Below are 60227 nucleotides of genomic sequence, written 5' to 3'. Positions count from 1 at the left end.
ATATGAAGCTCTGGCTCCCATAGAGTGAATCCAATACATTCTGTTGTATTGTACAACTAGCATGAAATTTATTTCTGGATGGAGGGGAAAGAGCGGTCTAGAGGCATTACCTCTCCCCACATTTTGATTTTTGACACTTTATTTGGTACATGGCTCAGTGGCTTTATTTAGTGAGTAGCTGAGCCACAGAGCCAAGGAAACAAGGCAATCGATTAGCCTGCAACCAACCAGCCAGCTATTAACTCGGCCAGCCAGTAATCAAACACCAGAAGCCAGCTGTTACAAGGAGAGCCAGCAGGGATGGAAGAAACAACAGGAAAGGAATTGGTAGAATCAGGAGTGGTGAGAACAGCAGGAGCAGTGGAAACCAGCAGGAGTAGATTAGGCAGCAGGAACGGTAGAGCCAGCAGTATTGAAAGAGGAATTGACATTAGTAGAGGAGCCAATGGGAACAGGGCAGGAATTGGGAGAATCTACAATTAGAGAGTCATAGGAGTGAGTGTCCTGCAACACTTCATTATTAACTAAGGACAGGACAGTTAAAGATTTGACTGTACGTCATGCACCTCTCCTGCTCCTGATTTGTGTTTTTTTTTTCTCTGTCTGTGTTACAGCAGTAGGAGGCATTCAAGAAGGCGATAGTGAAGGTTCAGTGCAAATATGTTTCCAAAAAACAAAAAGGATGGGACTCCCAAATCTAGAGCCCACTGGATGACAAGGAGCATACAGGATAGGATAAGGCAAAAAAGGGAAGCTTATGCCAGATACCGAGAGCTCAATATTGCAGAAAGGTTAGAGGAGTATAGAAAGTGCAGAGGTAAAATTAAAAGAAATTCGGAAAGCAAAGAGGGCATGGAAAAAATATTGGCAAGGAAAACCCAAAGATGTTTTATAAATACATAAAGAGCAAGAGGATAAGTAAGGAAAGAGTAGGGCCTATTAGAGACCAAAAAGGTAACCTGTGTGTGGAGGCAGAAGACATGGGTATGGTTCTTAATCTGTCTTCACAAAAGAGGGGTACGTGCAGAGATTGTAGTTAAGGAGAAGGGGTGTGAAATATTGGATGGAATAAACATAGTGAGAGAGGAATTATTAAGGGGTTTAGCGTCTTTGAAAGTAGATAAATCGCCAGGGCTGGATGAAATGTATCCCAGGCTGTTAAGAGAAGCAAGGGAGGAAATAGCAGAGGCTTTGACCATCTTTTTCCAATACTCTCTGGTTACTGGTGTGGTGCTAGAGGATTGCTAACATTGTACCATTCTTTAAAAATGGATAGACCAAGTAATTACAGGCCAATCAGTCGAACCTTGGTGGTGAGCAAATTATTGGAATAAATTCTGAGGGACAGTATTTTAATTGTCATTTAGAAAGGCACTGATTAATCAAGGATAGTCAGCATGGATTTGTTAAGGGAAGGTTGTGCCTGACTAATCTGATTGAATTTTTTGAGGAGGTAACAAGGAGGATCGATGAGGGTAACGCGTTTGATGTAGTCTACATGGATTTTAGCAAGGCTTTTGACAAGGTCCCACATGAGAACAAGGGAAGGGAATACACAATAAATGGGAGGATACTGATAAGTGTAGAGGAACAGAGGGACCTTGGAGTGCATGTCCACAGATCCCTGAAAGTAACAGGACAGGTAGATAAGGCGGTTAAGAATGTATGCAGAATCTTTCCTTTATTAGCCGAGGCATAGAATATCATAGCGGGGAGGTTTTGCTAGAACTGTATAAATCACTAGTTAGGCCACAGCTAGAATACTGCATACAGTTCTGGTCACTACATTATAGGAAAGATGTGATTGCACTAGAGAGGGTACAGGTTTACCAGGACTGGAGAATTTTAGCTATGAGGAAAGATTGGATAGGCTGTGGTTGTTTTTCTTTGGAACAGAGGAGGCTGAGGGGAGATTTAATTGAGGTGTATAAAATTGAGGGGCCCATTTCCCTTAGCAGAGTGGTCAAAAACCACGGGGTATAGATTTATAGTAATTGGTAGAAGGATTAGAGGGAAGTTGAGGAGAATTTTTTTCACCCAGAGGGTGGTGGGAGTCTGGAACTCACTGCCTGACTGGGTGGTAGTGGCAGAAATCCTCAGTACATTTAAAAAGTGCTTGGATTGACACTTGAAGTGTCGCAACCTACAATGCTACAGAGCAAGAGCTGGAAAATGGGATTAGGCTGGATGGCTCTTTTTTGGCCGGCACAGACACGATGGGCCAAATGACCTCCTTCTGTGCTGTAAATTTCTGTGATACTACCCCACTCTTACTGGTTCTCTACCTGCAGATTTCTCTGTTGATTCTGCAGCAGGGGAGAAATTCCAGGGGTAGGTGATTATTGCAACTGTTTGTGATTTTCAGCTGTCCAAAAGTGAACATATGCTTCTTAGCAAAAGTTTATAATGGGTAAATATTGTGCATTTCCACTACACCCCTCTGTACGTTGAGTCTACAGAACAGAAACAGGCCATTTGGCTCAACTGGTCTATGTTGGCATTTATGCTCCACATTAGCCTCCTCCCTCCCTACTTCGTCTAACCCTATCAGCATACCCTTCTATTCCTTTCTCCCTCGTGTGTTTGTCTAGCTTCCCCAAATGCACCAATGCAATTTGCCTCAACTACTCCTTGTGGTAGCGTGTTCCACATTCTTACCGCTCTTTGGGTAAAGAAGTTTCTCCTGAATTCCCTATTGGATTTATTAGTGACTATCTTGTATTGATGACCTCTAGTTTTGGACTCCCCCCACAAGTGGAAACATCTTCTCTATGTCAATCTTATCAAACCCTTTCATTATCTTAAAGACCTCTATCAGGTCACTCCTCAGCCTTTTTTTTCTAGAGAAGACCCCCAGCCTGTTTAGTCTTTCCTGCTAAGTATATCCTTTTAATTCTGGTATCATCCTTGTGAATCTTTTTTGCACCTTCTCCAATACCCCTATATCCTTTTTATATTTTTTATAATATGGAGACCAGAACTGTGCACAGTACTCCAAATGTGGTCTAACCAAGGCTCTATATTTACCATAACTTCTCTGCTTTCCAATTCTATCCCTCTAGAAATGAACCCTAGTGCTTGGTTTGCCTTTTTTATGGCCTTATTAACCTGCATCGCTACTTTTATTGATTTGTGTATCTGTACCCCCCCTAGTTCACTTTGGTCCTTGACCCCATTTAGACTCTTATTATCCAAACAATATGTGGCCTCCTTATTCTTCCTACCAAAATCACCACCCCACACTTACCTATATTGAAATTCATTTGTCAATTACATGCCCATACTACAAGCTTTTTAATGTCTTCTTGCATTTTGATGCATTCTTCCTTTGTATTAACTACACCCCCCAATTTCGCCAATTTTGAAATTGTACTTCTGATTCCCAAGTCCAAATCATTAATGTAAATTGTGAACAACAGTGGTCCCAGCATCCATCCCTGTGCAACACCACTTCTCACCTTTTGCCAGTCTGACTAGCTACCCTTATCCCATACTCTGTTTTCCGTTTTGTAGCCAGCTTGCTATCCATTCTGCTACTTGTCCCTTGACTCCACATGCTCTGACGATAGTCATGAGTCTACAATGTGGCACTTTATCAAAGGCCTTTTGAAAATCCAAATATATTACATCTGCTGCATTAAACTTGTCTACTTTTCTTGTTACTTCTTCAAAGAATTCTGTAAGGTTGGTCAAGCATGACTTTCCCTACTGAAATCTATGCTGACTATTCTTTATTATATTTTTGTTTCTAGATGTTTTCCATTACAGCTTTGAGTAAAGATTCCATTATCTTTCCCACCATCGACGTTAAGCTAATTGGTCTATAGTTCCTTGGACATGTTCTGTTTCCCTTCTTAAATATAGGAATTGCATTAGCTGTCCGCTAGTCCTCTGGCACTATTGCCTTTTCTAATGAATTTTTATATATATGTAATAGTGCCTCTGCTATCTCCTCCCTCACTTCTTTTAATATGTGTGGGTGCAATCCATATAGACAAGGGGTTTTATCCTTTCTAAGCTTGAATAGCTTAGCAATTATCTTCTCCCCCTTTCTATCTTAAATGGCTTTTTATATCTTTTTTGATCTCTTCTAATGTCCTGCCCACCCTCTTAGTCTCCCTGGTAAATGCTAAGGCAAAGTAACTATTGAATATTTTTGCCATTTCGCTGTCATTACCTGTGAGTTTATCTTGTGCATTCCTTAGTGGCCCAATCCTTGTTCTGATTTTTTTTCTTTTGTTATTTATATGTCTGTAGAGTATTTTACTATTTTTATATCCCTTGATAAGTTTAAAGTTCTATCCACAGTCCTATTGCTGTTTCCCACTAGGACACTGGTCCCATTTCGGTTCAGGTGGAGCCCGTTCCAATGGTACAGCTCCTTCCTGTCCCAGAACTGGTGCCAGTGTCCCATGAAGTGGAAGCTCTCATTCCCGCACCATTCTTTCAGCCACGCATTCACCTTTCTGATCTGCCTATCCCTAAGCCAGTTAGCAAGTGGCTTGGGTAGTAATCCTGAGATTACCACCCTTGAAGTCCTGTTTTTTTTATTATTCGTTCATGGGATGTGGGCGTCGCTGGCGAGGCCGGCATTTATTGCCCATCCCTAATTGCCCTTGAGAAGGTGGTGGTGAGCCGTCTTCTTGAACCGCTGCAGTCCGTGTGGTGAAGGTTCTCCCACAGTGCTGTTAGGAAGGGAGTTCCAGGATTTTGGCCCAGCGACGATGAAGGAACGGCGATATATTTCCAAGTCGGGATGGTGTGTGACTTGGAGGGGAACGTGCAGGTGGTGGTGTTCCCATGTGCCTGCTGCTCTCGTCCTTCTAGGTGGTAGAGGTCGCGGGTTTGGGAGGTGCTGTCGAAGAAGCCTTGGAGAGTTGCTGCAGTGCATCCTGTAGAAGGTACACACTGCAGCCACTGTGTGCCGGTGGTGAAGGGAGTGAATGTTTAGGGTGGTGGATGGGGTGCCAATCAAGCGGGCTGCTTTATCTTGGATGGTGTCGAGCTTCTTGAGTGTTGTTGGAGCTGCACTCATCCAAGCAAGTGGGGAGTATTCCATCACACTCCTGACTTGTGCTTTGTAGATGGTGGCGAGGCTTTGGGGAGTCAGGAGGTGAATCACTCGCCGCAGAATACCCAGCCTCTGGCCTGCTCGTGTGGCCACAGTATTTATATGGCTGGTCCAGTTAAGTTTCTGTTTTTTAATTTAGTTCCTAACTTCTGATATTCCCTTAGTTGGACCTCCTCCCTTTTCTTCCCTATGTCATTGGTCCCAACTTGGACCACGACAAACTCTCTTTCCAAGTTCCTCTCCAGTTGCTTCGAGATATCCTTTATCTTTGCACCAGGTAGGCAACAGACCCTTCCGTACTCTCAGTCATGACTGTAGAGGATGCTATCTATTCCCCACATTATCGAGTCCCCTATGACTACAACCTTTCTATTCTGCTCTTTTCCCCCCCCCCCTGGACTGCCTCCTGCTCCACGGTGCCATGTGCCATGGTTAGCATTCTGGCTGTCTACCCTGCAGCCTGCATCCTTATCGTTACAGGTAGCAAGTACATTGTTCCTGTCAGATAGGACCAGTGCCTGTGGGACCTCTTTCTCTACCTCCCCTTGGCTCCCTTTACTCTGCTGACTAACAGTCACACTATACCCTTCCCGTACCTATGCTTTTCTCTGAGCTGCGTCTGTACTCTGGAGAAAACTATCCAAAAAAATCCTCCCCCTCACTTTATGAGAGGGGTAATCCGGGACCTTCTCACTGTCCACAGACACCTACATATCACAGTCCTGACACATAGCCTGCACTGCCACTTCTAGTTTTCAAAATATTTATTTATTTATTTATTTAGTTAGTTAGTTCTAGAAATAATACATTTAGTTGAGATCTAGATTATATTTAATAGATGGATTTAAATTGATTTGAGTTGAATCTGTAGCTAATTAGCCTTTTTTTGTTTGTTTACTTTATTTTATTTATGTATACCAGATTTTAATTTAATGAAACTCTGATCCCTTTAATGTTAGTATCCTCTAATTAATTTTATCCCATAGACCTGGTTGATTAATTAAACACTTAGCGTAATTATATATTAAATACTTCGCTCAATTATATAGTAAATTAAACACTTAGCTATAATTCCTCGGACTCTGGTCTGATGTCACTTTTTCAGATTCAGAAATGTTTTCAGGTTTTTCCGTTTGTTTTACAGCGCTGCGCTCAGCTCAGCCGCTTCTCCTGCGCTTTGGGCGCTCCGCTCAGCTGCTTCTCCCACACGGCCTAGGGAGGGGAAATTTGGCCAGAGTTCCCATTCTGTCCAGATTACTATTCGGTGAACTCCACTGCGAAGTGTATGTTTATGGATGTTGGATAAGGACAGAATTGGTATTGGGTGTGGTGCATCCTACGGCCAATACATGAAGAATTGACATTTGGACAAAGTACTTTGCTCAGCATTAGTTATCACCTTCTGGAGATGAGGGTCAAAGGGGTTTAAAAAAGGGGTAAGAAATCCTGGAGATTCAATGGCATTTTTGTGGGTCTTGCCAGGTGGCATTGCTCTCCACATTGGGGATTCAATTCCACATCTTCTATCAACCAAATCATGAATCTTTGCCCTCCAGTGGGCTTTCATGTGAAGTGGTGACAGAAGGTAAAGATAAATTGTAGAGAATATTGCTCAATGTTTGAGGTTTAGAACTCCTCACCCAGGACCCCAATATTAAATGTAAAAGTGTACTAAGTAAGACAAATAAGAATGCTGTACCATTTTAAAAAAAAACTTGAATTTTATAGCAGCTTTTAACAGAAACGTCACAAGGTGCTTCACAAACAGATGTAAGGAAATTGGATGCTAAGTCAGCAAGGGTTGGATTAGGATGGGTGATTGAAAGCTTTGCCAAAGAGGTGGTTTTTAAAGAGGGAGAAATGGAAAAGCTGAGACGTTTAGGAAGGAAGTTCCAAAGAGTAGAATCACGGTGGCTGAAGGCTATCCCACTAATGGTGGAGCAAAGAGAGGGAGGGGTGTGTGGTGGCACAGAAGACAAGATTCAAAGGAAAGGAGCATTCAGGAGGGTGGATTTAGGGCTGGAGGAAATTGCAGATATGGTGGGGTGTGGATGTGGAGAGATCTATAGATGAGAAGGATTTTGAATGTAATGTGTTGAGGACGGAAGTGCTGTTGTAAGGATGGGGGTGATTGAAGAGTGGGACTTAGTGCAGACAGGATTTGTGTCACAGAGTTTTGGAAATTATGGAGGATGGGAAGCCAGCAAGGAGAGCATTGGAGTAGTTGAGTCAGTACATGGGTTTAGTGGTAGAGGAGCTGAGGTAAGCAGTCTTGGTGAAGGGTCAAACAGGACACCATGATTGCGATGGTCTGATGGAGATGAAGTCAATGATAAGGGAATGGAATTTGTGGTGGGAGCTGTAGGTGCTAGCTCTGGTCTTCCTAGTGTTGAGTTGGAGGAACTTGTGACATCCAAAACTTGATGTCTGACAGCATGTCCGCTAGTGTGGACACGATGGGCTGAATGGCCGCCTTCTGTGCTGTATCTTTTCTATGGTTCTATTTGTGGGGTCAACAGAAGTGGAGGAGAAGTGGAGCTGTCTGTATACATATGAAAGCTGATGTTGCCTGCAGATGATGCCATTAAGGAGAAATATGTAGATAAGGACTAGGAGGGGGCTGTGGATAGGTCCTTGGCAACCCTGGAGGTGAAGGAGCAGGGCAGGAATAAGAAGCAGCTGCAGGAGATGTACTGACTGCATCCAAAGGAGTAGACAAGGAACCATGTGGGATAATGGTGGGGGGGGGTACTTGGAGGTGGATGGCCTGGTCAACTATATTGATTGCTGTGGAAATTTCAAGGATGGATAATACACCACAGTCAGAGTTTTCATTCATTACTGACCAGGGTTATTTCAGTGCTGTGTGAAGGGAAGAGGTCAGATTGATGGGATTCAAACAGGGTTTTAGGAGAAATGGCATGAAACTGGGAAGGGCAATGACACATTAAGGGATCTTAGGAAGTGATAGTTGCAGAGAATGAATGGTTGGGTGTTTTTGAGGAGAGTGTGATGGTGGTTTTGAAGAGGAGAGGGACAGTGATTTGAGGAAAAGGAACCGTTGATCATGTAAGCTTGCCTAGAGGTCAGGAAGGGGAGTTGAGTGGGGAAGGAATCGGTGAGGAGATGGGTCATGTAGATGAGATGAGCTTTGAAGATGGCTGAAGGCTCACACAATAATGGTGGATCAAAAAGAACAAAGAAAGGAACATAAGCGAGAAATGAAAAAGTGGAGGTTCTGGACTAAAGTACATAGGAGACCTGGGTGAACGAAGGAGCAGTTGAGTAATCTGCACAGATGACCTCTATTTTGGAGATAAAGAAATCTATGACTCACATTTAATGTTTAGGCTTGAAGATCTTTGTGCTTAACCTTCCATTTCTTTTATACTTCAGATATTAAAAGAGACTTAAAAGAAGATCTCAGATATTACCAGTTATTTTCCGATGGCTCTCTGCTGCTTCCAATGAGATACCTGTTGCTGCCAGGGATATTCCTTACCATTGTGTCATTTGGACTATTACCGTATAATGTATGTTCATCACAAACTGGAAACACCCTCTAGTAAACTTAGTTCTGTTCTGGGGAATACAGAGAATTTATCCCTGCCTGTGAAAAGAAGATGCTGTGAGTTCATGTGACCGACTGATTGTGGTTTAACTTCCAGTGGAATGCTACCATTATTTTCCAATGCACTGCAACAGTTCCATCATGAAATAAGAATTTGAGAGGGCAGGGGGTCTGGCTGTGACAGATTTTCGTACACTTTTGTGAGGCACAGATGTCATACATCATAGTAGGTGGATCTGTAGTTGTACCAAAAATTATGTGAAATTCCTATCATGTCACTGATTTTTTGTATCCGCTAGAAGGGGAGACAGTAAGGGAGCATTGCAATGATTGAATCATTCAATATTGAGTATGGGGAATTGTTCAGAGCAGCCATGCGCAGATCAGAAGATACTATAGTATGATGTGAGTGATATGGGCTCTTTTTCTAGATTTATTGCTCAAGTCACTTGTTAGACTGTTGGAAGCTATCTGTCAATAATAGTTTTTAAAGTGTAATTTAAAATGTAAATAGTTCCTGTTGTAAGTGATGCTATTTCATAATATAATTTTAATAAACCTATTTATGCCAGTATATAATTGCTCTTCAATTATCTGTTGTTTTATTGGTGCTCTGGGAATGATGTACTTCATAGAAAATTTATGGCACAGAAGGAGGCCATTCGGCTCATCGTGTCCGTGCCGGCAATGATTGGGATGGATAATGATCTGCTTCTTCAACCAAGTCCAACCACTGACTTGCCATTTAAATGGTTTTCTTAGTTCTTCTTATAAGAAGTTAGCATTGTCAACATCTATTACAAATATGTAGGGATAATTCTCCTCTGCAATCCCACCCAAAAGCAAGAGGCTTGCACTTGAGAATCTCAGAAAATTCAGGCTGTCTCCTCGCTGCTCGACCAGTATTTTCCTGCCCTTGCCTCTACTGGGCTACTTGCTTCTTCCCCATCCACTACCACTTGCCTGGGGCTGCCATATGGAGGTGGGGTATACTCTAGGAAGCGGCAGTAAATACTCAAATGGGTGGAGTTAGCCCTGTAACAATCTTGTCTCCATCCAGATGGCTCCGAGGTCTTACCCGCTGAAAGCCTCAGTCTTGGCTGAGATCTTCTGTGGGAGCTATCGCTCTGATGTTGGGGGAACTTCTGCCCCTTTACCTCCCTTGTCCCCGCTGCAGCACTGCTGGAGTTTCCTGGCAGGCTCCATTTGATTGCGGGAATCCCACTGGGAGCCCACCATGCATGACTAATGAGTTCTGACCCAGGAAAATGGGCCAGGCCTATGGAAGGGGAGGTAGAGGTATCGCACTGCTGAGACTATGTCCTGAAGAGGAAAATCCAGACCATATTATGTAACAGCTATCTATTTACTTGTTCAATTATTGTTCAATAAATTTGGTAGTAATTAAAGCCAAAAAAAACAAGGTTGTGTCATTCTGCCACTTACAAATATGAGGAAGATCCTGTAGAGCCATGAGATAGAACTAGTGCCTGAAGCAAATCTAAAGAAGGGTTTTCTGTTCGTTAGCCTCAGCATGATATCAAACTTAGCCAGATATTGTGGCGAGGATATACAGGTTTGTCATGAGTAATCTGAGTAACAGAAGCCAAAAATATATCTAGAGTAAAAAGACCCAAAAACGTTGCTGCATAAATAGGATGATAGAATTCACGTACAGATCAACAAACAAAATTTAAAACAAAGAACAATAACAGATTATAGTGGTAATGTCCTCTCCAAAACTGAGCCTTGCAAAATTGGGCACACGAGGTCAGGGTCCCAACTTTTCTACCCGTGCCCACCACCATCGAAGCTCTACCGTGTTAACGATAGAGGTGCAAACGATTTAAAAAAGTCAGAAAGAGAAATAATAGCAGAGAACCAAGAGAATTCTCAGTGAAGTCATCTTTGTTCACATGCAAGCTTTACAGAGAATTCTTGTTTTATTAATTCTTCGTGTTTTTATACATTTTTATTAATTTTATCACTAGCTTTTCTTCACCTCTACTAACTTCTTTCTGTGATACAGTTCCATGGTCATTAGCCTTGTCGGTGAACGTTGCTGGTTATTTGACAGAGGGTCATCACATTGGAGCCTGATCCCATTGGGACCTGTATCCACAAATGCACACTTCCAGTAGGGGTCACTGGACAGTGATCCAGAGCAGGTATCCTGACTGACATTACTCTGGCAACCCAAGGATACTGATATCACTCGCAGTTGGCTTCTGAAAGGTTTCCTCTGATCATTCAGAAAGATTAAAGAAAGAAGACAATTTCCTTCCCAGTTAGAGTGGCAGCATTATAGTTACAGATACAGTCCCAGAATGGCCACTGTTGACAAAAATACTGTAACAGTTCAGTGCTGACAAGATCAATTACAGCAATGTATGAGTAATACACCAATTTGTAAACTATCACACCAATTAAATATATTTCATTGCTGCAAATATCATCTCACCCAAAAAATGTGCACTTCAATGCCATAGGTGCCAAAGCTATTTTTTATAAATATGACATACAAAATAGTTACAATGGGGCATGAATTTCTCATGATTTAAGATGAAGCCATACTCAATATTCAATCAGTTGCATAATAGGGAAAATAACTAAAGTACACAAAAAAGCAATTTTTGCAGTGTTGGGTTTCAAAAGTTTTTAAAGGGGGAAAATGAGCTCTGATGGTGCAAACTTTATTTCCTAGGGGCCTCTGAGGACATCAGAGCTGCCTAGGAGATCTTGATGTTTGACATTGTTTTGGTGCATTTTTAATTGTATTGTGATTCAGCACTTGAATGTAAATAATTTATTCTATAATTTTTTTATTTGTTCTTGGGATGTGAGTGAGACAAGCAAGGCTGCATTTATTGCCCATTCCTAGTTGCATTGAGGGCAGTACAATCCTTGTGATTATAGTGGTAAGGTAGGGAATTCCAGGATTTTGACTCCATGACAATGAAGAAACAGTGGTATACCACAAACCAAGGAGGGTTTGTGACTTTGGAGGGGAATTTGGAGATGATAGTGTTCCCATGATATTACTGCTATAGTCCCTCTTAGTGGTAAAGGTTACAGCGAAGGAAGTGCTGTCAAAGTAAGCTTACTAAGTTGCTGCAGTGCATCATGCAGATCATACATATTGCAGCCATAGTGTGCCAGTGTTGGAGGGGATTAAAAAAAGAAAAAACTTTCACTTATATAGTGTCTTTCATGACCTTTGGCCGTCCCAAAGCGCTTTACTGCCAATGAAGTGTATTCACTGTTGTACGGTAGGGAAACATGGTGGACAATTATGCACAGCAAGGTTCCACAAAAGCAATGAAATAAAGGACCAGATAATCTGTTTTTGGTGTTGATCAAGAGTCAAAGGTTGACCAGGACACTGGGAGAAATTTCCTGCTCTTCTTCAAATAGTGCCAAGGGATCTTTTATGTCCACCTGAGAGGACAGACAGGGCCTCAGTTTAACACCTCATCCAAAAGACAGCACCTCCAGCAGTGCAGCACTCCTCAGTACTGCACTGGATTGTCAGGCTAGATTATGTGCACAATCTCTTTTGATGCATGAACCCACAACCTTTTGACTCAGATGCAAGAGTCCTACAACAGAGCCAAGGCTGACATTTGAGGAGGTATTTTAACCCCCCTCCCCCTGCCTGGCACGTTCCTGATGTGATCAGCTCCCTACCATCTTAACATATCTGAAATCAGGCATGGGAAGAGGAGCAGAAGCCTAACTAAAATGGGAATGTTGCAGCCTGATGACTTCATTGGCACCACACCATGATTTTAACTCCTGGGATAGTTGGTGGCAATCATCTTCGGACCAGAGGAGGCCTAGGTAAGTGTATTATTTTACAATTTCCATACGTTCTTTGTGTGAAGAAAAATTTTCTTATTAGTCCTAAAACTACTTTTTACTAGTTTGAACATGTATCCCCAGTTCTACTCGTGCAATTTAATTCATGCAAAGTTATATGCTTGTATGGATATGAGGGGGTATTTTACCCCACCCCCTGCCCGGTGGGAACGGTGCAGGTGGGGGTTTCGTACCACGTTCCCGACTGCCACCTACCATCTAACTCACCTGAAATCAGTTAAAGGAAGGCTGCCCCCCCCGCCATCCCGAGGAGCGGGGATCTAATTTAAATGGTGAAGTTGTGTCCCAGTGGTGTCATAGGATTGCGCATGCCGTTTTAACTCCTGGGATCTTAAGGTGTGCTTCTCCTGGCCCAAAAAGGAAATCTTGGGCCTCCTCTCCCCCTGGTGTTCCCTCTCCTTCTCCGGCTATGATTCCCCCCTTCCCACTTACCTTACCTGGGACCGCCCATGCCTTCATTGTGTCCTGCCCACTGACTCTTATGTCATTTCCGCTGGCCTCAGGTCGGAGACAGTGCAGAGAAATGTAAATGAGGCCCAGGAGTCCGTGGGGGTTTCCCTCCTAATCCGCACCCCGCCTGGCCTGAGCATGTCTACAAGTTAAAATCAGGGCTCTGATATTGAATTGATGTTGATGTTGAGTACAGTGGGAGGGGTGCTGATGAAATAAATGTTCTGGATAGTGTTGAGCTTCTTGAATGTTACTGCAGTTGCACCCATCCAGACAAGTGATGACTATTCCATCACACTGCTGACTTGAGCCTTGTAGATAGTTGATAGACTTTTATTGAAATATTAAAATAAAAAGTAGTTGTTACGAGTCACAACTGGCTCTTGAATTTTGCACCATCAAGCTCACCTAAATCATTGTAACTATTAAAAACTAATCATGGCAATTTTTTTGATTTTTATTTATGTTCCCAAGTCAGATTGACTTAAAATTTAATACTTAGATCTTGCAGTGGTTGATAAATAATTATATTGCAGAAAAAGGGTTTTTGTTTATTGTTTCAGAAACTTAAAGAGCCAAATAAAACTGCAGATATCACCTGAAAAAATATTTTTTTGCTCTCTCCACAAATCCTGTCTGTCTTGCTGAGTGTTTTCTGTTTTTACTGTAAATATCAATTCTTGGAAAATGTCAAATAGCAAGTTAGAGCAGCCTGCTTTCTTCAAATGAAGAGTTGATATTGAAGCTTATAATGATGAGTATTAAATGGACAGTAGATCAGATTATTGGAACTAAATCTGAAGGGCTCAATAATCCAATCATTCATTAAAAAAGGACAAGAGAATATCTTACATTTTCCTCTGTAGAAACCATTAGTTCAGTTAACCTTCCTTTACCTTTCCTAATTACAACACAGAAGTAAGCCATTTGGCCCAACTGGTCTATGCTAGTATTTATACTCCACACGAGCCTCCTCCCACTTTAATTACCTCTTCCCACCTGCCCCCCCATATCCCTCTGTTCCCTTCTCCCTTCATCTATGCATCAAGCCTCCCCATAAATGCAGCAATGCCAACTGCTTCAACCACTCCATGTGGCAGCTAGTTCCACATTCTCACCATTCTGAACAATTAAAGTTGTTCAGAAAAAAGTTGGTTGATATTACTGATGAATAAACTCTATTCACACATGACATCAAAAACATGCAATGTAATTTCACTGTCAGTGATTTAAAAAGTTATTGGGCAATATATTTGTACTATTTTGTAAACAAACATCACAGTTAGTTCTTGTTGAGAAAATATGACTGCATGGCTTGCACATAACTTAAAATGACATCCCCGGCAGAATTGACATTCCCATTAAAATGTTTATTTTACATTAAAATGCCAAATGTATTTCTGCCAATGTATCTTCAGCCCAAGTTTGATGCAATTAATCAGAAAGGTAAGACAAGTAGAAATTAAATCTGAATTTCATTAAAACTCTATAGCTCTATTGTATATTTTTTTCCCTGTGGAACATTCAATTACCAGAAAGCAATTGAAATGTAGATTTAACTGTATCAATGAAATATACTATTGCTTTCATTGACAGATTTATATCACCTTATTCAATATCAGTTTCAGCATAGTGTAAGATGCAGTGTGTTAACTATTAGCACAATAAAAGATTATGAATTTATTATTCATTTATTAAAACAGTGGGGGGGAATAATGCCATTTTAAATAAAAACCTGTGGGGTTGTGGAAATCAGAGATACAAAATGAAACCAGAAGAGGAACGGTATCTGGCTGGAACAGGGAAGGGCACCCTTTATTCAAATTGAGATCAGAGTTATTAGAAATGCTAAAATTATGAAATAAGTACAGAGTGTAATAATATATGCAGAATATGCAACCTGGAGCATTTGATAAAAGGAGATACACAATGCCTCGTAATTGTAGTTATGCAAGCAACCATGAATGGAAAATGCAGTATGAACTTAATGGGGTTATTCTGGGAACAAAAAACAGTTGTCGTAATGAAGAGACAACGTTTCCAACCCTGGTTTGTGTGGGAGCTCTGGGAATTGATTAGCTTGCCCCACAATGCATGTTATCTCTTCAATACATGCACTGAAACATCATGCATGTGCAGAAGAGATAATTCAGCATTGCCCACACCGGAGAACAAATAATAAAAAAAAAAGAGATGATCAAAGCAAAATTAATGACTTTCATATAAATGAGATGGAAGTCCTAGACAGGCTTAAATGCCTCAAAACTAAGAAAATCCCAGATTATAAAGGGCATAATTTCAAAGTTTGCAGATGACACAAAACTTGGAAATGTAGTAAACAGTGAGGAGGATAGTAACAGACTTTGGGAGGACATAGACAGACTGGTGAAATGGGCAAACCCATGGCAGATGAAATTTAACGCAGAGAAGTGTGAAGTGATTCATTTTGGTAGGAAGAACGAGGAGAGGCAATATAAACAAAATGGTACAATTTTAAAGGGGGTGGAGGAACAGAGAGCCCTGGGTGTGCACGTACAAAAGACTTTGAAGGTGGCAGGACAAGTTGAGAAGGCTGTTAAAAAGGCATACAGGATCCTTGGCTTTATAAATAGAGGCATAGTGTACAAAAGCAAGGAAGTTATGCTAAACTTTTGCTAAACCTAACCCACTAGTTAGGTGCCAGCTGGAGTATTGTGTACAATTCTGGGCACCACACTTCAGGAAGGATGTCAAGGCCTTAGAGAGGGTGCAGGGGAGATTTACTAAAATGGTACCAGGGATGAAAGAGTTCAACCTGCAGGAGTTCAACCATCTTCAGCTGCTTCATCAATGACCGTCCCTCCATCATAAGGTCAGAAATGGGGATGGGGATGGGGATGCACAATGTTCAGTTCCATTCGCAACCCCTCAAATAATGAAGCAGTCCGAGCCCATATGCAGCAAGACCTGGACAACATCCAGGCTTGGGCTGATAAGTGGCAAGTAACATTCGTGCCCGACAAGTGCCAGGCAATGACCATCTCCAACAAGAGAGAGTCTAACCACCTCCCCTTGACATTCAACGGCATTACCATTGCTGAATCCCCCACCATCAACATCCTGGGGGTCACCATTGACCAGAAACTTAACTGGACCAGCCATATAAATATTGTGGCTACAAGAGCAGGTCAGAGGCTGGGTATTCTGCAGCGAGTGACTCACCTCCTGACTCCCCAAAGCTTTTTCACCATCTACAAGGCACAAGTCAGGAGTGTGATGGAATACTCTCCACTTGCCTGGATGAGTGCAGCTCCAACAACACTCAAGAAGCTCGACACCATCCAGGACAAAGCAGCCCGCTTGATTGGCACCCCATCCACCACCCTGAACATTCACTCCCTTCACCACCGGCGCACCGTGGCTGCAGTGTGTACCATCCACAGGCTGCACCGCGGCAACTCTCCAAGGCTTCTTCGACAGCACCTCCCAAACTTGCGACTTCTACCACCTGGAAGGACAAGAGCAGCAGGCACATGGGAACAACACCACCTGCACGTTCCCCTCCAAGTCACACACCATCCCGACTTGGAAATATATCGCCGTTCCTTCATCGTCGCTGGGTCAAAATCCTGGAACTCCCTTCCTAACAGCACTGTGGGAGAACCTTCACCACACGGACTGCAGCGGTTCAAGAAGGCGGCTCACCACTACCTTCTCAAGGGCAATTAGGGATGGGCAATAAATGCTGGCTTCACCAGCGACGCCCACATCCCATCAACGAATAAAAACAAATTACGTGTAGACACTGGAGAAGCTGGGGTTGTTCTCCTTAGAGCAGAGAAGGTTAAGGTGAGATTTAATAAAGGTGTTCAACATCATGAATGGTTTTGATAGAGTAAATAAGAAGAAACTGTTTCCAGTGGCAGAAGGGCCGGTACCCAGAGGGGACAGATTTAAGGTAATCAGCAAAAGAACCAGAGGCGACATGAGGAAAACAATTTCTGTGCAGCGAGTTGTTATGATCTGGAATACACTGCCTGAAGGGATGGCAGAAGCAGATTCACTAGTAACTTTCAAAGGGGAATTGGATAAATACTTGAAGTGGAAAATTTTGCAGAGCTATGGGAAGAAGCAGGGGAATGGGACTAATTGGATAGCTCTTTCAGAGCTGGCACAGGCATGGTGGGCCAAACGGCCTCCTTCTGTGCTGTATCATTCTATGATTCTATGTGCTTCCAAGCTCAAACTTCCTGTTCTACGCGTGGTGGTTACTGTTAACTGCAACCATGTGATCAATTAGTGTTAATTGGGAACTCTCATTTACAAGAGAGCTGATCTAGGGTGTGGTGGGTGTGGTTGTGTGGAACTCTGTGAATAAAGGCTTGGAAGCAACTGAAGTCCAGGCTCTAGTATTCTATCCTTCACCACTGGGCTATCCAGTTTATAACAGTTACTAGGTGGGGGATGGAAGATGCAAAGCTATTAATGTGAAACATTTTCCTATGACTTCACAGCTCCTTGTAAAGCTGGTTGTCAGGCTAACTGAGGCAGCTTCAGAAAAGTACAAAGGCAAATGTGCGCATATAGGGGTGACTTTCAATTTCGACTGGGGTTTAAACTGGCGGTATCAGATCAGTTGCCCGTTATACACCCTGCCTGATTTGCCAGTTTTATGCCCCTGCTGAAATTGAAAGTTACTCCCTTTGTCTCACCATATCCAGTTTCATAACTGCAGCCCAAAAAGCAGCAGCACTAAAAAAACAATTCTCTAGAATAGTTCAGCCAGTGTGTCGTAGTAGATTCATTGGTTCAAAAAATCTGGAAAAATGGTCTACTGGTTCTTGTGAAGTGCTTGCAAATCCCTTTGTTTCTTTTGCAGTGTTTGGATTTCCTGCCTTCCTACTGGCAGAACTAATTCCAAAAGCAGGTTTCTTGTTTACTTTACACTGCTTTACTGACTGCTACAATCAAAATAAAATCACAATGTAAACCCTACTTAAGAGAGTGGAAATTCCACTCCACCAAATATCTTTGCTGGCCATATGTGGGCAGGCTCATGGACTTCTCGCAGGTCTTTTTTTTACATTTTTGTCACTTGCAATTTTCTTAATTTCTTCTCTCTTGAAGGCATTTTCTAATCATGGGGTATGGTTTCATGAGCAATCTTCATGTGTTATTCAACTGCAGAAAGCATCACAGTGGAGCCAATCCCTTTCTCACTCAACATGCACCCATGCACTTTACAGTAGGAGTTACTGAATAGCAATGAGAAGTGATTTTCTCCTCCCTGGTCCAGGGGCATGAAAGCAAATCTGCTGCCCTAGTGGTCTTAGCACAGACTAGGAATCAGACCTGGCAGCACAGCATAAATGCTGGGAGTCAGCACCTGTAAGCTGAGCTACTGGAATACAAATGAGAAGAATATAAAAACGACTTGGATTAGCCGAATACTTGCTGGTTGTATATGAACAAGTTAGCTGAATCTTCACAACATGTGTAAGTAGATTAGTTGAAACATCACTGAATGTATAAATGGTTTAAGATACGTGTAAATAGGTTAGCTGACTTTGTGCTGGTTATGTATACCTTGGCTCAGAAGTAGCATTCTCGCCTCTGAGTCAGAAAGCTGTGGGTTTAAGTCCGACTCCAGAGACTTGAGCACATAATCTAAGTTGACACTTTAGTGCAGTACTGAGGGAGTGCTATCTTTTGGACAAGATGTTAAACCGAGGCCCCATCTGCCCTCTCAGTTGAACATAAAATATCCCACAGTACTATTCAAAGAAGTGCAGGGGAGTTCTCCCAGTGTGCTGGTCAAAATTTATCTCTCAACCAAAATCACTAAAACAAATTATCTAGTCATTATCTCATTGCTATTTGTAGGACCTTGCTTTGTGCAAATTGGCCACCACGTTTCCTACATCACAGTGACTACTCTTCAAAATACTTCATTGGCTGTAAAGCACTTTGGGACGCCCTGAGGTCATAAAAGGTACTACATAAATGCGAGTTCTTTCTTTCCTTCACTCTTCGCTAAAAATGTTTTAACTGGCTGTACAAAAACAGGTTAGCTGAATCCTCCCTGTCCACTTATAAACTTGACTTCATGCTGTCCAAATATAAACAGGTTATTTGTCATTTCATTGGAAAGTGTTTGCTGATTCTTCACTGGCTGTGAGTAAATGAATAAACTGATTCCTTATTTTAACATGTAAACGATATAACATGTTACATGATGTTTCGCCAACTGTGTGTAAATGGTTCCTCACTGGCTGCGTATTTACTGACACTTCACCTTCTAAGTAATGAGATTATCTGTCGTCTTGCAGGTTCTCTGATTACTCGCTGCTATGTGTTAATAGGTTTAAGAGGCACTGAGACCAATTGTAACCAGGTCCACCAATTTTGTAGTTGGTCCACCAATTTGCTCAAATTTGGCAGATGATTCATATGTGAGATTGCTAGGAATCGTAAACCATTTACACAATCAATGATGTTTCAGCTAAGCCATTTACACATGCAGCCCTGCAACCATCTGATCTGGTCTCATCTGATGGCTTCTTGAGCAAATGTACCATTCATTGTTGTACTGAGCCATTCAGACCATGAGAACATAAGAAATAGGAGCAGGAGAAGGCCATAAGGCCCCTCGTGCCTGCTCCGCCATTCAATAAGATCATGGCTTATTTTCGACCTCAACTCCACTTTCCTGCCTGATCCCCATATTCGTGGATTCCCTAGAGTCCAAGAATCTATCTATCTCAGCCTTGAACATATTCAACGACACAGCATCCACAGCCCTCTGGGGTAGAGAATTCCAAAGATTCACAACCCTCTGTGTGAAGAAATTCCTCCTCATCTCAGTCTTAAATGGCCGACCCCTTATCCTGCGACTATGCTCCCTAGTTCTAGACTCTCCAGCCAGGGGAAACAACCTCTCAGCATCTATCCTGTCAAGCCCCCTCATAATCTTATACGTTTCAATGAGATCACCTCTCATTCTAATAAACTCCAGAGAGTATAGGCCCATTCTACTCAATTTCTCCTCATAGGACAACCCTCTCATCCCAGGAATTAATCTTGTGAACCTTCATTGCACCACCTCTAAGGCAAGTATATCCTTCCTTAGATAAGGAGACCAAAATTGTACGCAGTACTCCAGGTGAGGTCTCACCAAAGCACGATACAATTGTAGTAAGACTTTCTTACTTCTGTATTCCAACCAGCGAAAGTCCCCAGCTCAACTTATTGTGTGTGCTGAGTTAGTTGATCTCAACCAGGATGACAGTGAGGGGTTTCCAACATCCAGTATTGGATGAGCAGAAATTTCCTCCAATTAAATATTGGGAAGACTGAAGCCATTGTCTTTGGCCCCATCACAAACTCTGTTCCCTAGCCACTGATTCCATCCCTCTCCCTGCACACTGTCTGAGGCTGAACCAGACTGTTCGCAACCTCTGTATCCTGTTTGACCTTGAGCTGAGCTTCCAGCCCCATATCCTCTCCATCACCAAGACTGCCTACTTCCACATCTGTAATATCGTTCGTCTAGACCCCGCCTCAGTCCATCTGTTGCTGAAACGCTCATCCATGCTTTTCTTACCTCCAGCCTCGACTATTCCAATGCTCTCCTGACCGGCCAACCATTTTCCACCCTTCGTAATCTTCAGTTCATCGAAAACTCTGCTGCTCTTATCCTAACTTGCACCAAGTCCTGTTCATCCATCATGCCTGTGCTTGCTGACCTACATTGGCTTCCAATCCAGCAATGCCTCGAATTTAAAATTCTCATCCTTGTGTGCAAATCTCTCCATGGCCTCAGCCCAATCAAGCTCTGTAACCTCCTCCAGCCCTACAACCCTTGAGAACTCTGTGTTCCTCCCATTGTGCCCTCTTGGCCATCTGCGATATCCTTCGCCCCATCATTGGCGGCTGTGCCTTCAGCTGTCTAGGCCCTAAGCTCTGGAATTGCTTCCCTAAACCTCTCTGCCTCTCTACCTCTCTGTCCTCCTTTAAGACGCCCATTAAAACCTACCTCTTTGACCAAGCTTTTGGTCACCTGTCCTAATATTTCCTTATGTGTCTTGGTGTCAAATTGTGTCTGATAACGCTCTTGTGAAGCACCTTGGGACATTTTACTACGTTAAAGGCGCTATATAAATGCAAGTTGTTGTTGCTGTTAACCTCTTTTCTTTGTCTATTTCTTCTTTCCTCCCTCTTTCTCTCTTCACAGTCCACCTGGGGCATTTAGGTATTTTTCCACTTTTTTGTTTGATAAAGCAAGAGGCCGCTATGAAAGGGGAGATTTCCCAGTATTATAGTGGTATTGAAAGTCTTCTGTAAAAACTCCAGCAATGGAAAGACGAATGCCAGGAATCACCAGTGCACTGCATTCATGCAAGAGATTGCAATCCTCAGGCAAGAGGTTGCAGTCTCACATGTGAGTCACCTGCCAAATATGGGTAAATTGGTTGATCTGGTTACAATTGGGTTAAGGAGGGTAAAAATAAGGCTGGTTTCCTGCTTCTGATTGCCATCCAGCCAGTGTGTTGATGTTGGCTTGCTTTTGATGCCTCTATGGACAAATAGCCTGCTGCGATCTGGGTTCACACTTGCAGAGTGGCCACTTGGGTGAGGTAACAGAGAGCTGACAACACCTGTGAACTGTACCCCCCACTCCCACCAATATGAGTGAGCATCTTCAGAAGAGGATAGAAGACAAGGAGACTAGGCACTAGAGAAAAAAAAAAGTTGACCGAAAGAATTCTATTTGTAATTGCTATGGAAGGTCACAACTGTCCTTTGATTTGCTGAGAATAGAGGTGGTTAGCCACTATGAAGCTTGAAATCATTGCTTACCACATTTGTGATAACATGCAGGCTGGAGTATGTATTATGAGGCAATAGTGCATGGATGAATGTAGATGGTGTCAAGAGCTCTTGTAGTTTTTCAAAATCGTCTGAAGTGTAACATATTTTCCAACCTCCAGTATATTGTAGACAATATACACAGGTAGAATATATGGAGGTATTTTATTGTTGTTTCATTTAGGTACTTTTAAAGCTATCTGCAGTTGCTGTGGTAACAGATAGCAGCATTCTGTGATTAAATCACCTGATTTGAACTGAGGTGCTATCGCAACAAGTAATTTAAACTGGAATGAAGTTATATTTAATATTTCACTAAATATTGCAGTGAATTGGCATATCTTGTATATATTGATATAATTAATAACTGAACAAATAATTGACAGTGCTTAATATCTGATTACAAACTTAATATTAATAGCAAGTGACATTTTGTCTGACCTCTGACCTGTTCCAATGGTCTTAGTTTCTATAGTATCTTCAAAATAAATAAAATGACCAGTGAACTAGTATGTGTCACAGGCCTTATTGTCCTTAAACAAATAAGAGGTGGACATTATTACTGCCATTTGGCTTTTGATGTTTAACTGATATCTGCTGTTCCAATGCTCAACAATTGGATAAAATGTCCTTGTGAACAGCAGATGATTGTCAAATGGAATTAACATAGAATTAGCCAATATAATCAACATATTTAGATATATCAGTAACTATTGTGTAAATTCTTGAATAATAATTAATTATTTCTAAATTTCCTAGTGCTAGTTAATTGAACCTCTAGTAATATGTCTAGCAATATAGCAGTCAATCGCAGGTCACTTTCAATTTAAAGCTGTTAAAGACACAAAGCTATCAGTAAAAGATTACCTTCATTATATGTAGACTAATGAACAGCTGAGATTAGTTACAAGGCAATAATCTAATATGAGTTTTGGATGACATAAATCATGAAAAGCAGTTTATAATTGTATTTCAAGATTGGATTAATGCCTAGAAATAATAGAGTTGATTTATAGGATGTTTTCAGTTTTTATAATAATTCTCTGCTAGCATTGCCTGTCACTGTGGACATTGGTTGCTAGTGTGCCTGGTATTGTGGATATGTGATGTTCACACTGAAGCATTAACAAGTGTATCATGATAGTGTTTATCAAAACAAAACAATTTCCAATTGGGAGATTAATTGCCCAAAATCAATTAATTTTCTATCTTACTAAAAGCATCCAGTTCAATGTTTTCACCATTTTTCAAAACCTTATTGGCCCTGATTCTCACCTAATTCTGGCAACCTCACCTGATTGACATAATTCTCAACAGCTCATTGGCCCATTGTTGGTATTGCACCACATTGTTTTAATTTATTCCGCTCAATTGCATGACCAATACCCGAATTTTTCAACTACGTTTCATAAGTCCTTGTTAATCATGCAATCGAAGCTTCCAGCCTTCCAATTTGCTCTACTTCTGGCCTCTGTTCTGCTTCCCAGCCACTGGAACTATGCTACCATACCCCTTAAGCCATTATAAAAGAAAGAAAGACTTGTGTGCTCCTTCTCCAGGGCCACCCAGGCGCAGAGAAAGCTGTGGAAGAGAGAAAGGCAGCCGGAGCAACCACCACCTACCGGCCGCATCTAACCTGGACCTGTGGATGGTCACCTTGGCCAGGCCCAGGAGCAGACCCACAAAGAGGTCCTCTGACTTGCCTACCCCACCCCCTCCTCATCGGGTGGCCAAACATCAGGAGCGGGGACTAAAGTGCTACCAGAAATTGAGTAGGAGCCCCTTCAAATAATGGTCTATTTTTAATTTAGATTTCCAGCATTTGCAGTTTTTTCTTTTTACTTGAAATGTTTGATTTATTGCTGCTTCTGTTCCAGAAATAACAACCTTGAAGGAGTTATATTCCTTGTCACAATTTTCATTTGCTCTTTCATCCTGTTCACCATCATTGTTATGCCTTTTCCTTCTTGACTGTGTATTTGCAAAGACCTGCTTTTCTAGTCGAATCCCTTTTCTCAGTGAGATCCAATGAAGGGAAAATGCCCTAAACATTAACTTGCCATTTTTTTACAGATACTGACTGACCAGTATTTTCCGCTTTTATTTTCACAATAGTATTGTATTTAGTGTTGACACCTAAACTACCAGTTTTTTCCCTTTCTAGCTGCGAGATTTACATAGAGTTAATGCAGTCAAGCATTTGTAGTATTTAAAATGAATAAAATATGCTAATGGCTGGCTTGAAAAAAAAGCTAAAGTTAAAATATGACTAATTTTGAATGGGGTTCAGAATATTTATTTCCTCAGCTGCAGGTTGTCCACAGTAAAGATCAATAAGGCTGATCCCTGTTGTTGGGGGGGGGGGGGGGAATGAGCTATGATGAGGAATGACTAGATAAGCTTGGAATCTTCAGTCTGAAAAATAAATATTTTAGAGAGGATCTTATAGAGGTACATAAGATACTTAAAGTAAACCAAGGCAGCAAGGCAAGAGAGCACAGGTTCAGGGTTGTACACATAGAATTACATACATAGAATCTATAGCACAGAAACAGGCCATTCGTTCCAACTGGTCAATGCTGATGTTTAGAATCACAAAAGCCTCCTGCTACTCTTTATTACCTCTTCCCACCCTGCTCCCATATCCCTCTATTCCCATCTCCCTCATGTATGCATCAAGTCTCCCTTTGTCAAGACCAAGCTTCGAACAGATTCCGCAACAACAATTTGCATAAAATGTCTCAAGGTGCTTCATGTAGACACTGAACAGTAATTGAAAAGTTAGGAGAGATGAGCGACGGTTGAAAAGATTGCTTTTACAAATCTCCTCAAAACCGGAGAGAGAAGTAGCAAGATGATAAGGTTTAGGGAGGCAATTCCATATAGTAGGGCTGAGCTAGCAAAGGTTCTGCCACTGATGGAGGAGCAGCAGAAAGGAAGTTGAACAGGAGGCCTGATACGGAGAAACAAATGGCAGCTGCGATGTAGGTTGAAGGAGGTTGCAAGGGTGGAATGGGGTGAGACCACAAAGGGAGTGGTAAACCAGGACAAGGATTTTGAATTCAGTGCATTGGAGGGCAGAGTGCCCGTAGATTTCAGCATTGAAAAGGGCGATGAGTTATTTACGAATATACAAAAATGATGGGCAGGAAAAGACCAGCTGGTCCACGAAGCCTGCCCCACATTCATGATGGCTGGAACATCATGATCAGACACTTCCTATCCATTGCTCCTGCAGCCATGTCAGCTCCTGGGAGAAGCAAAAAAAGAGAAAAAACCAGGGCTAATAAGGGAATAAATACTCTGGAATACTTCTCTCCGACCCCCTCTGGCGATCGAAAGCAGTCTAGGAGATCACAGGGACCATTTATTATCTGTATAACCACTTACCTTCTACATGATATGATTTCTGCCCCAGTCGAGATCCGGTCCAGCTCCCTCTTGAAGGCATGCAGTGTGTCAGCACCCATCACTCCAGCCAGCAACGCATTCCAGAGGCTCACAATTCTCTGGGAAAAGAAGAACCGCCTAACGTCCAGTCTATTCCTAGAATCATAGAAAGGTTACAGCACGGAAGGAGGCCATTTGGCCCATCAAGTCCGCGCCGGCTCAATGCAAGGGCAATCCAGCTAGTCCCACTAGTGTCAGTACTATCTCCTTCCAGGTGGCGTGTATGATATTCCTTGCTGGCTTGCACACTCAGCATTCTGAGTCTCTTGACTTCAATTTCCTCCAGGAGGGCTTAGTGGTCTGAGTCAGTAAAGTTCTATGTTCTATTCCTCCTGCTTGGTGCCATTCCATGCTGCCTTATCTGGCTGCTTGGTACAGGTGCTCCTACTGTGGACATCATTCTTGAAAAGTACGATGAGAAGATTAATGAGATGTAGAGTAAAGAGTCAAAGATAAGAGTAAAAGAGTGAGCCAAGCACTGCTCCTTCCATACCCTGTTGCCCCCCCAGTCTGCTACTGAAGTGTGCAGGCTGAACTGTCTTTTTAAAGGCCGCACTCTTTATTTTCATGCACTACAGCTAATTACCATAATTTTACTTAGGGCTTAGGACAATGACTATTTCTGTGAGTATGTGAATGAACTTACCTCTTATGTACTTACCTCTCCAGGCCACCAGTGGGCGCAAATCTTTGTAACTATGGCACATCACACTGTGAGTGTTCAAAAGTCAGTTATAAAAGATTAGCTTAGTTCTTAGAATTATAGGCATAGAATTTCTCCGGGGGTTCTCCCAATCATGCCATAACCCTGGCAGAAAATTGCCTACTCTTACATAGTTTAAAAGCATGCCCCCTGGTCCTCCCCATCGGTTAAACTGGAATAATCTGTCAATAGGTATGCTATCCTACCCTTTCATTACTTTATAAACCACTTCTAAGTCTATGCTGCTCTAAAGTAAATAGACCCAGCTGCTTAAGCCTATCTGAGTAAGGTAGGAATCAATCTTGTAGCTCTCCTCTGACCTTTTCCAAGACCACCATATCACCCACTATATGAGGGGACCAAAACTGGGCGCAATATTCCAAATCCGGTCTAACTGTAGGGGGTGGTGGTGTGTGTCAGCTTCACCTCTGACTTCTGAGCGGTTCGAATCGCTCCCACTCCCTGGGTTCTAGACGTTGGACTTATTTGGGGGTTGTGACAAAGCGCAGCAGACAACCGGTTTTGGTGCAAGAAACTTCGATCTTTATTCAAGAGAGAAAATACAACACAACAATCTTAACACTAATAAAATGGGGAACACTTCGGTACACAGGAGGGAAATTACAGTAGAAAGATACCTCACCCCTCCCAATCCCACTTTCTAGCTAAGTTGGACTCTAAACGTCCAGAGATAATGCTCACCAAACGAATCCTTGACAGTAATTCACCCAGAGGTAAGTCAGGACTAGATCGTAGAGTGGAAACTTTGCGGATCTTCGGTTTTCTCCCGAGTTGGTTTTCTTTGGTCGCGGTGGCCCAATATTACCAGGTTGGTTGGTGGCAATATTCGGTTGGTTGTTTCGTAAGGTCCTTGTTGCCGCGAGGTGTCTGATGGTCACTGGGGCTGTTGCTCTGGTTTCCTCTTGTGTGTCGGCCTGCTTCTAGAGCTGCTGACCTTCTCTCTGTTGCCCCCTCACCTTGTTGAACTGTCGCCTCCCGAGCTGTCGAACTCCTGGCTGAACTGAACTGAACAATCCTTTGCACTTGCAGGTCTGGCTGACCGGTTCTCTCACGTAGGGTTCGTTGGAAGCTGCTCTCCTTCCAGAGACAGGCAGAACAAGAGAAGCAGAACACAAGAGCCAGCAAGAGCCAGAGAGAGAGGGAGAGGTTTCGAGTTTCCACTTCTATATCCCTCTTACAATGGTCTTCGTCACTTTAAAAAAAAAGCACTTCATGTCTGTTTAAACAGTTCTTACAAAGTCCTTAAGAATCTTTGATGGTCCCTCATCATGTTGTAATTGCTTCTCCCGATGGGTCACTGTTTTAATTCCGATTTTCTGATCACCTGGTATACAGGCTTCCTTTTGTATCCAACGTCCTAGGTGTTGATCGGTTTTGCTTTAAAACAAAGACATGGCCCCACCATGTCTGGAGCAGTTGCCTCTTTCAATGGCCTACTGCCTTTCGAATTAGTGCTGAATGTTGCTGTAGGTTTTGCATTAAAACAGAGACATGTCTGAAGTAGTAATTCTCCCACATTCCACTGTGTGTGTGTTGTTGATTCGTCTGGTGACCTCTCACCTATCCTTCCATCTTAGGATTTTAGTCAATGGCCAAAGTTTACCATACTCAGGGAAAAGGTGAATTCCCAGAATTCTTACAGTCGCCCCTACGAGGAAGCGAGTCCCTTAAAGGACATGGATTCCTCGAAAAGTACTTTTCCCTGGTTGATGCTTCCTGGTGCGGCGCGTGTGTGAGTCGGCCCAATATTTCATCACCCTGAAATGGTTAGAAAAGAGTCCAAAGTCCTTTTCTTTAGGGTTTTTCTCCGAGTTTTGGGGGACCTGTGAATTTTGAGAATTTTATAAACCAGTGATAGAATGGTGTCCTTTTATTTATACTGAATGGTTCTATTTATACAACCCAATACCCTGTTAGATTTAGCTACAGCTTCTCTACATTGGTCATGAACCTTCAGTGATCTATGCACAATAACACCTGGATCCTTCTCACTCTTAACCTCTTTTAGTATTGTTTCCTATTTATGATAAATGTATGTTGGTCCTACCAACATGCATGACACTACATTTATGTTAAATGCCATTTGCCGTTGTGTGGCCCATTCCCCTAATGCATCTAAATTTCTTTGCATTAGAGTGCACTCCTCTACTGTCTTAACCTTGCACAGATTTTGGTGTCATCTGCAAACTTACTGACTATACTCCCATCACCACTGTCCAGGTCATTAATAAAAAGTGAACAGTAACGGGCCTAGGACCGATTCCTGGGGGACACCACTAGTATCGTGCCTCCAGGGCTGATCCATATCTGTTAACTACAACTTTTTAGCTGGATTGGAACCAATTCTTAATTCTTTGTATCAAATTCTTACTGATACCAAAAGATTCTAACTTGTGAAGTAACTTAGTGTGAGGTACCTTATCAAAGGCTTTACGAAAGTCCAAGTAGACAATGTCTACCGGATAACCCTCATCCACTACCCTTGTGACTTCCTCAAAAAGCTCAATCAAATTTGTAAGACACAAACTACTTTTCCAGAAGTTGGCAGGACTTGGTGCAAGACAGGACATGTACATAGCAATTTTTAACAAATTGGAGTTTGGGACTCAGGTAGCTGCTGAGGAGGGTGTTGGAGAAATCGAATCTTGAGATAACAAAAGTCTGGGTAAGGGCTTCATCAGTGGCAAGGCTGATGTAGAAGTGGAGGTGGGTGTAAGTGGTCTTGGTGACTAATAGGATGTGGAGTTAGAAGTTCAACTCAGGATCAAAAATGACATAAAATATTTAATTGCATAAAGGGAGATCAACAACCAGAACAAGCTGCCAGGGATGGTAGTTAAATCCAAGACTCGTTTAAGAAACAGTTAAATAGTGTAATGGGAAAATGTTAGAGTTGGTATTCTGGAAGAATGAGATCAAATGGGGCCAAAGTGCTTTCTTCATCCAAATCAATCTTGGAATCTTATGAACATCCTCACTCCTCTCTCTATTTGCCAGTTTCTGTCCCAGGTTTTATTCAAGGAAGATGCAGGTGATATGGTAATAGATAACAAAGTAATGGCAGATTTATTAAATGAGCACTTTCATCCTCTTCCTGTACTGTGAAAATGGATACAAACATCTAAAATAGAAGAGAAACTAAAAATAAATCATGGGGAGGAACTTATTGGATTCAACATAAATTTAAAAAATGATAATTGAGAAAATAATGGGACTTGGGATAGATAAATCTCCAGGACCTGGTGGTTTCTACCCTAGGGTATTAAAAGTAGATGAGAAGATTGCAAAAGCCTTAGTGATAATCTTTCAAAGCTCTTGTTCTGGGAATTGTGCCATGGACTGGAAAATTACACTTCACCCGGATTGCTGCTTCTAATTGTTTCTTAAATGAGTCCAGGATTTTTGCCTCCAACATTCTGCCCAGAAGTCCAGTACATATGTACTCTCTATATGAAGATATGTACTCTCATTATGAAGATAAACTTCCTCATATCAGTCCTAAAGTTACCTTTTACTAGTTTGACTCTGTGTCCCTTTCCTACTTCCACAGTTTATTTTATAGTATTCTAGATTAACCTTTTCCATTATCGTTTACTATCTTGTATATATCTCTGTAAAATCATCTCCTAGACACTTCCTTTCTAGGATGAAAAGCCTAACTCTGCCAGTCTTTCTTCATAACTCAGAACTCTTAGCATTAGGAATCAGCTTTGTTGCTCTTCACTGTACAGCTTGATTTGATTGTCTCCCTTGTTTCTTAGTGATCAATAGTTAGGATGTGGTCTGATCAGAGCACTGTGCAGTTTGATCATGACTTTCTCTGACTTATATTCTATTATTTTGGCTACGTAGTTCAACATTTTATTAAGTTATAGTCCAACAGCTTTATTTGAAATCACAAGCTTTCGGAGCTTTCCTCCTTCGTCAACACTCACCTGACGAAGGAGGAAAGCTCCGAAAGCTTGTGATTTCAAATAAAGCTGTTGGACTATAACCTGGTGTTGTAAGACTCCTTACATTTGTCCACCCCAGTCCATCACCAGCATCTCCACATCACAACATTTTATTGGCTTTGTTGATTGGACATGTTGCGCTTTGAGTCTACCAAGACTGCTAGGTATCTTTCAACTTCATCTGTAGCTATTTCAACACTGTTCATCTGCTAAAGTCTGTTCTTCCTTTGCTGGATTCTGCTCAAGGTTTTACCCATTCCTCCCTCGGCTTTATTCTGTTCCAGGTTTCACCCAGTCCTCCTTCCACTCGATTCTGCTCCTGGTCTCATTCCATCCTCCAGCAGAGAAAGGAACAGGTAAAACCTGGAACCGTGCCACCAGACTGGAAAAATCACACTTCACCTGGATTGCTGCTTCTAATTGTTTCTTCAACAAGTCCAGAGTCTGCTGGACTCTATTCCAGTTAATGGGATAAGTAAAGAAACAAAAGATGAGTGCAGAGGAACTGTAAATGGCAACAGCAGAACCATTACCAGCACCTGCTTTGCCACATACAACTCCTTCTTTAACTTCTTCCAGTTCCGATGAAAGGTCATGGACCTCAAACATTAACTCTGTTTTTCTCTCTCCACGGGTGCTGCCTGACCTGCTGAGTGTTTCCAGCATTTTCTTTCTCTATTTGACCGATTCCTCCCTCCGCCGGACTCTTCTCGATATCAGGTTTCAACTTGTTCCTCAACTGAATTCGCCTCTTAATGTGACGTAACGGCATGGCAGAAGACTGTCAACACGCATGTGCGATACCATTAGACTTCCGGTTTGCGGTGGGGCTCCTCAGCCGGATGGACGTGGGGTTTGTTTGTGTCGGTGGCCGTTTCAGTTCTCGCAATTGAGCTGTGGGAGATCGGTGTAAATTTTATGAAAAAAAAATTCTCTTTGCGAACTGCTCGGAATGATTGAGGTGGTGGCAAAGCTCCTTCGGGGCCCAGTGTTTCTGACCGGCGAAGTGCTCGAGTGCGTTATAACTTTCACCAACCCCATTACAGCCCGCTCCACCTCGGCCAGCAGGTAAAGAACGCGCGAGCGCCTGTCACCTCCGCCCGCCCGCCCGCCCGCCGGCCGGCCCGCCGCGCGACTGCAAGCGTCAGTTACCAAGCAACGAGCGCGCGCCCGAGCCTCTGGGTGGTCAGAGTCACCAGGTGACTGCGTGGCTGTCGCTCACCTGGGTAATGGGCGCGCCTGTGCGGTTAGTGATCGGTCTCGGTCGGCGAGGTGAGCGAGCCTGTCAGCAAGCGTGTGTTACCAGATCACAACAAATAGGAGCAGGAGTAGGCCATACGGCCCCTCGAGCCTGCTCCGCCATTCAGTCAGATCATGGCTGATCTTCGACCTCAACTCCACTTTTCCTGGCCGATCCCCATCTCCCTTGATTCCTCTAGAGTTCAAAAATCTATCTGTCTCAGCCTTGAATACACTCAACAACTGAGCATCCACAGCCCTCTTGGGTAGAGAATTCCAAAGATTCACAACCCTCTGAGTGAAGAAATGCCTCCTCATCTCCGTCTTAAATGGTCGACCCCTTATCCTGCATCTATGCCCTCTAGTTCTAGACTCTCTGCCAGGGGAAACAACCTCTCAGCCTCTATCCTGTCAAGCTCCCTCAGAATCTTAAATGTTTCAATGAGATCACCTCTCTTTCTTCTAAACTGCAGAGAGTATAGGCCCATTCTACTCAACCTTTCCTCACAGGACAACCCTCTCATCCCAGGAATCAATCTAGTGAACCTTCTAAGGCAAGTATATCTTTCCTTAGATAAGGAGACCGAAACTGTATGCAGTACCCTAGGTGTGGTCTCACCAAAGCCCTCTACAATTGTAGTAAGACTTCCTTACTCTTATACTCCAACCCCCTTTGCAATAAAGGCCAACATGCTATTTGCATTCCTAATTGCTTGCTGTACCTGCATGCTAACTTTTTGTGTTTCTTGTACCAGGACAACCAAGTCTCTCTGAACACCAGCATTTAATAGTTTCTCACCATTTAAAAAATATTCTGTTTTTCTGTTTTTCCTACCAAAGTGAATAACCTCATATTTCCCCACATTATACTCCATCTGCCACCTTCTTGCCCACTCGCTTAACCTGTTTATATCACTTTGCAGACTCTTTGTGTCCTCCTCACAGCTCACTTTCCCACTTAGTTTTGTATCGTTAGCAAACTTGGTTACACTACACTCTGTCCCTTTGCCCAAGTCATTAATATAGATTGTAAATAGCTGAGGCCAAAGCACTGATTCTTGCGGTACCCCACTAATTACAGCCTACCAATCTAAAAATGACCTGTTTATCCCTACTGTCTGTTAACCAATCCTCTATCCATGCTAATATATTACTCCCAATCCCATGAGCCCTAATCTTGTATAACAAACTTTCATGTGGCACCTTATTGAGTGCCTTTTGAAAATCCAAATATACCACATCCACTGGTTCCCCTTTATCTACCCTACTAGTTACATCCTCAAAAGACTCTAATAAATTTGTCAAACATAATTTCCCTTTCATAAAACTATGTTGACTCTGCCTAATCATGCTATGATTTACTAAGTGTTGTTACCACTTCCTTAATCATGGATTCCAGCATTTTCCCAACAACTGATGGCAGGCTAACTGGCCTGCAGTTCCCTGTTTTCTTTCTCTGTCCTTTCTTGAATAGCGGGGTTACATTTGCTACCTTCCAATCCGCTGGGACCGTTCTAGAATCTAGGAAATTTTGGAAGATCATAACCAATGCATCCACTATCTCTGCAGCCATCTCTTTTAGAACCCTCTGATGTAGGCCATCAGGTCCAGGGGATTTATTGGCTTTTAGCCCCATTAGTTTCTCAAGTAATTTTTCTCTACTGATAATTCGTTTAAGTTCATCCCAGTTGCCAAGTGATGGGAAACCAGATTTGCACTTCCCTAATTTTAATCACTCCACCAATGGCAGTTGTGCCTTCAGCTGCCTAGGCCCTAAGTTATGGAATTCCCTCCCTAAACCTGTCTGCCTCTCTCTCCTCCTTAAAACCTATCTCTTTGACCAAGCTTTTGTTCACCTGTCGTAATATCTCCTTATGTGGTTCGGTGTCAATTTTTTTTTGGTGACGCTCCTGTGAAGCGCCTTGGGACGTTTTACTATGTTAAAGGAACTCTGTAAGTGCAAGTTGTTGTTATCCCTTGGCGTCCTGTCAGACCCACAGCTGAGCTTCAGATTCCCCATCCTGTCCATCTCCAAGCCTCTGCAACATTGTCTGCTTCTGCCTAAGCCACATTGCTGATGAAATCCTTACTCTTACTTCTGAAACCTCCAAACTTGATTTCTCTGCTGTCCTCCCTGCCAGCCTCCTATCTTCCACCCCTATAAACTTCAGCTTGATTGAAGCTCATCTGCTTGTATCCTGGCCTGTTTGTGCTTGCTGACCTTCATTAGTTCCCTGTCTCCCAATACATTGAATTTTAAATCCTCATCTTCATCTTAAAATCGTTTCCTGGCCTTGCTGAAACCTATCTCTGCAACACTCTGCTGCATGCGTTGGTCCTCTGATTCTGGCCTTTTGTGGATTACCACTCTCCCCACCACCATGCTTGCCACATTATTGGTGGGAGAGCTTTCAGCAGCCTTGGCCATACTGTCTGGAATTCCTTCATTAAACCTCTCCATTTCTCTTTACAGCTTTAAACACCTCAAAACCTATCCTCTTGACCATGACTCCTAACTTGCAACATGACTTGTTGTCTGATCCTGTTGTCTTTATCTTATCCCTTTCCTCTGTAAAATGCCTTGGCTTATTTTCTACATTAATTGTGCTATATAAAAGCAAGTTTGTTATTTCTCGTTACTGAGCTGACAAGTCTTTCACTGGGCAGCATGTGTGTCTCTGTGTTGCATGGCATCACCAAAGAATATGTACATGCTCTTGTCACGCAGCTAGCAAGTATCCTGGTAATGTCAATGAATGATGTATGTTAATTGCCCAGTGTGGTCGCAGTAAGTGATGTGACTGTATTCCTATGATCAAGTATCCTGGTGCATGTAAAACTTGGGTGTCAGCTGTTGCAAGTTAGGAGTCATGGTCAAGAGGATAGGTTTTGAGGTGTTTAAAGCTGTAAAGAGAAATGGAGAGGTTTAATGAAGGAATTCCAGACAGTATGGCCAAGGCTGCTGAAAACTCTCCCACCAATAATGTGGCAAGCATGGTGGTGAGGAAAGAGAGTGGTAATCCACAAAAGGCCAGAATCAGAGGACCAACGCATGTATATTATATATTGTATGTCGACAGATATTGATCAGTAAGTTGCGTGTTAATCAATAGGTTGTGTGTGTGTGTGTGTGTGTGCGCGCACGCGCGCGACACAATTAGGGGGCGAAAGAAAAATTGTTCAGGTGAGTATGTATAAGTGACAAAGTGACCAGAATTCATCTCTCTGCTCTCTTTTTGCCTCCCCCCATTCAATGTGTTCGGGTATGTGTGTCATCAGGTGATTGATTCTGTACTTTGTTTATAGGGAACACTGCAAATGTCTTTGTTACTTACCATTTCTATCAAGTTGCCGATGTTATAACTCTAGAGTATGTGCTGTGTAAATATATAGTGGAGGAGAGTGTTAAAGTAGTGCTCTTCCACCTGTAGAATCTGCAGGAAGTCCAGGTCAGACTGAAAAATTAAAGTCTCTGGTTTATGTTGAATGTAAGAGTTCTGATTGATAAGTATGGGGATCATTATGAGTTTTCATATATTTGTTGTCAACACAGTTGCAAATGGATATAATTCCACAGTACCCATTCTTGGGACCAGTTGACAGTGATGGTTATGCTGCAATCTTGAAGTTGCTGTTACATATATTTTTATCATGATCGTCTCAAAAGTGTAGCTTGGTGCCATTCTGATTGGTGAGATAAATGAGAAATCTTTCAAGTGATGATAGACAGGTTTCTTCTCTGCAGTTGAGTAACTGCTGCCACTGCATTACTCTACATCTAAATCATGTCTACTTAACCTGGGAGTACTTAATACTAATACTAGTTGCAAAATGCACTAAAAGACTAGGATACAGCGATGAACAGTGTAGAAATGGGCAAGCCAATAGCTGACACATACTGAGATAAGGAAGCTTTGTAGTGCAAGTCTTACAAAAGAGTTCTGTGGATTCTTAGTTGTGATTCATGTAACAGTATTAGTTTCCTGTGATTAAGGATTGGTATGGCTTTGGTCACTGGATCAGGGAAGGGAACATCGTTTTTTTTTTCTCCCAGCCCAACAACGACAACTTGCATTTATATAGTGTCTTTAACGTAGTAAAACGTCCCAAGGCGCTTCACAGGAGTGTTATTAAATAGAATTTGACACCGAGCCGCATAAGGAGATGTTAGGACAGGCGACTAAAAGCTTGGTGAAAAAGGTAGGTTTTAAGGGGCTTCTTAAAGGAGGAGAGACACAGACAGACAGACAAAGAGGCTTAGGGAGGGAATTCCAGAACTTAGGGCCACCAATGGTAGAGCGATGGAAATCGGGGATGCACATGAAGCCAGAATTGGAGGAGCGTTGCGATCTCGTAGGGTTGGAGGAGATTACAGGGAGAGGGAGTGACGAGGCCATGGGGGGATTTGAAAACAAGGATGAGAAGTTTAAAATCCAGGTGTTGCTGGACTGGGAGCTGTTGTAGGTCAGCAAGCACAGGGGTGATGGGTGAATGGGACTTGGTGCAAGTTAGGATATGGACAGCAGAGTTTCGGATGAGCTCAAGTTAATGGTGGGTGCAAGGTGGGAGGCCGGCCAGGAGAGCTTTGGAATAGTCACGCCTAGAGGTAACAAAAGCATGGATAAGGGTTTCAGCAGCAGATGAGCTGAGGCAGAGGCAGAGACGGGGATGTTACAGAGGTGGAAGTAGGCAGTCTTGGTGATGGAGCAGAGCTCATCTTGGGGTCAAATAGGGCACCAAGTTTGTGAACGGTCTGGTTCAGCCAGAAGCATTAGGGTCAATTTTGGTACACCTGTAGCGGCCCCAAATTCCACACAGACTGGGGATCAAAGTATGAATCTCATTTAGTTGCTGAACTATCTGGGAGTTTGCCCAGTGTGTAACAATAATAGTTAGAATTTTTTTAATTAAGAGGGCTGGGTGTGAGTTGGTCTTGGAAATTTGCAAGTTGAAGCATTTGCGTGCAGGGGCATTAGGATTAGTAGTATATATATTGTCTGTAAGTTTGGTATATGTTATATGTCAAAACTGAAAGACCTAGGGTTTGGAATGAATTTTGAGAAATATGCTCAGGGATGGTGAACTAAGTGCTAAATGTTTTGTTCAATCAGCCAGTGCCTTTTGAATATTCTGATTATCCTTAATGTTTAATAGAACCTCACAGTGAGGAAATGGCTAAGTTATTAGGTTTTCACAACTTTGCTAAAGTATTTTGGTACTTGAGTCACAGGTTCTGTCTTTTATTTACTAGTGAGATGCTGGCATGGGCAAGTGCTCAGATCCATTGCCAGTTTCATACCAGTGAGAGTCGTGTTGCACTTCCACCCTCTGAAGACACAAAGCATGACGTGCAGGCCGAGAATGAAACGGTCTTTGTTCCAAACAGAGGTAGGATATTATCCCTGAGCTTCCTTCTACTTTCCTTGGTACTAGGAGATCTGATTATTTCAATTCTTAACCTTGCCACTATTTGAATTGTCTATAATGTATTATGATTTTAAAATAAATGCTACTTTTACACCTGTCTTGAGATTTTCCATGCTGAAGTTTTGTGTACAAGCTTCATACCAACAATCCTCATGTGAAGAAATGAAATCATTAGTTTTATTGGGGGGAACTCAATGGACCGGTTGTGAATTTCTTTTATTTATTGAATCTGCTGCTTCCACCCTTTTCCCACCAAGCCAACACCTTTTCCCAGGCTCCCCTCCCCCTCTCTAGTTTCTCTCCAGTTTCGCCTTTATGTCCCCTCTGAGCTCATTTTGTCCATGAGACCCAGCTCCTTCTCCCTTGACCCCATTCCCACTACACAGTTCACCACCTAACTTCCCTTCTAGCTGACATTGTAAATGGTTCCCTGTCCATAGGCACTGTCCTGCTATCTTTCAAAACCACCATCATCACCCCCTCTTCAAAAAACATACCTTCAACCCTTCTATCCTTGCAAATTACCGCTCCATCTCCAACCTGTCTTTCCTCTCCCAAGTCCTTCTCAAATCTGTGCTAATCTTTCCCACAACTCCATGTTTGAATCTCTCCAGTCAGGTTTCACTCCCTAATGCAGCACCAAAATGGCCTGGTGACAAGGATCATGCATCATCTGACCATGATGCATGATCCTTGTTCGACTTCTCTCTAGCCGTTGACATTGTTGATCTTACTATCCTCCTCCAATGCCTTTCCTCTGTTATCCAGCTCAGTGGGACAACCCTCACTTGGTTCCGCTCTTGCCTATTTGATCATAGCCAGCGTATCCCCAGCTGCTTTTCCTGCCCCTGCACTGTTAAATCTGGACACCCCCAAGGAACTTTCTATGGCTCCCTCTTCTTCTCCACCTACATGCTGCCCCTTAGAGACATCATCTGGAGATGTCGGGTAAGCTCCCACAAGTATGCTGATGAAACCCAGCTCTACCACTCCACCACCTTTATTGACTGCTCCACTCCTTTGTGTTGTTAGCCTGCTTGTCCAACATTTACCAGGGAGACTAACATGGTGGACATGACATTAGAAGAGGAGATCAAAAAAGATATAAAGACATTTAAGATAGAAAGGGTGGGAGATAATTGATAAACTAATCAAACTTAGAGAGGATAAAACCCCTAGTCCGGATGGATTCTATCTGCGCATATTAAAAGAAGTTAGGGAAGAGATAGCAGAGTAACTATTCCATATATATATATTTCTTAGAAAAGGGAATAGTGCCAGAAGACTGGCAGACAGCTAATATGACTCCTATATTTTAAGAAGGGAGATAAAACCAGTCCAGGGAACTATAGACCAATTAGCTTAATGTCAGTGCTATGAAAGATAATGTAATAGAGAAACATTTAGAAACTGAAAACATAATACAGAATAGTCAGCACGGATTTCAAAAGGGAGGGTCATGCTTGACCAACCTTATTGAATTCTTTGAAGAAATAACCGAAAGGGTAGACAAGGCTAATATAGTAATGTAGTATATTTGGATTTTCAAAAGGCTTTCGATAAGCTAGCACATAGTAGACTCATGACTAAAGTCAGAGAGCATATAGAATCAGGGGACAAGTAGCAGAATGGATAGCAAGCTGGCTACAAAATAGAAAACAGAAAGTAGAGGTGAAAGGTAGTTACTCAGACAGGCAAAAGGTGGGAAGTGGTGTTCCACAAGGATCGGTGCTGGGACCACTGTTGTTCACTATTTACATAAACGATTTGGACTCGGGAATCAGAAGAACAATTTCAAAATGTGTAGATGACACCAAATTGGGGGGGTATAGTTAATAGCGAGGAGGACGGTGACAAAATACAGGAAGACATTAATAAACTTGCAGCAGAATGGGTGTGTAATTGGCAAATGAATTTCAATATAGGTAAGTGTGAAGTATTACATTTTGGTAGGAAGAATAAGGGGACCACATACTGCTTGGATAATGAGAGTCTAAATGGGGTAGAGGAGCAGAGGGATCTGGGGGTGCAGATACACAAATCGCTAAAAGTAGCGATGCAGGTTAATAAGGCCATTTTTTAAAAAAAAAGCAAACCAAGCACTGGGGTTCATTTCTAGAGGAATAGAATTGAAAAGCAGAGAAGTTATGTTAAACTTGTATTGAACCTTGGTAAGCCCACACTTGGAGTACTGCGAACATTTCTGGTCTCTATATTATAAAAAGGATATAGAGGCACTGGAGAAGGTGCAAAAATAAAAGATTTACTAGGATGATACCAGAACTGAGAGGTTGTACCTATCAGGAAACATTGAGCAGCTGAGGCTCTTTTCTCTAGAGAGAAGATATTTCCACTTGCGGGGGAGACCAGAACTAGGGGCCATAAATATAAGATAGTCACTGATAAATCCAATAGGGAATTCAGGAGAAACTCTTGACCCAGAGAGTGGTTAGAATGTGGAACTTGCTATCACAAGGAATAGTTGAGGCGACTAGCATAGATGCATTTAAGGGAAAGCTAGATAAACACGAGGGAAAAAGGAATAGAAAGATACGCTGATTGGGTTAGATGAAGTAGGGAGGGAGGAAGCTTGCATGGAGCATAAAAGTTGGCGTGGACCTGTTTGGCTGCATGGCCTTTTTCTGTGCTGTACATTCTATGTATTGGATGAGCTGCAATTCCCCCTCCAGTTAAACATTGTTGAGTCTCAAGCCATCATCTTTGGCCTCCACTACAAACTCCGTACCCTTGTCATCGATTCCATCACCCTCTTTGGCCATTGTCTCGGACTGAACCACACTGTTCGAATCTCGGCATCCTATTCGATCCTGAATTGATATTCTGATCTCATATCCTCTCCGTCACAAACACCACCTCCTTCCACCTCCGTAACATTGCCCATTTCTGCACATACCTCAACCCATCTGCTGAAAGCCTCGCCCATGCCATTGTCAGCTTCAAATTTGACTATTCCAGTGTTCATCTGGTCGGCCTCCCATCCTCCCATCCTCCCACCCTCCACCTTGAGTAAATTTCAGCCCATCCAAGACTCTGCTGCCTGTATCCCATCCCGTACCAGGTTCCGCTTACCTCTGTCTTTGCTGACCTACATAGGCTTCCTGTCTCCCAACACCTCCAGTTTAAAATTCCTTCATGGCCTCAACCCTCCCTATCTCTCTAACTTCCACCTGAACACTCCGACGCCAAGTTTCTTACCGAGGTATTCTCATTGCTTTCCTCCCTCTACACTGAGCGACATCTCATCCTCGGCGGTTTCAACCTCCATCTCAACTCTTGCCTTCTCTCTTCTTGAGTTCACAGTCCTCCTTAACCTTTCCCTCCATATAAACTCTCTTACACATATTCAAAGCCACCCCCATGACCATGCCATCTCACTTGGTCTCTCTATTCCCATCATCTCAATCACAGACAAGACCATCTCATCACTTCCTTTTATACCTCACCACTCACATCCTCCTTCTCCCTCCCAATTCCACTTCCCTCTGTATCCGCTTCTGGAAAAAACCCATCCTTCAAGTCACTTTCAATGGCACCATCAAACTCCCAACTGTTTAGCCTTTGCCCCTCCATTCGCCACAACACTTCTGCAGCTACCAATCTGTTCAATCACACCTTCACCTCTACCTTTGATGCCCTTGTCCAGAATAGAAACATAGAAACATAGAAAATAGGAGCAAGAGTAGGCCATTCGGCCCTTTGGGCCTGCTCCACCATTCAAAATGATCACGGCTGATCGTCTAACTCAGTACCGTGTTCCTGCTTTTCCTCCATATCCCTTGGTCCCTTTAGCATTAAGAAAAATATCTATCTCCTTCTTAAATACATCTAATGATTTGGCCTCCACTGCCTTCTGTGGTAGAGAATTCCACAAGTTCACCACCCTCTGAGTGAAGAAATTTCTCCTCATCTCGGTTCTAAATGGCATATCCCGTATCCTGAGACTGCGACCCCTGGTTCTGGACTCCCCAGCGATCGGGAACATCCTCCCTGCATCTAGTCTGTCTAGTCCTGTTAGAATTTTATATGTTTCGATGAGATCACCTCTCATTCTTCATGCCTTCATCTTCTCATAAAACCTTTACTGTCTCCCACCCAGGTACGGCCCCCATCTTTGCTCCCTTAAGTCCAAGGGACGCAGGCTTGAATGTTTATGACGCACAACTGGCTTAGCCATTCATCGCCAGATCTGGCTGGACCACATCAAGCATTATCGGGCCCTGCTCGTTTCTGCCAAAATGGCTCACTACTCCAGGGTCATCCTGGAATGCAAAGATGACCCCTGGCTTTTCTCCACTACCACCCATCTCTATAAGCCCCTCTCCTCTGCCTCCTCAACCCTCACTTCCAACAACAAGTGTGAGGAGCTCATGGACTTCTTTGTCAATAAAATGGAGACCATCTGTTCAGCATCCCTCCCTTCCCCTAGCCCACCAAGCCAAGCTTCTGCCAGAGTTCCACCCTGCCAAAGACCTGAACTCACATCTCTCTCGAGTTTTTCCCCTAGCTCCTCACTTGCCCTCTAAGAGTTTATCTTGTCCATGAAACCTATCACCTGCTCTCTCAATCCTATTCCCAATAAACTGCTGACGATCCAACTTCTCTTCCTGGCACCCCTGCTAGCTGATGCTGTAAATGGTTCCCTCTCTTCAGGTACTGTCCAGCCCCCTTTCAAATCTGCCATCATCACCCCCCTCCTCAAGAAACCCACCCTTGACCCCCTCTGTCCTTGCAAACTACCATCCCATCTCCAACCTCCCTTTCCTCTCAAGTCCTTGAACATGTTGTCGCCTCCCAAATCCGTGCCCATCTTTCCTGCAATGCCATGTTTGAACTTCTCCATTCTGATTTCCCCTAATCAGAGTCACAAATGACATCCTCTGTGAAAATGACCACGGTGCACTATCCCTCCTCATCCTTCTCGACCCGTCTGCTGCCTTTGGCGCCATCCTTTACCTCACCATTGGCGGCCATTCCTTCTGCCGTCTAGGCCCTCAGCTCTGGATTTCCCTCCACAAACCTCTTTACCTCTCCACTTCTCTTTCCTTGTTTAAAATGCTGCTTAAAATCTACCTCTTATTATCGTAAAGTCTCCTTTGGTTGGTGTCAATTTTTGTCTGATTACTCTCCTGTGAAGCACCTTGGGATGTTTTACATTGCGTAAGGCGCTATATAAATTCAAGTTGTTGTTCCTCTCACTCTAGCCTCTTGTGCATCCCCCTCCCTTTGCTGCACCGTTGGTGGCCGTGCCTTCAATCGCCATGGCTCTATGCTCTGGAATTGCCCGCCTAAACAACCTCTGCACCTCCCTTTCCTCCTTTTGAGACCCCTCTTAAAAGCCACCTCTTTGATCAAGCTTTTAGTCACTCTTCCTAATATCTCCTTCTTTAGCTTGGTGTTCATTTTTTCTGTGAAGCACCTCGCGATTTTTTTTCCACTTTCAAGGTGTAAGATAAATGCAAGTTCTTGCTGTTGCTTTATCTACCTTTTTCACTCATTACGAAAATATTGCTCTTTGGCCCGCTTTGCTCGGCTTTCCATGTTTGAAAATAATCACCTGCATTTTTTGATGTGGCCAGCCACATCTTATACTGTTTGTGAGCCTTGAGAAAGGTTTATTAAGTGTTTGTGTGTGAGTGAAATAGAGAATAGTGACAAATTATATTAAAATCTGTTTCCATAGAAGTCCACTGCAGAAGTTATGTTCGAGGTGTAAGTCCTGACAGCCTAACATGTTGATAAGTATTTTCTCAATCCTCCAAATTTTTTACTCCAGGCACTCTCGTGCTGGGTCATGATTCCTGTAGTGCCATCAGCCCTTTAACATCTCATCCAAATGGTTGTTCTTCAGGGATGAGCATGGAAAGCTAATGTTGGCAGGCTGACCATTAATCATCACAGCCAAAGACATTTGTGTTCTCGCTCTGATGTCTGAATGTGCATAATTTTCAGTGGGGGTAACTGCATAGTGATCAGGATTGGGAACCCTGACATTTTCTTCAATTTCCCCCCCCCCAAAATTCTAGCACCCTGTAGCTTAGATCAAGGATTGGATCATGGACGTTCCTGGCCTGTGTCCATATCGTACTGGGTAATGCATTCACCCACTGAACAAATGGGAGTTTTGTTTGACTGTTTTCATTACTAGTTAAAGGATCTTGATCTGATCTGACAAGGATTTGTTTTCTTCAATTTTAGCAGAATCATTCCAACTGTTCATTTATTTCCAGGTGAACGAGGGAAATGTATTCTAGCCACTCCACCCAAGATACTGTTCTGTGACCTGCGACTTGATCCTGGTGAATTAAAGTCCTGTAAGTAGACATTTTTGGTAATGTGATCGGAATAAAAACTATATTCTACCTTTTAACAGCAGTTTAAAATAGAGGTAGAGTTCTTACTTTGATCTCCACTTTTTGCGAGTTGTTGTACGAGTTGCTCATATGACATTGTCTGCTGGATGTAGTTTGCCCACTGATAATGTAAGGGGAGGGAGAAGAGACAAATTTAACCAAAAACTGTAATTTACTAATCATAGAAGGAGGCCATTCAGTGCATTGTGTTTGTGTTGGCTCTTTACTAAAGCAACCCAAAACAAATCCAAATACCCCTCTTTTCACCCCATAGCTCTGTTTATCCACTTTTCCTTTAAAAGATATAGTGATCTCTGCCTCGACCATTCCTTGTGGCAATGCATTCAATGCTGTAATGAAATTTCTCTTATGTGTAAAGACATTTTTTCTAACCCCTCTCCTCACTCTTATGTTAACAATTTTAAATTGATGACCCTGCATCACTGACTCCCAATCAGTAGAAAGACTCTTTCCTTATTCTTATCAAAACCCTTGTTATTTAAAAAAAAATCTCTCTTAATCTTCTCTGCTCTGGTGGAAATAGTCTCAGTATCTTTCCTAATAATTCAAATCCCTAACACTAGCTTCTTCTCTGCATTGCTTCTAGCACATAAATATCTCCCTTGTTTCTTGGTGACTTGTCACTTTATGACCCAGAGCACAATAAACTTTGATAAATACCACAATGTTGTGTTGCATTTGCATAAATATTTTGGAGATACTGGAATTGAACTTCCCCATTAAGCCTAACACAGAGCTTCAAGGGGAGGGGTAGGGAACATGTTTAGTGGAATGTTCTGTTGAAGATGAATATTTCATACTCATGTGAAAAATACAATACTTTTTGAATCAAGTTTTCTATCAGTATACGAATAAAAATCTTAACTAGACAAAAATAAAGTAAATACACAACTGCAACATAAATGAGTATGAAGTACCTACTTTTACAGTAACAATTTAAAAAATGTCACATGATATGGTATATAGGCACCTCGTTCATTTACTGCTTATTTATTTTCAAACAATATTTTAAAGAAAAATTTATGGAGACACTATCAAAATATGCCAATAGTTAATACTGGCAATCATTATTTAGCATTTTATGGTGTGATTTTTCTGAAATGAAAGATTTCTGAAATGATGTGTGATTTAGTAAGTTTTGCCTGAAATTTCCAGATTCTTACTGTGAAACTGTGCCTCTTGATGGTCCACCTTCCTTCCGTGGCCAGTCAGTGAAGTATGTTTATAAATTGACAGTTGGCTGTCAGAGGGTCAATTCTCCAATCAAACTTCTACGGGTCCCTTTTCGGGTTTTCGTTGTCTATGGTAAGTCTGAGATGAAGACAGTTCACGTTCACCTGCTAGGAACTATTCCTAACTTGCTGTGCAGATGATGTGTAACTAATTCCTTAGTCAGTGAAATTGCTGTTGCATTGTGTACTAAAAGTTGAAATGTTCTATTTGGGACAAAAGGATTTATTTTTTTTTTCTTCTTATTAAGTTTCTCCTTGATGAAATCATAGCTAGGTGGATCTGATCCAGGCTTCTGTAGGGATAGGCCTCTCTGACAACTGAGGATTCCCCCCCCCCCCCACCTTATTTTAATCCTGGTGTTTTTTACTGAACCAATCAAATGACAGAAAAATGACCCTAAAGATGTACGTTCTCGTAATCCCTACGGTTACACAGTTATAGATAATGTACATTTTGGTAAGGAAATTATACAGTCCCTGTATATTATGAGCTTACATACTACCTTATTCATAGAAATTAGGGTTAAATTACCTTTTAATAACTGTTAACAAGTTAATTTCATCAACTTTGCTTCCAATTTCCACCCTTCCCTCACCTCATGGTACATCTGCGACTCTTCCCTTCCCTTCCTCGACTTCCCTATCTCCATTTCTGGGGATAGGCTGTCAACCAATATTTATTATAAGCCCACCGACTCCCACAGCTACCTTGATTGCACTTCTTCCCACCCCGCTTCCTGTGAGGACTCTATTCCATTCTCCCATTTTCTCTGTCTCTGTTGCATTGGTTCTAACGATGTCACCTTCCACACCAGTGCTACCGATATGTTTTCCTTTTTCCTCAACCAGGATTACTCTCCACTGAAGTTGACGGGCCTCGACTGTGTCCGTCCTATTTCCCGCACATCTGCCCTCACCCCTTCCGCTCCCTCCCAAAACCATGATAGGGTCCCCCTTGTCCTCACCTTCCACCCCACCAGCCTCCACTTTCAACCTATCATCCTCTGCCATTTTCGCCACCTCCAGCGTGATCCCACCACCAAACACATCTTCTCCTCCCCTCCCTTTCAGCAATGTTCCAATGAAGCTCAATGGAAGCTCATGGAACAGCACCTCATCTTTCGATTAGGCATTTCACAACCTTCTGGACTCAACATTGATTTCAATAATTCAGATCATAACCACTGCTCCCATTTTTTTTTGGACAGCAAGTGCTGGTAATAGTTCTGATATTGCCATTTACAGCTCATCTAAACCCATCTTTTGTTTCTTTACTTGTCCCATTGCCATCCTCCTTGCCTTGCACCATCATCCCTTTTGTCATTTAATCACTCCTGCCCTCCACCCTATCAGAGACGTTCCCTTTTGCTCTTTCCTCCCCTCCCCTTTCTCCCCGCTTTCCCTAGCTCTGTACTTGCTTAAAGCCGTTCAGTCTTCAACTTCTTCCAGTTCTGACGAAGGGTCATTGACCTGAAACGTTAACTCTGTTTCTTTCACCACAGATGCTGCTTGACTTGCTGAGTATTTCCAGTATTTTCTGTTTTTATTTTTAACAACTGAAGAAAGATTTTCCTTTATGTGGAAACCAGGGTGAAGACTAAACAAAAATTTAAAAATTGAGTATTTGGTAAACTCAAGTCAAACCATGAGATTCCAGAAGTTTTAAAAATTGAAGAATTGTAGACCTTAACTCCCAATCTAGAGAAAGGTGTATTTTTTTAAAATTCATTCATGGGATGTGGTCTTCGCTGGCGAGGCCAGCATTTATTGCCCATCCCTAATTGCCCTTGAGAAGGTGGTGATGAGCCGCCTTCTTGAACCGCTGCAGTCAGTGTGGTGAAGGTTCTCCCACAGTGCTGTTAGGAAGGGAGTTCCAGGATTTTGACCCAGCGATGATGAAGGAACGGTGATATATTTCCAAGTTGGGATGGTATGTGACTTGGAGGAGAGCGTGCAGGTGGTGTTGTTCCCATGTGCCTGCTGCTCTTGTCCTTCTAGGTGGTAGAGGTCGTGGGTTTGGGAGGTGTTGTTGAAGAAGCCTTGGCGAATTGCTGCAGTGCATCCTGTGGACGGTACTCACTGCAGCCAGTGGTGAAGGGAGTGAATGTTTAGGGTGGTGGATGGGGTGCCAATCAAGCGGGCTGCTTTGGCCTGGATGGTGTCGAGCTTCTTGAGTGTTGTTGGAGCTGCACTCATCCAGGCAAGTGGAGAGTATTCCATCACACTCCTGACTTGTGCCTTGTAGATGGTGGAAAGGCTTTGGGGAGTCAGGAGGTGAGTCACTCACAGCAGAATACCCAGCCTCTGACCTGCTCTTGTAGCTACAGTATTTATGTGGCTGGTCCAGTTATATTTCTGGTCAATGGTGACCCCCCAGGATGTTGATGGTGGGGGATTCAGCGATGGTAATGCCGTTGAATGTCAAGGGGAGGTGGTTAGACACTCTCTTGTTGGAGATGGTCATTGCCTGGCACTTGTCTGGCGCGAATGTTACTTGCCACTCATGAGCCCAAGCCTGAATGTTGTCCAGGTCTTGCTGCATGCGGGCTCGGACTGCTTCATTATTTGAGGGGTTCCAGAAATACTTAATTAAGTGTTAAATGCTGGGGGGTTGGATTTTTCACTTTTGCCCACCTGTTTTACACATTGCCCGATTTTCATTTCTATTGAACTTCAGGCAGTGTGTAAATCGGATGGCCGATCTGCTACCGTCCATTTTCTGTATGGCAGCAAAAGTGAAAATTTGCCTCTGGGTGTGCCTGTATAAATAACTTGAGAAAGCATGAGAATAGACTGGCGGTTAACTTAAAAGGGAATCCAAAAGTCATCTTTATGTACATAAATAGTAAATGGGTAGTAAAAGGAGAGGTGGAGCCAATTAGGGACCAAAAAGGAGATCTACGCATGGAGTCAGAGGGCATGGCTGAGATACTAAATGAGTACTTTGCTTCTGTCTTTTCCAAGGAAGAAGATGCTGCCAAAGTCACAGTAAAAGAGGAGGTAGTTGAGATACTGGATGGGCTAAAAATTGATAGAGGAGGTACTAGAAAGGCTAGCTGTACTTAAGGTAGATAAGTCACCCGGTCCGGATGGGATGCATCCTAGGTTGCTGAGGGAAGTAAGGGTGGAAATTGCAGAGGTGCTGGCCATAATCTTCCAAACATCCTTAGATATGGGGGTGGTGCCAGAGGACTGGAGAATTGGAAATGTTCACCATTATTCAAAAAGGGTGTAAGGATAAACCCGGCAACTATAGGCCAGTCAATTTAACCTCGGTGGTGGGGAAGCTGTTAGAAACGATAATCCGGGACAAAATTAATAGTCACTTGGACAAGTGTGGATTAATAAAGGGAAGCCAGCACAGATTTAAGAACATAAGAAACAGGAGCAAGCTATACGGCCCCTCGAGCCCACTCCTCCATTCAATAAGATCATGGCTGATCTTCGACCTCAACTCCACTTTCCCACTCGATCCCCATATCCCTTGATTCCCTTAGAGTCCAAAGATCTATCGATCTCAGTCTTGAATATACTCAACGACTGAGATCAGCAGCCCTCTGGGGTAGAGAATTCCAAATATTGACTACCCTCTGAGTGAAGAAATTCCTCCTCATCTCAGTCCTAAATGTCCGACCCCTTATCCTGAGTCTATTCCCCAAGTTCTAGACTCTCCAGCCGGGGGAAACTTCCTCTCAGCATCTACCCTGTCAAGCCCTTGTGGAATCTTACATGTTTCAACGATATCACCTCTCATTCTTCTAAACTCCAGAGAGCATAGGCCCAATCTACACAATCTTTCCTCATAGGACAACCCTCTCATCCCAGGAATCAATCTAGTGAACCTTCGTTGCACCGCCTCTAAGGCAAGTATATCCTTCCTGTAGATAAGGAGACCAAAACTGCACACGCTACTCCAGGTGTAGTCTCACCAAAGCCCCGTACAATTGCAGCAAGACTTCCTTACCCTGGTACTCCAGCACCCTTGCAATAAAAGCATACCATTTGCCTTCCTAATTGCTTGCTGTACCTGCATGTTAACTTTCTTTGTTTTGTGTACAAGGACATTTAAATCACTCTGAACGCTAACATTTAATAGTTTCTCACCATTTAAAAAATATTCAGTTTTTCTATTTTTGCTACCAAAGTGAATAACCTCACATTTCCCCACATTATACTCCACCTGCCATCTAGTGGAAAAATGTGAAGTTATCCACTTTGGTAGGAAAAACAGAAATGCAGAGTATTTTTTAAATGGTGAGAGATTGGGAAATATTGATGTTCAAAGGGACCTGGGTGCCCTTCTGCATGAGTCACTGAAAACTAACATGCAGGTGCAGCAAGCAATTAGGAAGGCAAATGGTATGTTGGCCTTTATTACAAGAGGATTTGAGTACAGGAGTAAAGATGTCTTAGTGCAATTATATAGGGCCTTGATGCGATTGTACCTGGAGTATTGTGTATAATTTTGGTCTCCTTACCTAAGAAAGGATATACTTGCTATAGAGGGAGAGCAACGAAGGTTCACCAGACTGATTCCTGGAATGGAGAGATTGAGTAAACTGGGCCTGTATTCTCTAGAGTTTAGAAGAATGAGAGGTGATCTCATTGAAACATACACAATTCTTCGAGGGCTCGACAGGGTAGATGCAAGGAGGATGTTTCCCCTGGCTGGGGAGTCTAGAATCAGGGGCCATAGTCTCAGAATAAGGGGTAGGCCATTTAGGACTGAGATGAGGAGAAATTTCTTCACTCAGAAGGTGGTGAACCTTTGGAATTCTCTACCCCAGAGGGCTGTGGAGGCTCAGTCATTGTGTACATTCAAAACCGAGATCGATAGATTTCTAGATATTAAAGGCATCAAGGGATATGGGGATAGTGCAGGAAAATGGCATTGAGGTAGATCATCAGCCATGGTCTTGTTGAAAGGCAGAGTAGGCTCGAGGGGCCGGGCGGCCTACTCCTGCTCCTATTTCTTATGTTCTTGCCCACTCGCTTAACCTGTCGATATCCCTTTGCAGACTCTTTGCGTCCTCCTCACAGCTTACGTTCCCACCTAGCTTTGTATCATCAGCAAACTTGGATACATTACACTCGGTCCCTTCGTTTAAATCGTTAATTTAAATTGTAGATAGCTGAGGCCCAAGCACTGATCCTTGTGGCACTCCACTAGTTACAGCATGCCAACCTGAAAATGATCCCTTTAAACTTACTCTCTGTTTTCTGTCCTTTAACCAATCCTCTATCCATGCTAATATATTACCCCCAACCCCTTGAACCCTTATCTTGTGTAACAACCTTTTATGCGGCACCTTATCAAATACTTTTTGAAAATCCAAATATATTACATCCACTGGTTCCCCTTTATCTACTCTGCTGGTTACATCCTCAAAAAACTTTAATAGATTTGTTAAAACACTATTTCCCTTTCATAAAACCATGCTGACTCTGTCTAATCATGTTATGATTTTCTAAGTGCCCTGTTGCCACTTCCTTAATAATGGATTCCAGCATTTTTCCAATGACCGATGTCAGGCTAACTGGCCTTAGTTCCCTGTTTTCTCTCACCCTTCTTTCTTGCATAGCGGTGTTACATTTGCTACCTTCCATTCTACTGGCACCGCTCTAGAATCTAGGGAATTTTGGAAGATCATAACCAATGCATCTACTATCTCTGCAGCCACCTCTTTTAGAACACCAAGATGTAGGACATCAGGTCCAGGGGAATTGTTGGCTTTTAATCCCATTAATTTCTCAAGTACTTCACTCTCATTAGATCCTTGGTTCCCCACTATTACTGGTATATTTTTTGTGTCTTCTACTGTGAAGATAAAACATATATTTTGTACCTAACGTCTCTGCCATTTCCTTATTCCCCATTATAATTTCTCTTGTCTCAGCCTCTGAGGGACCCACATTTACTTTCGCTACACTTTTTTCCTTCTTACATACTTGTAGAAGCTCTTACAATCTGTTTTTATATTTCTTGCTAGTTCACTCTCATATATTCTATTTTCTCCCTCTTTAGCAATTTTTTGGTCATCTTTTGCTGGTTTCTAAAACTCTCTCAATCCTCAGGCTTACTACTCTTCTTGGTAACATTATAAGCCTCTTTTAATCTAATACTATCCTTAAATTCTTAAGTTAGCCACGGATGGATCACCTTTCCCCTGGAGTTTTTATTTCTCAATGGAATGTATGTTCCTTGACTATTTTGAAATATTTCTTTAAATGCTCGCCATTGCTTATCTACCGTCAAACCTTTTAACCTAATTTCCCAATCGACTCACCCCTCATACCTATGTAATTGGTTTTATTTAAGTTTAAGACTCTAGTTTCAGACTTAAGAATGTCACTCTCGAACTCAATATGAAATTCATCATCATATGATCACTCTTCACCAGAGGATCCTTTACTATGAGATTACTAATTAGCCCTGTCTCATTACTCAAGACAAGATCTAAAATAGCCTGTTCCCTGGTTGGTTCCATCACGTATTGTTCTCGGAAACTGTCTCGAATGCATTCCAAGAACTTGTCCTCCAAACTACCTTTGCCTATTTGATTTTGTCCAGTCTATATGAAGATTAAAGTCCCCAACAATTATCGCATTCCCTTTGTTACGAGCTCCTGTTATTTCTTGATTAATACTCTGTCCAATAGTATAGCTACTGTTATGGGGCCTATAAACTACTCCCACCAAAGTTTTCTGCCCTTAGTCATTTCTTATCTCCACCCAAACTGACTCTGCTTCCTGATCTCCTGAGCCAAGATCCTTTCACACTACTGTCCTTATGTCATCCTTTATTATCAGGGCTACCCCCCCACCACCCTCCTTTTCCATTTTGTCTGATTTGTTAAAGGCAAAAAGTGTTTAACTAATTTGATTGAATTTTTTGATAAGACAACAGAGAGGGTTGATGAGGGTAATATGGTTGATGTTGCGTATATGGACTTTCAAAAGGCATTTGATAAAGTGCCACATAATAGGCTCGGCAGCAAAATTGAAGCTCATGGAATAAAAGGCGCAGTGGCTGCATGGATACGAAATTGGCTAAGTGACAGGAAACAGAGAGTAGTGGTGAACGGTTGTTTTTCGGACTGGAGAAAGGTATATAGTGGTGTTCCCCAGAGGACGGTATTAGGACCACTGCTTTTTTTGATATGTTCATGATTTGGACTTGGGTGTACAGGGCACAATTTCAAAATTTGGAGATGTCACAAAACTTGGAAGTTTAGTAAACAATGAGGATAGTAATAGACTTCAAGTGGACATAGACAGGCTGGTGGAATGGGCAGACACGTGGCAGATGAAATTTAACGCAGAGAAGTGCGAAATGATACATTTTGGCAGGAAGAATGAGGAGAGGCAATATAAACTAAATGGCACAAATTCTAAAGGGGGTGCAGGAACAGAGAGATCTGGGGGTATATGTGCACAAATCTTTGAAGGTCGTAGGCTAGGTTGAGAAAGCGGTCTAAAAAGCATACATGATCCTGTGCTTTTTAAATAGAAGTATAGAGTACAAAAGCAAGGAGGTTATGTTGAACCTTTATAAAACACTGGTTTGGCCACAACTGCAGTATTGTGTCCATTTCTGAGAGGATAAACTGTCACTTGGAAAGGCATGGTTTAATCAGGGATAGTCAGCATGGATTTGTTCAGGGAAGGTCATGCCTTACAAATCTGATTGAATTCTTTGAGGAATTGACAAGGAGGATTGATGAGGGTAGTGCAGTGGGTGTTGTCTACATGAATTTTAGTAAGGCATCTGACAAGGTCCCATATGGCAGACTGGTCAGAAAGGTAAAAGCTCATGGGATACAGGGAAATGTGGCGAATTGGATTCAAAATTGGCTCAGTAACAGGAAACAAAGGGTAAAAGTCAATGGGTGTCTTCACGAATGGAAATCCGTTTTCAGTGGTGTGTCACAGGGCTCAGTGTTGGGCCCCTTGCTGTTTGTGGTATATATTAATGATTTGGACTTGAATGTAGGGGGCATGATTGGCAAATTTGCAGACAACACAAAAATTGGCTGTGTAGTTGATAGTGAAGAGGATAGCTGTAGACTCCAAGAAGGTATCAATGGGTTGGTGGAGTGGGTGGAAAAGTGGCAAATGGAGTTCAACCTGGAGAAGTGTGAGGTAATGCACTTAGGGAGGGCAAACAGTAAAAGGGAATATGCAGTAAACGGGAATATATTGAGAGGGGTAGAGGAAGTGAGAGACCTTGGAGTGCATGTGCACAGGTCCCTGAAGGTGGCAGTACAGGGAGATAAGATTGTGAAGAAGGCATACAGAATGATCTGTTATTAGCCGAGGTATAGAATACAAAAGCAGGGATGTAATGATGGAACTGTATAAAACGCTGGTAAGGCCACAGCTGGAGTATTTTGCGCAGTTCTGGTCACCACATTACAGGAAGGACGTAATTGCTCTGGAGAGAGTGCAGAGAAGATTTACAAGAATATTGCCAGGGCTTGAAAATTGCAGCTACGAGGAGAGATTGGATAGGCTGGGGTTGTTTTCCTTGGAGCTGAGGGGAGACTTGATTGAGATGTCCAAATTTTGAGAGGCCCAGATAGAGTAGATAGGAAGTACCTGTTTCCCCTAGCGGAGAGTTCAAGAACTAGAGGACAACGATTTAAGCTGATTGGTGGAAGGATTAGAGGGGACATGAGGAAAAACTTTTTTACCCAGAGGGTGGTGGGTGTATGGAATTCGCTGCCTGAATTGGTGGTAGAGGCAGGGACCCTCAACTCTTTTAAAAAGTACTGGACCTGCACCTAAAGTGCTGTAAGCTGCAGGGCTATGGACCGACTGCTGGAAGGTGGGATTAGAATGGGCACCTGGTTGTTCTTCGAGCCGGTGCGGATACAATAGGCCGAATGGCCCCCTTCTATGCTTTATCTTTTCTATGGTTCTATGGTTTCTGGGCACCGCACCTCAAGAAGGACGTGAAGGCCTTAGAGAGGGTGCAGGAAAGACTTATTAGAATGGATCCAGGGATGAGGGACTTTAGTTACGTGGATAGACTGGAGAAGCTGGGGTTGTTCTCCTTAGAGCAGAGAAGGTTAAGAGGGGATTTGATAGAAGTGTTGAAAATAATAAACATGATGTGGAGATGCCGGTGATGGACTGGGGTGGACAAATGTAAGGAGTCGTACAACACCAGGTTATAGTCCAACAGCTTTATTTGAAATCACAAGCTTTCGGAGCTTTCCTCCTTCGTCAGGTGGGTGACGAAGGACGAAAGCTGACGAAGGAGGAAAGCTCCGAAAGCTTGTGATTTCAAATAAAGCTGTTGGACTATAACCAGGTGTTGTACGACTCCGAAAATAATAATGGGTTTAGAAAAAGTAAATAAAGAGAAACTGTTCCCATTGGTCGAGAACCAGAGGACACAGATTTAAGGTAAAAGAACCAAAGGCGCATGAGGAAAAACTTTTTTATGCAACGAGTAGTTATGATCTGGAACGTGCTGCCTGAAAGGGTGGTGGAAGCAGATTCAATTGTGGCTTTCAAAAAGGAATTGGATGAATACTTGAAGGGGTATGAGGAAAGAACGGGGGAATAGGTCTAACTGGATTGCTCCTACAAAGAGCCGGCACGGGCTCGATGGGCTGAATGGTGGTCTCCTGTGCTGTAACCATTCTATGATTCTAATTCATTAACACTTTTTTAGTGAACATGCAAATTTTTTTTCACATCAGGGCTGGAAGATTACCATTTTCCTCCAGATGAAGCTGTGGCACCCACCAACCCATTTTTGGATGAAGATGAGAACATTAAAAAAGACACTAGATTGATAGACCTGGCAACAGAAATGCTGATGACCAGCACATCTCGCCGTAGTCTTCGTGAGTATATTTAATAATGAAATCAGCATTGGATAGAGCCTAGGATTTCCTCCAGGCTGTCTTGTACCCATCAAATGTAGAGCTTCTCCAACCTATTAATTAAATTGCTGCATTTATTTGCAGAGTGGTTTCACCAAGATATGGAAGAAAAAGGTGGCTGCAATGGCCAAAAATATGTCCTGTTTCTGTGCTGGTTATCCTTCAAGTAGTTGTTTGGAACCATAGCAAGTGCTTCTTTTAAAGTTCAGAAAGTGCCTTAACGAGGTGATTTTGCTCTGCTAGACTTTTTTATTTAAAGCTTGTTAAATATTATTGCACTTCAAGCTAATTCTATCTTAAGCATTCTTATTCTTATCTATTTTTGTTGTCACTTCAACAATACAGATGGCAACATGAAGGTGAATTGCTTGCAATTACTGGGCTTGGCTCAGTGAGGGAACTGATGTGACATCAGTAGATACGGTTACTAACCCAAAGTGCTTTAGAAATCTAACAGTGACTGTTTTAGCTTCTTTGTATTGCCAGTATCTCTGATCTTGTCAGCAATTGCAACATAACACACTCAAAAATAATTGCTCAAGACAGATGGAGAAATAAATATTAGATTTATTTTCATTAAAAAAACACATACTTTGTTTATTTTAAAGAAATCTATTCCTCCATTAGTAAGTATAAGTGATAAAACTTCTGTTAACATGTCTACGGTTTCTCTTATTTCCATGTATTAACATAGTCTTTCAGTATCAGTTTACCATAATGTGGTTATTGATGAAATAGAAATAATCATCTCTTCCAATGCCCTAGTGAATAAATTCCCCTTCCTCAGGTCTTTTCCACACCGCCTGAGGAAGGGGAAAGCCCCCGAAAGCTTGTGGGATTAAAAATAAAATCGTTGGACTATAACTTGGTGTTGTAAAATTGTTTACAACTAGTGAATAAAGGCACAGTCCCAGGTTCAGTGCCTGCTTTATGGTGAGTTATCGGATCTCATCTGGGCTGCAGTTGGGGAGCTGCAATTGGTCTCTTTACCACTGGGCTGTGGAATTGGTGGGATGAATTTTTTTTTTGGAATACCCTAAATGTGTATTGTATTTTAAGGAACTTGGAAGGGGGAGTTAATGAGTCTTCACATTGACCAAATGAACACAAAGCAATGTTAAATGAACAAGACTTCAAAATGGAAATAAATTGTTGTAGCAGTAATATTGTGCTCATGTTTTAAAAAAATTGTTAAAACTTTGAAAGGTAACTGATCAATATTGCTTTGTATATTGTATGCAGATTTGTATAACATCACTAATATACGGGGGAAGGTCGGAAAGTTTTGCATCTTCAAAACCATCTATAAAATTGGAGAGGATGTAGTGGGCACATTTGATTTCTCTGAAGGAGATATTCCATGTTTGCAGGTCAGTACATTTTGTGCTTCTTAATCTTGGTGATAAACTATCTATTGCAGATATATGGTCCATTGTTTTAAAAGTACTTTGATTATTGACTTGCTGGCAAGTGTAAGGCTACAAGAGCTTGCACATCAAATTCAAATATCTTTATCTCAGAACCAACTGGGAAAAAATATTCGATTCATGGTCTGTACTAAATTATCTGATCGCAGCTGGTGTGGGAGTGGGTCATTACAATTGGTATTAGCACCCCTGGGTTAAAGAAGGTGGAGAGAAGAGAAAAGAATTAGCCATGGTTATTCCTCGTTGCTCCTCGTCACTGTCCAATTATCCTTTTTGAAATGTGTCCATGGATATTAAATGAAGGTGGGTTTGAGATCAGCTGTGATGCCCTCCATGACTGAGCCTAGACAGCGAGTGTTCACAGACAATTCAAGCATAAAGTGGGACCACTTGGGCAAGATACTCATGGACTGTTGATGCCCCTGGCACAATGCCTCATGTAGGATCTGCACTTTCGGGATAAAGTTATACAGATCTCTAGTTGGAGACATACTGCTGGTTCAGAGCATGAAGCTGATGCTTCTCATGAATGTGGACAGAAGTTAATCCAAATTATATTATCAACCTCCACAACATTATAGAATATTCTACATGGAAATGCCAGACAAAGCTGAACTGACAGATGGATTCAGGAGAGCAATTTTTCTGCAAACATGTCTTTCAGTTTTTTTTTCTGACGCTTCTACTGGGTGAAGCGTGCATTTTTTTTGTCCTTACTAATCCCTTCTTCTAGCATTCAACATGAAATAGTAATTGTTTCCAGTTAAATAATAGATGTGACTACAGGGTTTAATTTCCACAAATGCAAAACTCTGACATCAGGCTTAAAGTTGAAGTTCTTAGCCGTGGCTTGATAAATAAACCTTTTATGGTTTTTCAATATGGAATGCTGTCATTAACTATGGGAATTATAGTTTAAACAGTCATTTGTGTTTATTTTTTAACCACCAATTTGAGTCCCATTTTTTCCTATTTGCAGTTCTCAGTGTCTTTACAAACTGAGGAGCACGTACAGGAGGAGTACCAGAGAAAACCAGGGCAACCTATTTCCCTTAGTACGCACGCTCGGCACCAGGAGTCATGTTTGCACACTGCTAAGACTCACTTCAGTTTACCTATTCCACTTAGTGCCACACCCAGCTTCATCACTACTGTAGGTAAGTGTGCACCTTTTGTTTTATTTATGTGGTTATATAATGTATGAGAGCTGATAATGTCATGCCTTATATTGGCCTTGGAGGGAGTGCAGCGTAGGTTTACTAGAATGATACCCGGACTTAAAGGGTTAAGTTACGAGGAGCGATTACACAAATTGGGGTTGTATTCTTTAGAGTTTAGAAGGTTAAGGGGTGATCTGATCGAAGTTTATAAGACATTAAGGGGAACAGATAGGGTGGATAGAGAGAAACTATTTCTGCTGGTTGGGGATTCTAGGAGTAGGGGGCACAGTCTAAAAATTAGAGGCAGACCTTTCAGGAGCGAGATTAGAAAACATTTCACACACAAAGAGTGGTAGAAGTTTGGAACTCTCTTCCGCAAACGGCAATTGATGCTAGCTCAATTGCTAAATTTAAATCTGAGATGGATAGCTTTTTTGGCAATCAAAGGTATTAAGGGATATGGGCCAAAGGCAGGTATATGGAGTGAGATCACAGATCAGCCATGATCTTATCAAATGGCGGAGCAGGCTCGAGGGGCTGAATGGCTTACTCCTGTTCCTATGTTATGTATTTAGGGAAACCTGATTGGCTCCACTTTCCTGCGCTCAAAAATAAATCAAATAGCCATGCTTATCAGCAGCGGTGCAAGTTAGCCATAGCCACAGCAGCTCTTGCTCACACCGTCTGTCTTCTGCCCTTCAAACAAACAGTGATTTGATGACCCAATTAATTTTGTTTCCTGGTCCCTTCACTGCAAATTACTAGTGATTATTAGAACAGTATAAATTAACCCAATGCACTGTAATGACCAGTCACCTACAGACCATAACATGCCTATTGCAATGATTGTCACTTAAAAACTCTGTGCCATACTATCAAGCACCACTGCTAAAAGCTTATTTTAAATTTTTAACAAATGAAATGAAACTCGATCCTGTATCATACAAATACTGTATCATATTTTAAATACATGTTCCACGTCCTAGTTTTCTTTCTTCCTCCACTGAAGATGCTAACTCATACTGACATAGTTCCTGGGACCCAGCAGGACCAGATCACATACTCAAGTGGAAATTCTATGTGTTAACAAGGCATGAATGTTAGGAGGGATGTCACAGCCAAGCTGAATCATGTTCTTGTCTGTTTTTCACCTAAGCACATTATCGTTCAATAGCGATCAGGAACAAGAATGTTAGCTGTGTTCCCTCTCTCCTCCCCACCACCAACCAAGGCACTGTGGCCAGTTGTAGCACTCATACTGCTGTCCTAGCTGAGATTAGATAATTCAGCACAGAGTAGGATTGAACCTGGAACTATTCTGGTGAGTATAGCTCAATTCTACACTAGGCAATGCATTTATCAACTGAGCCACTTGGAGAAGCTCTAGAATCCTTTTGTGAGTTAACTCATTTCCTTCACTTAAAATAAATGGTGTATTTAGCAGTTTCTTGTATGGTATCTCTGGTTTAGAAATGTTAGAATATTTTGCTTTCTGATCTGAAATATTTGATCCCCATCTCTTACCCCTCCTGTCCTGAAGGTGCTTACTTGTGCTGAGGTATCACAGCTGGGTCAAATCCTATCTTCACCTGACATTAATACTTGCATCTTTCCAAAGATCCTTTTCTGGATAATGATTAGCAGTGAGCTCCACTCTACACAAACTCCAACCCATCCAAAACTCTATTGCTCACATCCTATTCTACAGTAAGTCCCGATCAACTATTACCCCTGTCCTCACTGATCTCCAATAACTCCCCATCCTAGTATATTAATTTCAATATTCTTGTCCACAGCCACTTACAGCCCTGCATCCCAGCTTGCACCCTGCTCTCTTCTAAATCTGTCGTACTGAGTGTTTTCGCCTGGACAGACCTGTAAGCCATCATGGCCTTGCTCTTTTGAAATTCTCTCCCTAAACCCCTCCACCTTCCTTCAAAAGTCTCTTCAAAACCTAGATCTTTTTGACTTACGGTCACCTCTGTTTCCTTCTCCCAATTCTTGCTCGATATCTGAATTTTTCTTTTCTTTTCCTCCCTCTCTCTTGTAAAACATATTGGGCATTTTGCTACATTAAAAGTGTACATGATAAGTTATTGTAGTGGTTAGTTGTTAAGGAGTGCCATCTTCAGGAAAGGAGGAATAAAGGAGAAAATTACAGAGAGGCCTAAAGTGACTTCAGTGCAAGAAATAAAATTGCTTAAATCTGTACACTACACCAAGTAATCTTTAATATTTCAAATTTTAAAAATCCTTTTACGTTTGTATGATTTTATACAATAGGTTAATGCATACTTTGAAGTGATTAATTGTATATATTTCAATTTCAGTGTCCCTAAAGTGGCGCTTACATTTTGAGTTTGTCACCGCTCGTGAACCAGTGGAACCGCCTACTGTGCTTGAGAACCAATCGGAGATAATTACTTGGACTGGGGCAGAGAAAATAGATGTAGACACATTCAGCTGGGATCTGCCCATAAAGGTGCTTCCAACCAATCCTGTACTTGCATCCTATGTGTCACAGTTTGTATCTTCGAATTCCATCAGTATTTGAACTTCATTATTTTCTCTTCAGTTAAGGAGTGGTACTTTGGAAAGTTTACACCCACTGGATTTAAAATGTTTGGATTTTAATAACCAGCAATGGTACAACAGTAACAGGAAGAGCAAGGAATAACATTGCCATAGATATTCCAACTACATCAGTTCTTGTACTGCTAATCATGGGTTACTGGAATATATCTCAATGTGCGATACCAGAACATTGTTGTGCAGAAGTGAGCAGTATTACTTTATGGAAAGAAGCGTGAAGAGCAGGATTTGTGGTGACTACAATTTCTCCTATTAACTACATTGAAAGGGCTCAAAGGGAAAAAAAATTCAACTTCCCCATTTTCTTATATTTTTAAAAACTGTCTTTCAAAAATTGCTTAAATTTAAAACTGACTGATCCGAAGATTCTGTCTTAAGTGGAAGTATTTTATAAACACTAAGTTGTGTTTATGGCTCTTGAACTATGATGGGTGTGAAGTACTAGCAAAAAATTAAATTGTTGATATGTACTTTTTAATTTGCAGTGGGTTTTAATGTAGATAGTCTGAAGCCCACGATTAGGGAGTATTGCGACTTCATATACTTCTGTGTTCATTGAAGTTCACATGTATGTAACTTTCAACACGTGCTGCACATTTACAGATTGCTTGCTATTCTTGAGAATTCTACATTTTGTACTAAAAGTACACTATTCATTATACTGTATCACATCAATAAATCTCGTTAATATGCCATTTAACACCTTAACTCAGCAGTGGAAAAAAAAATCATACTTTTTCTAAATAATCAAAACAGTTGTTTTTTGTGTGTTCCTGCTAGTATCCAAAATGCCCCCATACCACTACATTCTAGTTACCATTGTTTGGATCTTGACATAATCCATTGTTGAACCTGGAAGCGGCACCAAGAGTAGTGATGGGCAGCTGTGACTTGGTTGGCTGGTGGCTAAAACACTT

At 42.2% G+C, this 60227-nt stretch overlaps 2 protein-coding genes across 2 annotated transcripts in view; both read left to right on the top strand.

Moving 5' to 3' along the window:
- Positions 1-9058, top strand: part of LOC137326139 (cryptic protein-like) — an 18859-nt gene extending 9801 nt beyond the window's left edge. Inside the window, exon 6 of the mRNA XM_067991391.1 lies at positions 8468-9058. Coding sequence (XP_067847492.1) covers positions 8468-8637 — 170 coding nt within the window. The 3' untranslated portion in view covers positions 8638-9058. The remainder of the gene's footprint in view (positions 1-8467) is intronic.
- A 21683-nt stretch (positions 9059-30741) lies between these two features.
- On the top strand, positions 30742-60018 carry rgp1 (GP1 homolog, RAB6A GEF complex partner 1). The gene is made up of 8 exons (XM_067985076.1): positions 30742-31013; positions 36436-36572; positions 42860-42943; positions 44159-44308; positions 53946-54092; positions 55374-55501; positions 56538-56715; positions 59049-60018. The coding sequence occupies exons 1-8, from the start codon at positions 30898-30900 to the stop codon at positions 59270-59272; spliced, it is 1164 nt and encodes a 387-aa protein (XP_067841177.1). The 5' UTR covers positions 30742-30897; the 3' UTR covers positions 59273-60018.
- The last annotated feature ends 209 nt before the right edge of the window (positions 60019-60227 follow it).

The sequence above is a fragment of the Heptranchias perlo genome, chromosome 1 (assembly GCF_035084215.1).
Source record: "Heptranchias perlo isolate sHepPer1 chromosome 1, sHepPer1.hap1, whole genome shotgun sequence".
NCBI classification, from domain to species: domain Eukaryota; kingdom Metazoa; phylum Chordata; class Chondrichthyes; order Hexanchiformes; family Hexanchidae; genus Heptranchias; species Heptranchias perlo.
Note: the sequence above shows the minus strand (reverse complement) of the source record. Positions and strands in the feature narration are given on the sequence as shown.

What these genes read in the sequence shown, in the direction of transcription:
- rgp1 (XM_067985076.1), top strand. Translation starts at nt 30,898, where the DNA reads ATGATTGAGGTGGTGGCAAAGCTCCTTCGGGGCCCAGTGTTTCTGACC. An exon ending in GGTCTTTGTTCCAAACAGAG is followed by an intron (nt 36,573 to 42,859) that starts GTAGGATATTAT and finishes ATTTATTTCCAG; the next exon opens with GTGAACGAGGGAAATGTATT. An exon ending in TCCTGGTGAATTAAAGTCCT is followed by an intron (nt 42,944 to 44,158) that starts GTAAGTAGACAT and finishes TGAAATTTCCAG; the next exon opens with ATTCTTACTGTGAAACTGTG.